This window comes from Rhamphochromis sp. 'chilingali' (genome assembly GCF_963969265.1).
Source record: "Rhamphochromis sp. 'chilingali' genome assembly, chromosome: 6".
Classification (NCBI taxonomy): Eukaryota; Metazoa; Chordata; class Actinopteri; order Cichliformes; family Cichlidae; genus Rhamphochromis; species Rhamphochromis sp. 'chilingali'.
In genome coordinates this window covers 11,422,794-11,494,882 of record NC_137933.1, presented here as the reverse complement: position 1 = coordinate 11,494,882, position 72,089 = coordinate 11,422,794, and the positions used below count along the sequence as shown (strand labels likewise).

The window sequence follows — 72,089 nt, the reverse complement described above, 5'->3', positions numbered from 1 at the left end:
GTTTTTTTTACATTATGCCACTAATGCTAGTTTTATTTTGTTGTTGTTGCCCATTACACTCAGCTCCATGTAGTTCAATGTAGTGCACTGTATTAGATATTCTGAAATAAAGGGAAAGCATCTCTTATTGAGAAAAAACAAGTAAAATGAAATATAACATTTTTATTTTAATATCAGAATCTGGTGTAAGTTGCTTCAGTTTCTTCCTTGGACCATTTGATGTACAGCAGTAAACAATTGCGCATCACTAGTGTGGGGGTTTCCAGTAGGGATAGGGCAGCGACAGCTCCTGTTTTTTCATCAATCAACAGTCATCTTTGGTTTCTGCTCAAGTATAACAACAGCTGCTCCAAAGTAGAGCTGATGTCAGTGTCATACCAGGTTATAAACGCAAAGCAGCAGCTTGGTTGTCAAAATTGTACGTTTAGTAAAAAAAAAAAAAACAGGAAAAAAATTGTATTTAATTAGTCTAAAATCAGACAAATAACAGAGGTGTATGCCAAAAACAGGTAAACTCCAATTACGAAAGAGAAACTGTGATCACATGCCCGACAGAAACCTATAGCGGCGTGATGACGGACATACGCCGCATTAAAAAAACCAAAAGCTCCTCTGTAGCTGTTTTTAATGTTGATTAAACTCAAATTTAAATTCCTTCCTCATGAAGTGTTTGTTATTTTGGCTACCCCCTGTAGGGTGAAACATTTCACAGAACTGTTTTGTGCCACAGCTATTTGTGCTTATTAAGATGCACACTATTAGAGACAAGCGTCCTCTTTAAACGGAGCAGCTGTTGTATAATTCTCCACCTCAATAATTTGAGGATTTCCACAAAGTCTCCCAGGAGTTGAAGGCATTCTGTATGCAATCATAGCTGCAGCAGGCACAAGGCAATTACAACAAACATACTGACTGTTTTTAATCTAATCTAATCCCTTATTAGGACTTTGGAGCTAAACCTGTGCTTGTTTACATTCCAGGTTTTGTTTGTTGGGGGGGCTCCTGTGGTATATTTGCGCTCCAGTACACTGCACCTGTATACGGTAGGAGGGCAAATATAGGATTCAATAATGTCAGCATGAGCACTCAATATACTGAGCGTCAGACTGTCCTGAGAGGGGAACTCAGAAGAGATCAGTGAATGTCATTAATATTATTCACTGTCTGCGATTTACAGTATTGCGTTCTGGCACTAAAAAGCCACTGTGTCACAATTCTTGAAATAAAAGCGGCTGTGTGTGTGTTTGTGCACGAGTAGAGCAACCTAAAGCTGAAGAGAACCATGACTAACTTACTACAACACTGAAACACACACTGAATATGTCAGCAGAGATGTCCACGGCACTGCCACACTAGGCAAGGCGACCCATGCTGTGATCTGCCGAGGTTTATAAGCGTTATTATGATATACTGTGTGAAGACAGTTTAAAAAAAATAATATTTTATGAGCACATATCATAGCAATAAATTAAGTTTCATTTCACCCTTAATGGGTTGGTGCAATATTAGAATGAGCCATTTGTTGTGCAAGGAACTTTGGAGCGTATCATGTATGAAGGAAAGCAACTTCTCAGCAGGTGCAGAGTGGTTATTATTAATGTTATTAGGTGTTGTTTGTGCAAACATTTGCATTAATTTGTATAATATATGCATTTATAACAAACATCAGTACTCACCTATATTATACCCAAAGTGTAACAGTATCACAAGTACAATAAAAAAAATCAGTCATAGAAACGTCTGTTCTCAATCATTTACATTCAGATTTATTTACATACCAGCATTAAGTATAAAAGATGCATTCAAATCATTCAAACATGAGTGTAACTTTGCTTTTAAGCTTGAAAATGCTATTGAAACTGAACTGATTGCGTCTCATCATTCCCTATAATACTACCTTTCTTTTACTGGGTGATTCTACACAGTTCTCAGTAATACAATCATCAGCCCAGGAGACAGTCTGCAGTTTGTGAATTACACATAAACCACCGATGTTAAAGGGGAGATACCTGGAAAACACTAAATACCTCAGTGGTGGGAAATAATGGTTAAAAAAAATACCCACACTTTATAAATGAGAACAAGAGATTCCATTTATTTATTTGCTAAACTAAAACAGATCTAGGGAGAATATTGTCATGTAACTGGCCTCACAGCTGTGAGCTCGCCAATAGGAGGCAGGACCATTTTTAGTGCCACATTGAGACACTGTTGCTCAAGGCTAAGCCAAGAGCACCACCGCAAACCTGCTCACATCCGACAATCCACCTGCGTACCCAGAAGCCATCCCTATTCACGATGCAAGAGCCCAGCAGCAGCTTTTCTGTTGGGAATGGATTTAAAATCATTATGGTGTTTGTAGAGAGCGCCCAGTAGAGACTGCCAGAAACAGAGCCCTCAGGTACAGCATTATGTGGGAGACAATTTTACAGCCCTGAAGCTCGAAAGGATATTAATAAAACTGTAGGGGAGGGACTGATAGAGCTAATAATCCAAATGACTCAACAGTTAGTTCACCTGTTTTTGAAGAGTCATTTTACTGTTTTGGAACAAAAAATACGTTGTTTGTTTAAAAAAATCAATTAATACACTCTCCTTTTGCCTTTTAAGCTTTAGCTGACCAGCACCTTCTTACTACAGTATAATCAGGGACAGTAACTCACGGCTGACAATCGGTGTATTTCTTTCAGGTATTTACAGAAAGGACAAGTATAAAAATACCAAGTATCAATGATTCTGGATTGATAAAACTGACTGAAAAAAATGATGACACCTATGACCACGATATCCGACACGCAGTGAGATTCTCTACTGCTGTCCAACGATCCTTTACGTGCAAGACCGGTGTCCCGTGACCTCGTTATTCTTAAAACGGAGCGCTTATTATCATGATGAGAGAGGTTGCAGTCTTGACGCCTACAGTCACAGACGATGCACTGAGTGCTATTCGTTTAAAAAAAACATGAGCGTGAGAGACAAAGGTGTGACTGCAGAGATCTACCAGCCAGAGAAGGACTACAGATACTAGTGTCTGGGGGGGAAAAAGCTTCTATTATTGCCCTTACATTTTGATAGCAACAACTAACTAATGCACAGCTGTGAATCAAGAAGCCGTTTCATTTATTTTAGCTTGAGACTTCCTGCCAGCATGTGCAAAGCAGCAAGGTTTTTCACACGGGCAGAACAACATCATCTTTATCTTGGAGTGGAATAAATTCCTCAAGAGGGCAAATAGGTGAGGACATCAGCAGCAAGAACTATTACTGTTGAATCAAGTTGGGAAATGAGACGTAACACCTTCTCATTACTTGCTACCTAGATTGCACATCAACCGTGCAGCCTCCTGCTACAAATGCATTCATAACTCTTGTTTTCGGGGTTTTTTTTACACAGGCAGTTAAATCTGTGCGAATAAATCTGTTCTCATGCATCATGGGTCTAGTTGGTCTTATTAATGTAGCAAAAATCAAGAGGCAGGGATTAAATATTAAAGAGTTCTCTCTTTTTTTGACATAAAGGTAAAAAATTCCTCTGGATCTGCCACAGGTGCAAAAATGTCAACTCAACCGTCACCTTTTAATTTCTTTTTAACTATATATGTGTGATTATGACAGATTGAGCTTGAGCTCTGGCTCCCTTGAGAATATTCTCTATGACACCAAAGTGTTTTTGTTATAACTTTCATCTAAATATTCCGGTCTAGGTGTCACGAGCAACTATTATCATCAAAGCGGCAGCAGGAACTTCGCAGGCAAGTCACTTGTTTCATTTTTTCAAAGGAAGCTGTCCAGGAAACAGAGTTGTTTATAAGGTGGAAACAGACACCACTTTGTCCTTTGCAAAGGATTTCACAGGTTATCTGATGTCACGGGCGCATTTGTATGTTTTCACAAAGACCAACAGACCAGATGTGACCCACAAACGGTGTATGCACTGCTTTTTAGTGGGAAAAAATGGAGTGGTGATATTTCCAGACATCTCACAAAGTCCCAAGATTTAAAATTCCTAGTTACACTTGTTTTGTTTGTTTTTTTAACATTAAATAATCAGAATCAGAACTGTACAAAGCCGCAAAGGGCAGTTTTAAAGCCACTCTGATCAAATGATCCACATCAACAGACTGATGCACAGCAATTCTTGTTGGTTATCCTTTAACTATCAAAGACAAGTAGTGACCTACAGAGCTGAGAAAAAAGGTCATGTAGAAGTCCTGAAGTAGGCTGTGAGTAGCCAAGTTTGACGCTTTTCAGCTGTGAAAATGTCAAATGCCTACTTTGCAGTTCATAACATCAAAAATACATGTCAATTATTTGATTTCTACTTTCCACATCAGCCAAAGATTCAGGCAGCTAACTAATCTCATAGATCCGCCAAGTGGCGACGTGAAATCACATTGGCGACATCTATCTTTTATACACAGTCTGTGAAGAAAGATTGTAAAAGACATTAAAGGTAATATCAGAAAACTTTAGCTGGGTTTTGATCCAAACCCTAGACATAAAAATATGACACTTTGAGAAAAAAAAGCTAAATAATGCCACAGGGACTGGCTTTAAGAGAGTGCACAGGCACATGGAGCACGGTGCCTGGCTTCCTGTTTGCTGACACTAATCCAAAGGCAGCGGGGATTTTTTCTGCCTCTTGCTGCTTCTTGCCTCACACCCCTGCAGGGCTCTTACATCCACACTGGCTTTCAGATTCACGCGCACACACACACACATAAACATACACAAATGAACACAGATAGACTATAAATATTCAGGCCAGGATCGACGGTACGTGCAACACAATGTACGCCGGGGACATAATACACACTGTGCTCATTTCAACCCTGTCACTGAGCTCTCTGTCAGCACTTTCCGTTAGAAAAAAAAACCCAACATAACTTGCACATCTGCTTATCTGATGCTGTTCATTTAGGCAGACTTGTCTATGAATGTGCTCTGTGAAGCCCAAACTCCAGCGGTCCCATCAACGTTTTCTGTGGTTCTCATTAGATGTGTCGGCTGCTGCGTGAAAAAGCCGAGCTTCAGGTGTTTTGTGTTTATTTGTGTCTTGGTCTGAGAGTGTGAGGTGCTGTTTGGAAAGCACATGTGTAACACAACGAGTCGCATTACACCATGACAGACTGTCACGGTGAATTAAAGCTAGAACAGAAACGGAGGCAGTGGTCAGGAAATATCATTAATGTCACAACACTCTGCTTCACTCTAAACAAGAATACTTTCACTGAATGCAGCTGAACAAAATCGTCCCTGTTTTGGGTTTTTATTTCTGAATGAGCAGTCACTAATTGTCCAAAAGTACTGACCTGTGTTTGAATGACATAACCAATGTACAGTACAAAAAGCATGAAGATGGAAAAAGCAGCTGAAATCTGGGTTAGCTTCAATTACTTCCAAGCCAGCAGCCAAACAATCTATAAGTTTAGATGGTTCTGTCTTCTGTGACACTGACGTATAGTGACAGACCCTCTTATCTAATTTTTTAGCCCCACGACTTACTGACAGAACGAAGGGTTTACAGTCCAAAATGTCAAAATTAGAGCCATCTTCCTTTCTTAGAAACACAATTTGACACAAATACATTTGAAATAGATTGTCTGCATAGGGCCCTATCTTTAATATGATAACAAGTTTATATGTTAATATGATAAAGTGTCTCAGTAACTGTGTAGATCAGTTCCAATCAGTGCTGTACTGTATGGGAGTGTTTAAAGGATTTATTTGTAATGTATTTTTAGGTATGCCGCATGTCTTTAGGGGATGGCAGTGTTGGCCTTTCTGCTACATTGATCCAGGCAGAAATGTCAATATTTACATACAAATACATAAAAATTTTCTACATCCATTCTTGATTTCCTTAAGGAAAAATTCTGATCACTTTTATGTTCCATGCCCAACGCTTAATCAGTCTTGCTTGCAGTTTGTGTTTTCGCACTTGCGAGCACATTTTTGCATCTAAGCATGCTAAGTAAAGACGGTGAAGATCCTGTTAAACAGGATCCCCGTCAACACGCTGCATGATGTTTGCATTTATAGCTCAAAGCTCTGATATGGCAAGGTACAACCTCACAGAGCCGCTAGCATGGCTTTAGATGCCATGTCTTGTTAACAGTGTAATGCTATACACGGTGGCTCCCAAGCTTTTTAATTTATTAGACATGCCCCCACTTCCCTGTCAGATAAACTCAATAATGATTGAGCTTGATGTTATGCAACACTTGTTAATTATATAAAAGTGGATGTTGCATTAATGTTCCTGGCAATCCTGAAGTCAGCTTGGTAATGTTTTTTGTTTTTGTGGTTAACTGCCACGTAAATTGAGAGAAGTTGAATGCTTCAGTCATTTGTCCGTCACTCTGTTCAGTAGTTTCCAACAATATCACAACACAGCACACAGTGTGCAAGAGTTAAAGTGGACATAACAGTTAAATATACTAAACTTGTATTTTTTTTTCTCTAAATCCAGGCTTTCTGTGCAGCTTTTAAAGAAGCTCCAGACTATGTGGTCCCTTATTTCAAATTTCCTCTACTGTTTTAGAGCTTGAACGACTACTAAATCTTCTACGACACAAATGCGTGACTTTAACCTATTATGCGTTGCCCGGGTTTTTGTTTTTTGTTTTGTTCATTACTTTTTTAATTTCATGTATAGATTTTAACTGTGCTCATGGTACATTAAGCACAATTTCATAATTTGTGTGAACAAAAGCACAGAGCCGTTTACCCAAAATGAAAACTGTCATTATCGTCTCATCCCCGTCAGTCACATCGTACCACCTCCAAACCAGCCTCCTCTATCTAGTGCCCCCGCAGGCATTTCTCACATGTGCACTTCAACAGTGACTTAATGAAACGCCTACAATCGCTTATCAACAGCAGATGTAGATGCCTGTCAGTTGTCTTGCCAAGCATAAAAAATACCATGTTGTTTCCCTTGATGATAGAAACTGCTGGCAATATATCCCCCAATTCACAACTAAATTACAAACTAGAACTCGTTTCGGAAAAATTGACCCACTACAATTCTGTTCTGAATGTTTGATTAGAAACCCAAAAGTGGTTTGGTATTATATTATGACTAGGTTAGCATTAGTCATATATTAAAATTTCTCTTGATTCCAAAAAACCCCATCAAAAAACATTTTCTGATATTTTCAAGGGTCCAGTCAAATCCATAGATCCCAGAAACACAAACAGGACAGGAAAGAAGATGAATCATGGAGCACATCAAAATTTCACCTTCTTGGGTACAGTGGACAATGACGGAGAATTAAACAAAACTTAAAAACTGAGTACTGGGGTTTCAAAATCTGGGCAGATAAAGGTGTACAGAAGGTGGCAGATCTTTATAAGCATGGCAACCTTCTTACATTTGATCAGCTATGCCAAATATACAGCATCCCCAAAAAACATTTTTTAAAATATGTACAAGTTAAACATTTCATTATGTCAAAATATAAACAGATTGTATCTGAGCCACTATTATCACAATTGGAGAATGTCATACTTAAAAAGCCAGTGGGCAGAAGTCATATCTCTTCAGTTTATACAGCTCTGTTAGCACATGATGGGGAATCTGCCACTGACAAGTTGGACGCATGGAGGGCTGACATCCAAGAGGAGATACATGAGGTGGACTGGGAAACTGCATGTTTAAAAGCCCAAAGACAATCAATTAATACAAGGATGAAACTCCTCCAATATAAGTGGTTGATGAGAACTTATATAACCCCAGTCAAACTGAATCGCTGGTCGCCTGTCATCCCAGATAGCTGCAGTAAATGTTTAGACGAGAAGGGCACTCTGCTCCACTGTGTATGGAGCTGTCCAAAATTACAACAGTACTGGAAATTAATCACGCAAACTTTATCTAAGATTGTTGGAGTAAATATACCTGTTGAAGCAAAAATGTGTGTGTTGGGTATATATCCAAAGAACTGTGACTTTAGCACCAGACAGCTAAAATAATTGACTTTGGCCTCCTGCAAGCTAGGCGCTTAATATCTTTGTAGTGGATGTACCCTCAAGTCATATGTGGGTGAAGGAGATGGCATCATGTATTGTATTGGAACGACTTACTTATATTATCAGAGGAAAGGGAGTAGATTTTGAAGAAATATGGTTACCTTTAACTGAGTTTCTGAGACATTATGAAGGGAATTAATTTAGAAAGTGATACTTGGTGCTGAGTTTTGGGTTTCTTTGTGTGTGTGTGGTTTTCTTTTTGTTTGTTTTTTTGTTTTTTTTTGTTGTTGTTTTCTTTGTTATCTGTTTCTTTGTTTTTGTTGTTTTTATTTTTCGTTCGCGTCTTGCTTTGTTTGTTTTACCCATGCTGTGCATCGGTTTTGTTTTATTTTATTATTTATTTATTTTTATTATTATTATTGTTGTTTCTTTTAATTTATATTTGTTTATTTTGGGGACTATGTTCTTTAATATAAATCTCAGGTTAACTGTACTACTATTCTTTGCTTGTTCTGTAATATAAAAGTCAATAAACATAATGTTTAAAAAAAACAAAAAAACAAACAAACTGAGTACTGAAATGACGTTTGAATAAAATGTCCTTAAATTGAGCCCAATGTTCTTTTTAGGGATGTGCCTAATAGTATTGCTCATTTGGTGGTCAGTTGTATTAAGAACCACAGAGAAGTTATATTATGTTTTAATATTGTCAAGTCTTTCTAACTCTTTTTATATTTAGACCTCTAAAATAGTAAAATAACTCTTGCTCAGGAGTTCGATGAGACTAAAAATGGAGCTAAAAGACTGTATTTGAATTATTTCTGAGGCTCCCAGAAATAAGTCTAAAAGTGCAAAATGTTGCTCTGTTGTTACATGAACAGATGTCTTCTAACAAGTTTGCCATAACATTATTGTGTTGCTGTATGCTTACCCAAAGTGACCAAAAAAATGTCCTTTTGATAGATTTAAATGTTTTGAGCTTGTCTTAGACAACTTTTTCAATTAACTTTACCCATGATTTTTTTTCTACGAGGCTCAATAGTTAATTCTTTCTGGTCACAATCTGATTGGCGCTGAATGTATTTTCTTACTCTGACTAGACAGAGTCCCACAGGCTACACAGTTTGCTAAATTAAACCCTGCTGGATAAAAATTGATCAGGAACTTTGAATGGAAACTTAATTGTATTTTCTCAGAGGTTAGTCAATACACCAGTAACATGCAATTAGTTTGAAAACTTCTGCTGAACAGCGTGTTTATCTCCCCACTATCACATAGGTGAGATTTATCAAGCAAGGCCAACAGCCTGAATTCTGCTACAGGGGGAGAGGAAAATCTGTTTTACTTTAAAGAAAATAAATAATCTGTAACATAAAAAAAAGAATCTTTTTCTATTTATTTCCAGCCATGTGAATAGATTTCAACGAAGATGTTACATTTCCGGTTGTAAAAGCTGCCAGGAATCTCTACAGGAATCTCTACAATCACCTTAAATTCACCACTTCTCGACTCGAGCTTGAATACAATTTTCACCCAGCAAAAATGAGTCCCATTTTTCTCTCAATTAGGTTGCTGCAATATTCATCATCATTGTTGATGCCAACTCCTCTGTTGGTCTGGCAAGGCTAGCTAGTAGACTATCATGTGCTTTCTTCCTTACACATGGAGGTGCCAGTCGCCTACCTGCATGGACTGCCAAATCAGCAACAAAGATGCAACCCCAGCCTTCTTCCTACCTACTGACACTGCCAAAGAGTAATCAAAGTACTGTATGTATCCATGTATGGTTTACTGTGGGAGTGGAAATCATGTTCGCCCACACTCGATTCATGGTAAATGCATGCTGTAGAAATCAAAGAAGCACAGTTCTGTTTCTGTATATGCACAGTTTAATTGTGAACCTGTGGCTCAGGTTCTTTGCAATGCTAACTAATAACTGTAGTTGTACCAACCTGGCCTTAATTAATGATCATTAGTTAGCAACAAACCAAGAGTAAATTCTGAGCTTCCCTTTGATGTGATTTCATAATTTTGTCCTTGTTGCCCTCAACCCCCCCAGCTTTCTGCACATGAGGACAGGAGTGGGTTTGTGAAACCTGACTACTGTACATCCCACAAGCAAAACTGGTATGGCCCGGATCTGGCCCACATACCGCAAAGAATGACGGCCCTTTGGTGGCCCAGATTTGGTTTGCCAGAGGTGGCCCACACATGGGCCCGCTCAAGGCCATTTGAGGACACACTGCTGGCCCTGTCCTGGCCCAGAACAGTTTCAGCTATGGCCCCAGATGTCTGCCTAATGTGTACCTTAATCAAGCCATGTAATAACAACATGTGCCAGAACATAATAGTGCAAAAGTAACATGAAGAAACTCAGTTGAGACAGTGAATGGACTGACTCTTATATAGCGCTGTTCTACTCTCCTGGATTACTCAAAGTGCTTCCTGACTACATGGATGCACATTCACACGTGACTTGATGTGACTGAAGGAGCCAGGGATCGAACCACTAATCTTCCAATCAGTAGATGACTGGCTCTACCTCCAGAGCTACAGCCTTTACAGTGGTAAACCCTCACTAGGCTTTGGATAAAGTGTACAATCACAACCCGGTCAAACCTGCATTTGAAACGTTGGCTACCATAGCAGTACAGTATTGCAACGTGGTATTTGGATCTTCTAACTAAAATAGGAACATAAATAGTGTCATCATTGCCAGACCGGGCCCACATCTGGTTGACATACACTCTGCCATGACACCTGTCAGTCAGAAGTGCCAGCTTGATGCCGGATCTGGGACAGAACTGTTTTCTATGAGCCTGGGCCACATAAACCAAACCATAATCGGGCCTGATATGGCATGCCATCACATAAATAGTCCCATCTACGCCAGGCCTGGCCTACATCTCGATGACATACCACTTACCATGCCAAAAGTCAGCCAGCAGTGCCGGCTTGACACCAGATCCAGGCCAGACCTGTCTGCTATGTGGGATGTTGTAGTCAGGGATATTTACTGACAATTAATAACTGTTTTTACAGGTATAAACTGAATAATATAGAAACTACAATGGATCCACAGTACAGTGTTTCCCACTGGTTTGGTGGGCACGTGGTCAGTAGTAGGAACCTCCTGTGCTGTCCCAAGACCATGGTAGAGGAAAACTATGCTTACTGGTGTAAAATCAGTGGAAACCAGAAGACACTGCAAATAGATTGCAACAAAGATTTTACACGGTTACCATGCCTTTGCCATTGTGGTTTTGCTCTCTTTGTTCTTTTACTGAGTCTTCCCATGGCTGGACCACAATACTGCACCCTGTCATTCTGCTGAATTGATTTGTCCGTCACGTCTCCCACAGCGTCCCCCGTCTGCCCTAAGTGACGTCTTCCTCAGAAGTCTTTATTTGCTTTTGCTTTTTTAGAAGAAGAAAATTAATGAGCGATGTCAGTCTGAAGCCTGAAATTAAGTTAATAGTGAGTTGCTTTTTCTCCTACTTCATTTGCTGGGAATGTAAAACGTAAAATGAAACACAAAGTCTGACTTTTTCCTAAAATAAAAATCTTCAGAGGAAACAAGACAAAAATCAAAGCCCCTTTACAAGTCTTTCCCTCAAGAAGTGGCTGTGTCCTAGAAGGACCACTTCTTACTGTTTCCTTTTCAGTTGACTACTTTTCTACTTTTTTATGCATCAGACAGATTTATCCATTCCTAGCAGTATTCTGGTGCAGAAAGGAGGGTATATTTTCCATTTGATCTTTACTCATCCATACTAAAGAGCCTCTTTTTTGTTCTGGATGAGATTTAAGTGCTTATAGTCTTGAGGTTAATGACCCTTTCTTTAACGGCACCGAAGTTGTCCAGTGCAGGTGGTAAGACAAAAATCAAAGACAGAGCGTGTGTAGTTGATTTTGTTTCATGAGCACTTTGTGTTCACTGGCTTGTTCTACTTCTGTGATCATGGTTTATGTTTATTGGCCATCTTTTTGCTGTTGAAATCTCATCCTTGATGTGAATGTTGATTACATTGCACATTAGAGTATGCTGTACAGTCCTACAGTTCACTCCAGTCGCTCCAGTCTGAAAATGCAAACAAAGATGACCCGCTTGTGTATGTCGGTTCGTAGTTATAATCAGACACATTATAGTTATTACGAATCTGTGAAACTGCTCAGCGTTATGAGTGCAGTGATTCACACATTGGCCCCGTTCACCTGTTTGGGTTGACTAAGCTTAATTCAACAGTCCACTTGGCAATTTGTAAGGATGAATAATGAAGCAGTAATCCACAGCAGGCCACAGTTCAGGAACAGTCAATCTGTTCTAGGGTGACACAGTTTTCACATATCAGCCTTGTTTCCTGTAAGTCAAAGACCTGTGACAAATAAAAGGAAAAACCTAAGGCGCTTGAGGATCTATTGGCTTTACGAGGATGTTTATTGCTATGTTTTAGAAAAATGGTCTTTCATCTGTCCAATTATATCTGAAGACTGAATCACTGTCAGAGTGCACTGAAGCTGGTGCCAAATGGTAGCTCTTAGGTATTAATTTGTCACCTGTCTGTGTGTCTTTATCACTGCAACTTTCGACATCTAAATAGTTTTTTCATGATTGAGTGTATTGTTATGTATTTTTTATTTTTATCCATGTAAAGCCTGAAACTTGAAATACCAAAAATGTATAATTATTTGAAACTAACACATTTAATTCATATCATTTTTGCTAAATACAACGTTTTCTGCAATTTTTGTTGCTTAAAAATGTATTATTGTTTCTTTTGGGGGGGGGGGGGGGGGGGGGGGGGGGTCAAACTGATGATTTAGAGTCTCATAAACTCCCCAAAAAGTTTTGTAATTGTGGTTTGGATTAAAAATAACAACATATAGCAATAATATACAGTCTCAACTCAAAGTAGGGTACATCTGGGGCGATCGTGGCTCAAAAGTTGGGAGTTCGCCTTGTAATCAGAAGATTGCCGGTTCGAGCCCCGGTTTGGATAGTCTCGGTCGTTGTGTCCTTGGGCAAGACACTTCACCCGTTGCCTACTGGTGGTGGTCAGAGGGCCCGGTGGCGCCAGTGTCCGGCAGCTCTGTCAGTGCGCCCCAGGGTGGCTGTGGCTACAATGTAGCTTGCCATCACCAGTGTGTGAATGGGTGGATGACTGAATGTGTAAAGCGCTTTGGGGTCCTTAGAGACTAGTAAATTGCTATACAAATACAGGCCGTTTACATCAACACAAAAATGTATTGGTAGGTAATTTTTGCTGTTTCACCTGAACTTTTAAGGCAGCATGGTGGCACGGTGGTTAGCACCGTTGCCGCACAGCAAGAAGGTCCTGAGTTCAATTCCAACATCAGGCCGGGGTCTTTCTGTGTGGAGTTTGCATGTTCTCTCCGTGTTTGCGTGGGTTCCCTCCGGGTACTCCGGCTTCCTCCCACTGTCCAAAGACATGCAGCTTGTGGGGATAGGTTGATTGGATAATCCAAATTGTCACTAGGTGTGAATGAATGTGAGTGCGAATGGTTGTCTGTCCCTGTGTGTTGGCCCTGCGACAGACTGGCGACCTGTCCAGGGTGTACCCCGCCTCTCGCCCTATGACAGCTGGGATAGGCTCCAGCACCCCCCGCGACCCTGAAAAGGATAAGCGGAAGCGAATGGATGGATGGATGGACCTGAACTTTTAAACCATTTCTTCCCATAATATGACCTTTATACTTTGATATAAACAACTGTAATATATCTATAAGTTTAGTATGTTTGTTTGAGGTTACCCAAGTTGCCAGACTGGCAGCATGCTAACACAAAGCTAGCAAAAAAGCCAGAAAAATGTTAAAGCTCAGTGAATGCTGACCCCAGCCCAGCAGCCAGACCCTGAACTTCAACAGGTAACAAAGGAGTGATGAGCTGTCAGCATGTAGCATCCCTTTCTACTTGTTAATGGCTCTAATGTAGAATCACCATGGTGACAGCTTTGAAGTCTCTTTAGGCTGGTTACTTTGTGTTGATAGCGATAAAAGAAAGCATGTATGTGCAAGTATGTGTTTCCTTATTAGAATACAAATATGTGTTGGTGTCTGCAACTGTTGCCTCAGATTTTTATTGTTAACTTGTTATTATGTGTCAATGCTTTAAGGTCATTTTACATAACAAGAAAGGAATATAATGAGTAGTGTAACATATTACTTTAAGTAACAAATAGCATTACTTTTAAGAAATGTGTACATATAATACAATAATTTGACCCAACAAAGGTTCTAACATTTTTTACTTTTCACAGGTTAGTCTAGGGATTTGGAAAGAACAAGCCTCAGACTTAAGTGGCATCCTCCAAAGCTAACGTGGAAGTGACACTGTAGTTAGGGACAACTTGGGGCTGGCTCTAAAAGGAGGTGAATTCCCACATGTTAAAATATCAGAAAATATCACAAACCATATCACAAGTTTGTGCTTCAGTTTTGGTTCTTGTTTTTTCAGTCTATTACTTAATACAAATTATGCGTGTCTGCATGCAATCACACTGCTTTCTAACCAAGCTAGCTTCCATTAGCGGGTAAACTAGCACACCACCATTTCATCCATATAAGGTAGCTTCTGTTTCAAAAAATCCCCCTCTTTAAGTAGAAATTATGTTAACTTACACATAATTCTCTCAGAGTTTTCCGTATTTTAATCTAGGGAAAGGGGATTATAAATCGGTAATAACCCCGACTGTTGGACTGTGTAATCCCTAATTTTTTCTCATTTTTTCTGAATAATCATGCTGTGACCTTCACATTCATCCTTAATACAAGCGCACTATTATATTGTCCGTTTTTTTTCAACAGTGATTTATGTACTTCCTGTCAATAATGATGCACTAATAATAACAATGCCGTTCACTGCCCTGAATGCCATTTTTCCACTCATTTGGCTCATTCTTGGCAACAGTCTCTGTTTCTGATCATAACAGCAGACACATATCACCATAATTATACATAAATGAGCCATTCAGTGTTGAAAGAAAAAAAAAAATGTCTGGAAGTTCTGCTGTGCTGTGTGAATCGATTGACGGGCTAAATTTTTCTCTCCATGGTGTCAGCTGGGAACAGGTCCTGCATTGTGTGAGCTGAGGACAGTCAATTATCCTGCAGTTTCTCCATCACATTCGAGTCAAGCCGCTGTCTGTTTTATAGTTTCTTTCTTCCTATAATCTCCTTCATGGTTTAAAAAAAAGGATTTTTCTGCACACATAACTACTGTATTTGCACTTGAGACACTGTGCTTCTTTCATGAAACTGAGCTCCTCACAAAACACCTCAGTCTCTTTGAGCTCTTCTTTTGTTGATCTCCCCCTGCTCTCATTTCAAACAAGCCATTCTGACTGGACTTCACTGGTTTTTTTCCACAACCTTCTGACTTATTTTAACACCTGTACTTCTTTCTGTAGCCGCTGTACTTGCCGCCACTCCTTCACAGACTCTCAGACAATACCTGCATCAACGTATATCCAAAAGAACCTAAAGGCATGTGTTCATCTGCTTGTTGTATTCAGAAGCTAGTTTTATAAAGAACATTATAAAATTGTGGGATTCACCAGGAACCCCACGCTACGATTTGCAAGTTTTAACGTTTTGTAACATTTATTGTGCTTTATCATCTTTTAGCAACTGCAGATGAGTTAAATGTTGTCAATAATAGTTTTATCCAATAAGATAAAAGGTATCTCACTTCTGTTTTGTTTTTTTTCTTTTAGCTGTAAAATGAAAATAACACTGTCACTAAAACCTCCCATAAATGTTGCCATAATACAGAGTCAGCCTGCTATCAGCCTCTGAATGGATGGGGTCAAACTGGCAATTACATGCAATCGGTTTCTGATAATACAGCAATTAACTATAGTCAATCATTGAAAATCACACATCTGTTGCTGTCTGCATAGACAGAAATTCACATTTCATTTGTGTTCAGCAGCCTTCCTGTTCTATAGGAATATAACCAGAATACAACCAGCGGGCAGCCAGTTGAGTCGAGTTCCCTTGAGTTGTGCAAATTGACAGACTCATTCAGACTGAGGGCAACATGTTGGCATGTCTCCATTTATAAATTGCACAGCAGTTATTTGCAAACCTTTGACAGTCTCTCTGAGAGTGACTGCAGTCAGTTCAAGTCAGACTGCAACTGTTTGCAGAAAGCTTGCCTCCTATTAGGCAAAATGAGTCCTCTGGCTTTTAGTATTTAGTATGCTTTTAGTCCCTGGATACAACGCCACTGTGAAGAAAAATGAGATACTATGCCATATGTCGTTTTTTCCCCATTCCTAATACCTATAAACATTTTGCCCTTGCATATATTTCAATCAAGCCAGCCATGTCACATGTTGCTGTTGCTCATTCTAATTTAAAGTACACTTGCTTTAGTACTGTAGTACTCAGTACTACACTGAGTAGCTTTTATTGTGAAGTCATCCGTGGAAACAGAGGTTAGTTCAGGCTGTTCATAAAAAATGCATCTACAAAACTACTTTATGGACATCAGATTTGAAATTACTGGCTGGCTTGTTTGTGAACAGATATACCAGCTGCTCTTCTGTTTTGTGCAAATTATCTATACAACAAATGCGCACTGCCCATAGAATTACGTGAGATTAAGCATGTACTGCTCGTGATCACTACATCCAGCAGGAGTGATGTCTTAAAGTACGTCACTCCTGTATATAAGTATACCTCGTGTCTCGTTGCCTTTACTAAGACCTGCTTCTTCACCTGTGAAACTCAGAATCAAGACTGTACGTCAAACAGCAGACTTCTTGTTTGTTGTTGCAGTCTTGCCTCCACACAAAGGCAAGGTCAAGCCTATCCAGCAGCAGCGGCCTGAAGGGATCAGCCTTGAAAGGGCTAGATCACTGAGCATTCTTGTTTCCCTTTGGTGCAATGGGGACTAACACATCCTTTTATCGCAGTTTTCTGGGGTTGTAGACCACCAATTTCAAAACGATTTGCACCTTCCCTCCTCGTACACAGCACAACTTTATGGCATTCTGTAATCTGCATGTTTCACAGTGATGTTAGTCTGTTTTTAACAATTATAGTGGACAGGCACAAAGACAAGGTTCCAGTATCACCATTACAAACTATGTGGCGCACACTGTAGATGCCTCTATCCTCACACGAAAGCATTTACCCTTTAAGCATATTTTCAAATATGTGGTTGTGTCAGAATGGTGTGGGATTTTATTTAAAAGGCAACAGCATCATGTATGCATTCACAGGAGCTCGCTCTTTTATTTGGTTCATGCTTCTGTTTCTCTGCGTGCATAATGCACCATTCCCTGGATTTACATCCTGAAAAGTGGAAAAATTAATGTGATAATTTTCTTCTGCAAAGGAAGCAGAAAGGGAAGAATCGCCTGGCGCTTGCTCAAAGCAGCTGATTCAAACATCTGGACTTCAATAACAGGAGGAAAAAAAGGTGAAACAGGCAAGAATAAAAGACTGGCTCGGCTGATGAGGACAGCTGAAAAAAGGCATTTTTCACTGCACTAGAATATTGCTTGATTAGACACCTGAGGATGATTGCAGTGGTATAAAGGTAAGTGTGATGACTGGATTGATTATGGTCCAGCTCGTCAGGCTGTAATTAAACTAAATCTTGGACTCTAAAGTGAATCCTTTAGTGTAGTAATTCTGTTACAGCAGAATCTTTACCCTTTAGAAAGGAAGGGGAGCGGTGTGTCCAACTGCCGTCACTATTTCGGCAACAAAAACATACACAAATCATATTATTCTTATAAAACGCAATTATGTGTATTTTTTAAAAAAAGCAATCTTCCTTTTCTTTTGTTATTTATCTACATAGATTTTCTTTAGAGGCCCTTAAAGCCAGCGTGCTTGGGCTCTTTGTCAGCCATTGTTTCTTATATAAGAATGAACACATGTTCACAAGTCACCAGTCACTATTGTTGTATCATCTGATGTCGTCGAGCTCTCAAAAGCAGCAATTTTAGCACATCGGCCCTGAATGGGCACTATCTGGCCACTGTGCCATGACTATAATGGGGGTTTGCAATTTTAACATTGGCAGAATAACAGCTTTTTCTCCAGAGTGGCAGTGCTCTCTCTGGTGCTGCTGTACCAGTTATAGCACTGGGCACTCTACTGATCCTTTACCTTTTATTAGACCGAAGTTACAGTAAAACTTACTTCAACTTAGACCCTGACATTTGATGCTGAAAGGGGGGAGATGAAAGTGAATCTTGTAAATCTTGATATATAAATAAGCTATAAATGAAGCCTGTATGTTATTATTATAGCTGTGGCTTGGCTAGTTATTGTTTGAGGACACAAGTGTAAAGATCTGAGTGATTTAAAAAAAAAAAAAAGTTGACACACACATTAATGCATGTTTTCAATGACCATTGTTGGTGGTTGAACCACTTGGGTTTTAATTTGATGACATGCAGTGGGGGAAATAGTGGTTCCACACAGCCTACAAACAGCTTTGCTGACTATCATCTACATGCAGTAGCTGTTTACTATCACCAGGGGGCAGTACAACAGCCAATTGGTCTGTCACTCTTGCTGTTATTGGTCCTTCAGCCAGTTGCAGAGACAGGAAAGTTATAATGCAAAGATTAATAAAAGCAGTGAAAACTCTCTGCTGTAGCCAACATCTATGTAATTATGTGCATTAAACTCAGAAGTACATGGCAAATACATGCTATAATAAATAATTGAAGGCTATACAGGAACAAAGAATTGAAATATCAAAGTCTAAAACTATGCAGTTTAGTTTTCAAACAGTTACAATAGAATATCTTTCCGGCTTTAGTAAATTGGTTGCGAACATCTGAAGATATACAGTTAAACAGCACCAAGAGGAACTTTTGCTTTTTAACCATTTGACCAGCAAACCACAACTGTACTGTAGCACTGAAGGCAGTGCAGCTGTGGTTTCACCTTCCTTAGGCATTTTGCACGTTTGTCTGCTTATTTTTATTGCAAAATGCTGCTTGAGGGTTTACAGACATATCCTACCTGTTTCAAATCACCACATGATTTTATCCCCCCTTGATTATTCCATTTTATAAGCCAACATTGTTTGTTTATGAGTAATAGCGTGGATTTGCTAGGGCACATGTCAGGTCGTTAGCAAACATGTCTACTATTACAGTACTATAGCCTAACATCTTTTATTATAAGCTGTACATAGATACGGTTGCTAGTGAATTGTAATCTCGTTCAGATACATTTTGGACAGCAAAAACCTGTCCTGCAGTGCCTCCCATGTAGTTCACATTTGTGTTAGCAGTTTGAAAAACTTGCGAAAGTTACCTACAGATCTTAGGAGGAAATTTTGGGGACTGTGGAGACATTTTTTTTCAATAATCTGCTAGTGGGCTGAATATCCCAGCAAGTGCTTAAAAATCACCTGAAAATGATTTTTCTTGCTGCGCACTTCAATAACACAGAGAACATTACAGGTTTAAATCAGACAGGTTCCATATGTGTTTATGATGCTCCTAATTAGCGTCCACTAATCAACCTTATTATGGAGGTGAATTTTTTCCCATTGGGAACAACTTTTTTCCCCCAATAATTATGACTTATTACTCCAAAAAATGCATTATGTCTCATTTGCCTCAGTTTATTACCTTTATCTCTAGGCACAAAGCTATTTAAGAGCTTATATTTTCACTTAGGTAAACACCGGCCTATTTATTAATGCTAAACAAGCAAAGAGTTTTCACAAGCATCTCTATTTAAAAGTATTTTTTTTAAAGTTTTTATTTAAAGCTAACAATATCAGTGTATCTGGATTTACAAAGCAAGAACCTTTAGCCTTCCAGCACATTAATTTAAATATCCACTAAAAATCATAATTGAAGCACAAAGAGAAATCTGCATATAATTTTTGGTTTTCTCCAGCACACTCTTCCTCTTTATGTGACATCTATAGCCGAGTAGCTGCACAAGCAGTGGAGACCCAAAAGACAGGACAGGCACTGCATTTAAATAGACATGGTGTAGCATTCACAGTATAATGCATAATTCAGCCTCGCACTGTGGATTAAACCCTGCTCCCCAGCTGTTGCAGAGAGCCACTTAAAAACAGCATGTAGCACGACAGCCAGGACCCTGAACTGTTACTGATATCATGAGGCTCCTCTTTGCTGTTTAGCACTTGAATTTCACTCCAGAATATGCAGCAGATTGAGTCAAATAAGAAAGACATGCACATATTATATATTTTTAGAGTCGTTTTCTCAGCCAGTGAACTGTTTGGAAAACTCTTTTCTCCAAAACACACATTTTCCAAACCGTGGGTGAGACTTGGAAAAAAAAAGAAGAAGAAGAAAGAAAAGAAAGTGCAAATGTTCACACACGTCTTTTTCTCTTTTTTAACAGTTGCACTTAACCAAACCCCAAACACATGGCATGCACGCGCACACACACACACACACACACACACACACACACACACACACACACACACACACACACACACACACACACACACACACACACACACACACACACACAAGGACAATGTTTTCCACAGAAAAATAGCTACTATCAGAGATTCCAGCCCCTGTTGCTATGACAATGATTACATTTATCCAAAACACAAGTTTCTTGCTTATGACTTATGGTGCCCTCCACCCCATCCTCCGAGAGAGCGTTTTCAACAAATGTATGGCAATGCAGCCCTGGAACAACATTACATGGAGCCAATTGATCAAGTCTGACGGGAAGAGCCCGGTGTGCTCGGGGAGAGCGTTTCATAATAAATAAACAAATAAACCAAAGGAGAAACAAAAAAGCACAAATGTCTGCCAACACTGAATAATTTCTGGCAGTCTCATCTGGAGATATCGTACCTGCCACTTACGTCTGAAGCTTTCTGGGTCCCGCATCTATTACAATCCAGCTTATAAATGGGATATCTGTCTCGTGCTTAGTGAGGTGTAATGTGACTATAACTGCACACATCAATGATCCAGATCTCCACAAATATTGAATTATTTTGGCAAAAAGGACGGGAGAGTCTGTCTACACAGACGTTTTAGAGGAAGTCTGCTTACACACACAAACTCCAGGAAAAAAACAATTAACTGACTTGATGTAATTTGACATAATCTAGCTACGTTCTGCATTCGCTAAGGAAATATGTGTATGTGTACATTCCTGGCAGATTGCTTTGTAATGAAACCGGTGTAATGGTTGCAATAATGTGGGATTATTTAGATTGCGAATAAAATCGTTGCCACCATGCAAATATCCCACAGCAATATCAACTTTTACTTGAAGTCTACAACTAATTTGATTCATTAAAATAAAAGGCACAGCTTGTGTGTTCAGACTTTTACTGCCATGTCTACAGTGTAATGTTTTTCTTTAAAAATGTCTCATTTCTTACACAAGAATAGTGTTAGGATCAATAACAACTGTGCTGCTGGTGGAAAATTTGGCACAAATGTTTTGCACAATTGAGCTTTCCTTGACTAACACGTAGCTTGCAGAGAATGAAAGAAAAAGCAAAGGGAACCAAAATCAACCGCTCTGTGGTGGAAAACGTTGCACTGGGAGATTGTAAAGCTCTACAACGAGCAGCTGGTTCCGTCACAATAAATCCACCATTGATGCAGTTCTTCACTTAGAAATTCAGGCATAGACTTTATTTTTCCCATTTAAAAGATAACAAGCTTAATTTTCCCCACTGTTGCATCAACTCGAATGAGGCTCTTTGGCCATTTGCGTATTCTGCCTGTGCGTGTGCATGAGTTTCCGATGCTGCAGCTACCACTAAAATTAACAAGCTCTACCGATGTGTTTTTTTTCTTTTTTTTTGTGAGACAAATACCATCCCTGGCACAGCAGGAAATGCTGTACCTATTTTTAACAGCAAAACATGCAGTTTTTCAACTGGGACACATGGGAGGGCTCCAATTAGCTCACAGGAAACCCACAGAGGCAAACACTGAGATAACTAATAATATGTCTTCCCCCCCATGCCGACACACTGTACCAGAAGAGGGAAAAAAGGAAACATGTCTAGAAAGATCTGGGTTTGGGAGGAAGAATTTGACTATAAAATATTTATGTAATGAAAATCAACATTAAATCTAGCTTTATGCACAACACCAGAGTAAAGTACAATGAGTTATAAGTACGCTGTGTGTCTGACACTTTACAATTTAAGTATTCATTCATCCATTATTCACCTTCCTCCTTTCATGCGCCGACTCTGCTCATTTAATAATTCTTTATTCATGTGTTCACATATTTAGTCATTCTTTCACTAATGGATTTTCTGCTGGATTTGCACTCTTATGTAAGTATATACAGTGGGTCACTCAAATAATTAATTTGTTCATGGATAATTTTTCGGCATTTATTAGTTTGGGGGTCAGCTGATCTGTTCTTGATGAATTGATGTCACTACATTTCTTTTAAAACCACGGAGCTTTCAATCCAGTTTTTTTCACTCACAGTCGTTGAAATGAGCATTTTTTTCATTTTCAAATTTTCATTTCATTTAAATTTAAGCTTTGCATTTATTTGAATGTGGCACAAAAGCTACTTATCAACTAACGTGTAAAATACTTATCCTGTTACATTAAAATGAGGTGAATTTTAGTGCAAATGGAAAATACTGCCGTGTAACAGATATGATTTTTCATAAAACTGGTCTGAAAGGAAAAGCAGTATCATTTGCACAGATTTACTTAATTAGGCAGTTAAAGGCTATAAAACTCAGCATAACATCTACAGGGACAGCGCTGAGATAAAAAACATAGACCTGCGGAGACATTTGAATAATACTAAAATGACAGGACGAATATAACATCTTCTTAACTTATTCTGTGTGGTTACCTGCTGCCTGTTCTCATACTTGGCAGTCTACCTTCACTCACTCTGAATAATTTGGAGACATTTTCAGTATTTTCTGTGCACCAGATAGCATGCACAGAGGCCCACACAAATAGATTCTGTGGCTGCAGGGGGAAAGAAGAAAAAATCAACAAATCAACTGTTTGTTAACAGTAAAAATTTAATGGAATTTTCCATCAGTTCAATGGTAGCCTTTTACAGTTTTTCTCAAATGCTAAAACACATTTCACAAACGTTACCACCAGGTCCCCCAATGTCCAAACACAACACCCTTCTCTAAAGCTACATAAACACAACCACACCTTCCCACTGCAAAACTCAAACTCCCACACCAAGAGAGCAGCTCGAAGCTGTCAAAACTATAAACACTATACACAGCATTACACACTACAGCAAAACAATTGAAAACACAATGCTCAATTTGTGAGAAGGTTCTTTGTTTCATAACTGCCAATGCATATTTTAGAAACTATACAGTAACGGATCGTCGTAGATCTCTGCAGAGGATTAGGCATTTAGATTTGTGAGTTTCATATGAGTAGTATAAATCTATAGAAAATCCTGCATGTACGTACACTACTGTAACACAACTCAATGCAAAAACAGAATCTATTGCACACAACAGTAATCTTGAAAACATGAACAGGGTGTGAAGTTTTTTTATTTACGTTATTCACACCACACACACACCACAATCACTGTGCGGCATCATGTCGCTGAGCTGTTGCTCGCATCTCGTCCGTAATGATGGTGCGAGGTTGTCTTGCTCTCCCTCCTGGACCTTCTCCTCTCCCATGTTGGCCTTCTCCTCTTCCTCGTTGGTTGCTCCTCTTCCTCCTCTCATTTGAACTCCTCTTCCTCATTGGCCTGCTCCTCTTCTTCCAGGGCCAGCTCTTCTCCCTCCTCTGCATCAAATTCCTCTTCCCCTGACTCTGCCTTCATCCATTGTGTTTGTTTGGAACCTTCAGCATACTGTGCACTCTGAACTTGCTATTACATGTGGGTACAGCATTAGCAACAAGTGTCTTCAATTTTGAGTCATTGTGTGTAGTGAATGACGCCAGGTGTGTTCCCTGTGTTCAAAGATTGGTGACTGTGGCAAGCATTTTGCATCACATGGGCTTTCATTTGAGGATATGAGCAGAGTTGTTTTGCAACATGTGTTTTAGCAAGGAAAAATGTGTTTAGATTTATGAGTACAGAGGGTTGTGTTTTGTGAATTGTGTCTTCATGTGACATGTGTTTATGGTACTGGAATATGGTGGCTACATTTAGTAAATGTGTTTAGACTACTGGTCATTTGGGTTACAGGATTGGCTTTTGTGTTTTAACATTTGAGAAAAACTGTAAATCTGCCAACTGCTGAGTCTCGCATCTAACGAAGAGGCAGAAAACCATGACTGCATAAAACCAGGAGTTGGCTGGAGGGAAAAAGGATTTACTGTTAGTGGCCTGCGAAGTAAAACAAAAAATCCTAAAAGAGGACGCTGTGGTTTCTCTGCATAATCCAACAGACGTCAGTTAAAGCCTTCCAAAATAGCTGCGTGGACGCGGCCCAAGGAAAATGAAACTGCAAAGTCCCTTGAACATAAAGACGGTTTTCACCCTCAGTGGTATGAGCGAAGCCAGAACTGGAAACAGTTGTCCGCTGGGAGAAATTTTATTATTATTATTATTTCCATGTCATGCTAATAACAACATGCCATAGCCCTGGCAAAATCAGCTTCCATTTATTAAAGAAAATATGGCTCTAGCAGCTTTGGCATCTTGACATATCATTAACTGATATCAGATCCGTGAGAGAAAACCCAAATAAATGTAATGAGAACCACTGAAAAAAACGTTTCAGCACAGCTGCTTTATACGCTTCCTGTTCCTTTCAAATCAAAAAGGCCACAACTATTTCCCTAAAACTCAATGGGAATTCTCGATAAAGCATCATTCCCTGGCCCACGCTAAACCCGATCTTGAGGTTATTCATTTACACGAATCAGCAGAGAATAGTTTTTTTTAAAAAAGGGGAAAAAATCTGAGTTGGCACCTCAAAAGAAGTCATCAAGAACACACTAATTAAAGCCGAATTGGATAGGATCAGCAGAGAGCGACACGGAGCAGGAAGGCATGATAACAAATTATCTGAATGAGAGGTAAGGGAGCATAAATAAATTAAAACCGACCTGCTGCAGTAAATGAAATCAAAAGGAAAACAGAAACTGTGGAAGCCGGTGGGAGGGTGTGTGTTGTATGTAAGAATGTGTGTGATCAAAGAGGCGAACGGGAAGCAAGGGAGGGAGGCTGCGATGTGCCACTGAGGGAAGCAGTCAAGCAGTTTGGTTAATCACGCAGCTCTCAAGATTGCATGCAACAGATATCTGCACAAGATAGAATGAGTGTGTGTGTTTGTGCCAACATGGCAGCCAAAGGGAAGCAGAACCGAAAGCACCAGTCAATTAAACTGCTGCCCAACCAGTCATCATCTTAAACATAAAGTTTCACAATAAACCATTTTCTAAATAGGATGGCTCGCCTGTAAATAGTTTTAATAAACACTTAACAAACCATTTAGACCGTAAAGCACAAGAAAACAGTGAAACAATAAAATATGGCAATGCCGTTGCATTTCTCGCGTTGCCAACTAGCATCGCAAAAGCCCTGAAATACTCACTGCAGTTTAAAAGCCAGTGAATTCTCACACTAGAGGGTTTTTTTCTCACTTTAATTATCAGATTATTTGTTTTCCAATTCTCTAAAGCTTTCAGCTGATGTGGTCGACGATGGGGAAAATGTTGGGAATTAAAATATCAAACAAGTTGACAACAGATCAGTAAAATGTTACCTGACAAAGAATTCCTTTTCTTTTTCTACCCTGTTTCCTTTTGCAACACAACATCGGTTCTTGTGAAGGGTCGATGACTGATGGTGATGATCGTGCCGTCATTCCTGTGATGTAAATAAGAAGCTAGTAGTTTAGCTTAGCATGAACCCGAAACTATTTCTAGTTTGTTTTATTTCACACTAAAACTAAAATGTAAAAACAACAGTTTTATTTGATGTTATGTGTGAGACTATTTCCTAGCCCAGACCAATTCGCTGTGGACTGGTAGGTTTTTTATCATGTAGGTATGAAAGTGCTCTGAATCTCAATGTAACAAGAAAAAAAGAAATGTACGTTTAATTCCCCAAATCTCAATCTTCATTCCCTTCACTCGAGTTAGGAGAAAGGGATTTTAAGATCTTGGTTTACAGCAGAAAAAGTCTAAGAGTTTGCTTCAATGTCTAAACGAAACCACAGCTTTTCCTAACTTTAACAAAAGGCCCTGAATCTTTTTTTGTTTTTTCAGCCGATCCTGTAAGGGTCTTAGGACTTGAATCCCTCAAATGCAACTTGGATTGGAACTGTGACCATGCAATGGCTAAAAGAAGAAGAAAGAAAAACAAAGAAAAACAAAACAAAAGCAAGCAAACAAAAAACTAAAATCTATGAATATAATCCACGTTGTAATTATATCCCTGTCACATTACCGAGAAAACTAATTAGCAGGACGCAGACATGATTTCTTGAAGAGAAATGGACTGCTGGATACTTCACTTACAGTGATTCATTTGTTGGCCGGCTGCTGCTTTGAATTAACTTTTGTATAAAATCCTTTCAGCTCTCTTTCTGTTTACACTGACTGAAGCCTGCAGAGAGAGCTGATGGACACAGTGCACCGTGATGTTTCTGTTCAAACTCTACTTTAACCTCAGCTATGCAGCGGACTGTAATTCAGGTTTTAAGCAAACGAAGTCCGAGAAATCTCACGGGACATGATGAAATCAGTGTGAAACGTCTTAAGCGTTTTAAAATTTCCCGTTTTACAAAGATTTAAGGCAGCTGCAGGTAAAACACATGGCCTGAAAACCAACATGAATACAATCACCAACTGTGCTCTGCTGCTGAAGTAAAACACCCACATCAGCCATTCATGCGTTCATTATCTCTAACCAAACCAAGGACCTTCTTGCTGTGGGATGATAGTGGCGAGCACTGAGCCGCTGCGCTATCCCACCTACATAATTTAAATACATTATGTTGAATCACATGCAAAGAGGGACTGTACGAGGGGAAAGGAGTGAGGAGCTCATCTAGGTGCTGACAGATGTTCATTCTGACACTGATGGGTGAAAAAAATTGGCTTTGTCCTGAAGAGAGCCAAAGACAGCAAAATGAACTCCAGCTATTGTTCTCTGCAGTCCACAAGTACCCAGATCTTTTATTTAAATAAAAGTATGTGAATGCCACATGTACTTGTATGTGTAAAGCAGCCATTAAAGCTGGCACATGATTTTACTGTGCACCACTAAAAGTTTAACATAAAGAGACAAAAAAAAAAAACCCAAAAAACTAGTAAATGTTCTGTTTTATTTCTGGCTTCTGGATTTTTCTTCAGAATCTGTGTACCGAACACCTGTAGAAGTTTTAAAAAGTTAAGGACACATCTTCCGCGTTTAACGACGACTGAATGTCTGTTTGAATCTGATCTGGCATAACTGGGCACAGAAATCATTTATATTCACACAGTGAAAATTACTGTTTGTGCCAATCTGCACCTCAAACCTCCTTCACTTACTGTAACTCGAATCCAATTGATACTGTACAATAAACATTTAAAAATCAAATCATTTGCATGGATCAAGATGATGTGCGTGTGTGTGTGTGGGGGGGTCTTGGTCTTTGCAGACCATGAAAGTGACTCATCCTCATGTAAGCAAGTCAAGTCCTGGCATGCGGATTGGTCGCGTACAGCGCACACACATGCACATACACACAAATGCACGCATGCACACCCGATGAGATATACCCCAGGCCCTTTAGAGCGAGCATTAGTCACTCCACATAAAAGCATCTAGTCACTCCAAAGCAGGAGAGCAGAGAGAACGAGTGGGAGACGAGGTCTGTAGAGGTCCGGTCACGGCAGCCATTTTCCAACACATCCAAATGCTGCTCGGGCAGGACAAAAGCCGAGAACGCTTTAATGTTACAGAGTCGGGCTCAAGTTTACATAATAGCGATCGATAGAACAGGAGACGCCCCCTGATCCAGGCTCATGTGGGATTTGTGTTTTCATTGTCCACACTGAACAAACTGACCACAGGGTGAAACTTGAGGTCATCTGACTGTAATTGATGTTGACTGCACACGTGGCACACTTACATAACTGTATATTACTTATTGCCTTTTAACATTTGTGGTCGCTACACCATCCAGGACTAGTCAGAAAGCTATGTGAATCAAAGGTGTGCATTCAGTTCTGCACAACTCTCTTTCGGTTTGAATTCGAGCCCTGAGTTCAGCTGTCTTTGTTCAATAGCACCGCAAGTGGGTGATACTCTCTGAATCTGAAATGCCTGTTAGATAATGGTGATGAACTACTTATTGACAGTGCTATCAAACAGTGTAAGATGTAATCACTGAGACATTTTGTAAAGCTGCTGGTATCTGACTGAGCAGGAAAAATGCAGAAATGCAAACAGGTTTCGGGGGAAAGCAGTAGAGAGATTATTAGTATTCTAGACTGTGCGCCGTTATATTGTGGGTGATGAATACATTTACTGCTCGGTGCAGTGAGATTTCTAACTGCAGATGCACGTTTTGTAGGACAAGTCACTAAGCTGTAGCAAACCACAAAGCACACAGCTTTCCAATTAATGTACAGTATACGTAAAACGACTCTCGCTAGGAGTGCACGAGGCACTTTTTTTTTAGGGTGTGCTTCTGGTCAGTTTACCACCCGACTGGAAGATGTTCTGCTTTCAACCCTGCAATGCAAAGTGTAAAATATTACATGAGTTTTGAAGACCTCTATATCGTCATTGTTATTTTTTCCCCTGTGAAACCAGATATCCAATCAGACACATGCAGTGCTATTACGAGGAATAAACGCTGGACAACTGATACAAATTAAAATTCATGCATGTACATTTTTTTGTAGCATTATGTCAACTGTAACATAGTGCTACAATTAAGGCACCCCCAGGTGCAAAACTACTGAAAATAGCTTAATGGTTAGGGTGGAGTGATACTCTGGCTGTGTGGATGTGTGGGTTTCCTGTGGGTATTCTGGCTTCCTGCCACAGTCCCAAAGACATACATGTCAGGTTAATTGGTAAATGACTACCAATGTGAGGTAAAGCGCTTCAAGAGTAAAAAATAAAATGCATATTAAAGTATTGTTAAAGATGTGACTTAGTCTAAAGAGCCTTGGAAAATGTGGATGGATGCATATATATGGCTTAGACTAAGCCACACACACACAGTCACATATTTTTAAATACAGCTAGAACTGTTCAAACGAATTCCCTTTAAATCATCAAAATGTGTTCCTTTTTTTTTTGGTAGTAGTAGGGGATGTCTGTGTTGATTGTTCAAAATATATATAATCTAGCAAAAACATTTCTTCATTTATCAAAAGCAAAATGTGTTTGGTTGTACCTTGCTTGCCCCTAGTTTTGTTACGGTAATGAAGCGCTCTTTTGATAACTACTTAAAGTTGGCTCTTCATCTGATTGATCGGCATGAAGAGAGTTGTGCTATGTCCATGTCTGAATGTCTGTGTCTTTTCTAGCCCCTTCAATCCAAGCACTTTTTTAGGTACACTAACTTAAAGCTGCATTAACAGATTATTGGGAAATGCTTTAAGTATATTAAACAAGCTGACAAATATGTGATTTGCAACAATATTAGCTCTGATAAGGCTGGCATGCAGTTGCCCCTTCTTTCACGTCTATCCCCTCACTGGAGTCATGTGTCTGCCCAGTTGATAAATTCAAGCCTGCTATTTCCTATCCTTTGCCCTCTTTGAGTCTTTGACTTTCTTCCTCGGTCTGTTTTTAACTTTGCCTTGCTGCTATCTGTTGCTTGATTGCAGTATAAGTGATTGATGAGAGCAATAGAGCCATGTAGACAATTTGCAGCTTTTGTGGATAAATCAATTATCTAAAAGAGGCTAGAAAGTTGCACATCAATCCAGCACGCACATTGCACACAGTAATTTGAATCAATAATGGAGAGCATGTAGCTCTTTCGGTTTTCATATAATATTGCCTATCATTAAATTAAATACATAAGGTCCAGCAGGCTTAGTCTCCAGAAATATTAAGAAACACTCCTCCACACTGCTGCTTTAACACGATTAGGTCTGCATGAAAAGCTACTATGATATTTGTTTTAACATGTTATGTTGCTAATGTTGGGGCTGCGTGACGCTTCAGAAACACTTAATACAAAGCTTCAGGATCAGTTTATGCTGTGGGCTACAACTGCAGTGTCTTCACTGCGTTAAAAGGGTAGCGAAATTTAAATGCACCCTGCAATATATATGTGTGTGTGTATATATATATGTAGTAACTACAAGTGTCATCTCATTTCCACTCTAATCTAATGAAATGTAGACACTGACATTGTATTAACATGATGCACTGCCTGACCCTAACACCACCTTGTCATCAGGTTTTGTTTGTCCTATCCACTCAAGTCCACTCAAGGAGAATTTGTCTGTTATCTAATCGCGAGTAGCTTGTAGCATTTAGACCAAACAGTTTCGACAGCACACTTTAATTGCACTTCTGACCGCCGCTAAATGTATGAAACACAGAGAAAAGTCCAATGAATCAATACTTTCTTCCTGACAAGCAAATGCACTGGCATAAGACAGACAGAGTCTTATGTTTAGTAATTGCAGCAATGATTTTAGTCTAATCTAGTCTAATTATAATGACATGTATGTACGATTTCAAGCCTAAAACCAGTATTTGGCATATATGTTTGTCCATTTCAGTGCTGACATGCTTGGAGCAAATAAAAGTGAGATAAGTCCACTTTGGCAGTACTTGTACCTCTTTAGTAACAGAGAACACAGAGACATCTGGCCTAATGAGATGCTCGGGTTTCCCTGGGTTTGTTTCTTGTAACTGATTTCAAAGACAGCCGCAGCTCTGTATATGGTCAGGACTTCAACCAAGTCCCTTATCTTATAAATATGAACAAAAAAAATTGCAACTTCAAAGAGCATTTGAAAAAGTTAATTATGTTTTACTCTTGGACAGCCTTTCTGTAGATAATACTGACTTTATATGGTGATAAAAATGATATGAACATTATCTGCTGTTCTCTACATTGTGTATCACCTTTTGTGGCTGATCTCACAGTTGTAGCCTCAGAAAATAAAGAGCCTTATTGCACCTTTAGGGTATAATGGCTTGTCACTGCGGCATTACACAAGCACTGCTGCGCGCACTTGGCAGGCAGTACGTATTTGTACTCTTGTCATTTCCAGTCTTGATCTTCATCAGCGTCGTAACTCTGCTGACAATTTTTGTACTTTAATGCAACTGTACAAAAAGTGACTGATTAAAAAGGGTGAAAATGTATCTTTAACTACCTGACATTTGTGGCACTGATATGCAGAAAAACATACAGAATGAAAGGGGGAATTAAATGCTTTTCAAATAGCTACATTAAATTAAAAAAAAACAAAAACCTTGAAATAGAAGTGTAAAATGTATATTTTACCCCATTTCATTTCCAATGCGTCCAAGCATACTGTCTTCTGATATTGGTAATTTTTCTTAACTGTTTGGGAAAATAAATCTACCTTTTTTGGACTTCAGAGAGGTACATGTAGTTATCTTTTGGTCCAATAATTAGCCCTAGGGGGTTGCATTTGTGCATTTGTACCTAAATAGATTTTCAATGTACAGCTTAAAATTCTTTATCTTTGAATATTAATGATAAAACTAATTGTAATTCATGGAAACTAATAAACAGCTAGACATAAAAACCAGAGTCTCTATTATCTGATCTAAAGGAACATTTTTAACAAGCGTTCTGCTTGACAGTTGTAGTTTGTGTAGCAGTGGCCACATTTTTAGTTTCAAAAGTACAGCCTAAGAAGTACAGAAATCCAATCTCGAAGTCATCTGACGGCACTTTTTGATTTATTAGTATTTTTAAACAGTGATGACACAAAGAACACGAAGAATTACTGCTTCCTCTAAAGGCTAAGTTATTAGATTATAGCCTAAGAGTTCTCAGATTGCGACCATCCAAACACTATTTCTGTTTCCAAATATAAATGAAACTTAAATTACCCACGTACGGTTTACAATACAATCTAAAAGTGCATATTTGACTATTTGTCAGGCTTGCCCTTCAGTGATTTTCTGGCACATGCTGATGTGTGTTTCTAGATTTCCACAGTTGATAAACAGCATCTGCAGCCTCTCAAACGTTTACAGGACCAGCAGGGCACCCATCCTCTGTTCGCCAGCTCATCTTCACAGGGAGCAGGAGAGAAAACTTTTTTTTTTTATGGTTGAGCAGCTGCTCTATTTAATCAAATCTGAAGCTTGTTCACAAAAAGCTGCAGCGCTGTGGGGTTTTAGGTACCACTCTGGAAAATGAGGGGTGAAAAAAGCCTCAACTTGATATGACAAATCTTTGAAATGCTTACCTTTCCCAATGCCATAACAAATCTGTAATCCTCTGTTGCCCCAGATTGACTGTGTGTGACAGCAAACTTCATCAACACTTTGACCCCTCATACCTCTGTGTACACTACAGGTAAACTGGCCATTTAAATACTGAAATATTAATCCATTTTTTTAGAAACTAAATAAACTCTGCATTCGAACAAAATGAAGTTAGAATTTTATATTGCAAAGTAAAGACCCTACAATATAGAAAGAAACCCCAACAATCAGATTGCACCCTATGAGGAATTGGCGACAGTGGGAAGGAAAAACTCCCTTTTAACAGGAAGAAACCTCCAGCGGAATCAGACTCAGGGAGGGACAGTCAGGTGCCGCGACCATCTGGGGGTGAGCGGAGGAAGACAAGACAAAAGCGAGACATGGGAGAAAGAGCCAGAGCTTAATAATTTATCAATCAATCAATCAATCAATCAATCAATCAATCAATCAATCAATCAATCAATCAATCAATCAATCAATCAAGGCTTTATTCGCCACATGCAGGTTGCCCTGCAGTGAATTGGGACCCCCCGACCTTGCACACACAACACAGACATCACATGGGGATACAGGTCGGAGATCGGTAGCGTTACAGAAAAACACTGAAATATACACTACAATGGGAAAGTACAAGAGGATAAAAAGAGACCTCTACTCATGCTGGGCTGCTGGGAGGACAGCATGAGAACAGGAAACAAAAAAACTCCTCTGCACAAAAAACACATAAATGTCCACAGCACAACATTATGGAGCACGTGACAAGGCACAGGGTTGGGTGGGGGGTGAGAAGTAATCAGAAGCAAACACAGCAGCCATCCTGCCCAGTGCGGGCCCAGACCCGCCGTGTCCTCCAGGAGGTTGTATTTATCCGCAACACCTTAAAGGTCGGTCAGTGAAAATATTGTCTGACATTAAAGCAGTCCGTGGTGCAAAAAAGGTTGGGGACTGCTGTATTATACCATAACTAACGGAGGTTTCGGGGTCATCTGGTCCAGCTCTAAATATAAGCTTAATCAAAAATCAATATCGGCACTTAATATCTGCCACCTGAATCAAAACTGTTAGCTGGTTCCATAACAGAGGGGACTGAAAACTACTGAAAACTGGAATCAAAAGTAAGCCTGTAGTCTGAGCACAAAGTGCTCTGTTAGGATAATAAGGTACTATGAAGAGGACTGAATGTCCTCTTTATAGGACAAAACAAAAGCAAAAATAAAAACAAACCAGCTTTTTTTTTTCTTTTAAATGCTGAACATGCAACAAGCACCATTTTTAATAACTGTAAGGCAATAACATAAACTGTGGGCGGCGAAATCCAATACGGAAGCATATGAGTAATTAGCAATATAATCTTCACGTCTAGAGTGAAGTAACACAATAAAGCCAGAGATGCTGTCAGATTAATGCAGCCAGTTGGAAAGAGGGTATACAGTGGAGGGTGCAGAGAATCAGGTTGCTATTCTTCAATAGAAGGACATTATGTAACTGCTACACGGAAACCACAAGCTGGTTTAAACTTACAATAGAGATGTAATCCCAGGTGTGTTTTATTAACTGCTCCTGTCCAATGGGGCTGTGAATACAGCGGATACATGGAAAACTGGAGGAACCCAACTGTCTTTGTCAAATGCATGATGGGCTGGAGCAATTAGGATGTTGACATGGATCAATTAGCGAGTCAAACCTGTTCAAATTGTTGTTTATCACGTTAAATAAAAATAAAGGTAGTTTACAGTGATAGCGATGCCATATTAACCATTAATTGTTTAATCTTTTAAACAATATGCTCTGATAAGTAAAGATTAGCAATACTCTGGATTTTTCTGACTAAAAGCAAAACCGCAGCACAAATACTGTTGTTATTGCAAAAGTTGCTTTTACAGCTTGCTGGGCTGTAAAAGTATTTCATAAGCTTCATCTCAAGTCGGTCTAACAATTAAAATCAAGTGCATTCTTTATTGAACCGTCCATTTGCAATAAAAGATAATGAATAATCGGAGATGTTATCCAAAACTGTACTTTGATTACAAATGATGCTGAATAGCTCACAAGTACACACAGTACAATAAAAATATACAGCAACCTCCCTCCAGTTGGAGGCAGAGTGCAAGGAGTTGCAGCAACCATCTGGTTTCCCAGAGGTTGAGAGCACAACAACCTCAACCCCTGTGCAACCACTACTGTGACTCAGCCTGGTTGTATTCTGGTTATATTCCTATATATAAAAGCAGAGTTTCTGGGTGCCTGTGTCATTTTCAGTAAAAACCCCAACCTGCAGCGACTGCATCACTATACTATGAATTTCTTTATTAAATCTATGAGGTTCTGGCTACACTATGAATGTAAGTAATTTATTTGAATTACTCTTTATATAGACTGCAGCAGATTAACAACAAACAGCAGCAGGTTTGTGCTTTTCAGCAATTTATCCCAGTTCATAGCCACAGTATCACAAACAGACTGCATGGAATTGCCAACTTGACCCCATTAAATCAAAAACTGATAGCAGACTGATTTCGTGTTATTGGCATTTTATCACCATGTTGATACACCAAAGTCACTTTGAAGCCAGAAAATAACTGTGAGTGCTTATTATTATTGCACATATGCACAGTAACTTTATCCTGGTCTCCCAACACCGTTTTCCACCTACCGTGACTCCGGCCTTGGTGTGATACGGAACACCGCATGTAATCTTTTTCACTAAGAAGGGTATAATTTTGATCCATTCATAATGACTCAACACGAACCTGTAAGGATCATTCAGAAATCATGCCAGAACATACCCACCATTTGTAAAGCTGTCCACTGGGCTCAATTTGACCGTTTGCCAGATCATGTGATGTATGGTTGACACCACTGGGTTAAAGTTAGTTGGGCAAACTAACTTGTTATTCATATAAAAACTGTTTCAATAATTAAGATTTGTTTTGTTTTGTTTTTACTCTCTGGGATACCATCACCATAGACATCATCACTCTGAAAATATAATAAAGCAATAGACCTTTCAGCCCTATTCTACTTTTTCTGCATAATCCATCATATAAAATTGAATCAAATGAAAAGGTCTGTTTTTAAAACTTGTTTTATTAGTTTTAATGTTTTAATTTTATGCACATTGCATCAAGCAAAAATTAAATTATATATAACGGTCTTTGACTTGAAGAAATTTGTTTAACATTTAAACCTATTTTCTGTATACTCCAGCATATAAAATAAAATATTTTTGTGTTTACATTCACTTTCAAATAGATGCAAGTAAAACACAGCAAAAAATAAATAAAATCAAAGACTCAGCTGCACTGAGTCCTGTCACTCTTAAATCTATTTTCACATGTTTAGCAGGAGTGGTGGGCCGATGCCACAGTGATCATGTCAATGGGGGGATCCGGGGTTTTCTCTGTGAATTTTACATTCCCGTGGCGGCTTGCTAGGTGCTTGCTCAAAGTTGAAGTTTCATTTTTCAATGTAGAAAGAAGTTTTCCTCCCACGCAGAGTGTACAGCAGACGCTAATGTTTTTGTCACTTTTTACGGAATCAAACTTAAAGTAATTAAGTACGTTCATCCTTTAAACGCTGCATGGTCGTACTCTCTCCCGCACTCCATATTATCCATTGTTGATCTGCACACGTCTGCTGCCACAGGCGTCGCACGCTCGTACTTCATTGTCACAAGACACTATCACAAACAAAATCGCGGTTTAGTAACGCAGTTACGCAGCATGCTTACCAGAAAGTAACAGTAATCTAATTACTTTTTTGCAATAGTAATCCCTTACTTTACTCGTTACTTGAAAAAAGTAATCAGATTACAGTAGCGCATTACTGCCATCCCTGGTTGTTAGGCTATGACTGGATAAGGTTTGTTTGGGGGAGGTGTTCTTAACAGCAGGTAAACTAACCCAGAAATGCTAATCAGGCTTCTTTGCTTGATTAACAGAGCACTTCTTTTCTAATCCTTTCTCTGTCAGCTGTCTGTCTCTCAATTTTCTCTGACCAATTGATTTGGACGGCAGCTCAGCAATACCTTGTTAACAGCCTTCCTGAGTTTAAAGTGATTAATCACTCCTGCATTTTTTGAACTATTTACTAATGATTTTACAGGAACATAGATTGAATTCTTTTTTCAACAAAAGAACAACAATTATCACAAATACTCGCACAGTGACAACAGCTGGGATCATCTATTGTGCACGTTGGCAACACAGCCGGCTGACAGAGTTTTATCAGGCCTGATTAATGTATTGGCAAGACAGATGAATGGAGAAGAATTCCAGCCTCATGAAATTCCACTCTGTTGTTTGCTTGTTTTCTCTTCTTGTTGCTCTGGATACTTCAACGGAAAAGATTTTATCATTGAGGCATGATGGCTGGTCTATGAGAAGATTATTTCCCATAATTACTTAAAACAGCAAATTAAGGATTCCTTTCTCAAACAAGAGGTCACTATTGTGTTGTTCCGGTCTACGATATTTTGACACATTAATGATTTTTTTTCACAAAGTCATTGCATTTATTTAAAAAAAGAAATGTGCATGTGGATAATGTGGAAACTGTGAGAAGAATAAGAGCTTTTACTCTTCAAATTCCAAATATTTGGTTACCTTTTTTAAAAGAAATGACATACACTGAAAATTGTACACATCACGGTTTGTTTCACTTATTTTGGCTGATAAGACATGTCCTCAAGTGATTGTGTGGGCAAGTAGATATTATTTTTTTGACAGCTTCCCATCTCTACCAGGGCATCCCACTTTACACGGTGATGCTAAGGGAATGCACTTCTTCACACAGAAGTCACCATTCTCACATAAGTGGCAAATAGAAAACATAAAAAGGACTTGTTTAGGTCGCTTGTTGGTAATCACATTACAGGAAAAGATGACTTTTTGACCACTGTGGCCACGAAGCATGAAAATACGAGCACTCAAACGTGTTAGCGACACATAACAAAATCATGGCAGGTCCATTCCCTTGATCGGCAAGTGGAGTGAACTGGTGAGAAAAGGCAGCTTTGCACTGGCAACAAGGGGAAACGAATGAAGACAAATTAAAGCTTGGATGCCAAATCATTGCATGCCACGCTAAGTATTGCAGTTTCATGTAGCCCCCAGCATAGTTCCACCCACCTTCAGGCTAAGCCGAGGTCGAATCAACTACTAAAAACAAACTTTCTTTTATAAATGCAAAAACAAAAGCCTCTGTACTGAGCTATTACAGTACAACCAAATATTAAGCAGATATTAAATTTCACCATCAGTTCCTACTTTATTCATTTCCATAATTTCTGATGTCATACTCACAATCAGAGAAACTTGGCTGCATCTGTTTCACGGTCTTCTTCTGTGCCAAAGGCATTACATAAATTCAGGACACGTAGTTTGAATGGCCGTGTAATCAAGCTACTGTTCCCAGAATAAACATTAGTTTGTAGGTTATATGCCAATTATAAGTCATAATAACATCATTGCTTAGTAACATATTAGGTGTTATAAGGTCGTTAAGGTATTAAAATAGCATCATATAAGCTGAAAGCTCAGGTTTCAGGCTGCTCTAAACACTGTTTTTTTTCTACTCCTAGAACTTCGTGATGTCACAGAGAGATACCCCGCCCACCTGCTATTCACACTAAAATATTTTGTTTCATACGCAGGTGATCTGAAGGGCTTGATACTACCCACTACTCAATGGTTTTTATTCCACTTGACATGCTTTACTGCTAATATAGAGTATCTGATAAGTTTTCAAAGTAAAAGACTGAGTCACTGCAGATTAGGTCCTGAAACTTAACATCCTGAAATTCAAACTTCTCTAGTAGAGTCCAAGAATAGAAAATGGAGATGGAAAAGATAAATCACATTTATGGTCAGTAAATATTTTTTGAACGTTTATGCCTATTTATTATACGATTAAAAGAGGAACAATTAAATATATTTAAATAAATAAACATAATTTAAATATAAATATATGTAATATTTGCTTTGTCACTGAACATAGTTTGGTCTTCATTGTAAGTAGACTGTCAAGCGCTCAGTCTGAATATGTTTTATCGGTCTGTCATTGACTATCTTTGATATGTTCCCTGCCTCTTGCCCAGTGTATTCTGGGATAGACTCCAGCCCTCTGTGACCCTGAGTGGGTATAAGCTGATGTAGAAGATGGATGGATGTCTTGGCTGCAGGTAGAAGTCATTTTCCAAACAGCTAAATGAGCCATTTGTCACAGGGGTCAGCCGTGACTTTGACCTATGGTTGTCAGCACAATTTGGCTTCTGTTATGCAGAGCAGGTTGTTTCAGCACAGAGGAGTCAACTCTCACATAAAATGTAGACAATGGACTCAAAGGTGTGAGGAGCTAAAATCAACAGATCATTTAAAACAGAAACCCGTGTGACAGCTATTCCAAAAAAAAACAAAAGACTGAGTACCAATCGATTATTCTTAACCATGGGCTGGATGACTGAAAACCTACACAGACCTCATGGACGAGCTAACCACTGGGTTAGATTTCCCACAGAAGAAAGGCCACACACCATACCTAAATGCATTTGCAATGTTTTCATTGTTTCTGAAAACTATTGGGTGCAAACATTTGTGGATGGAGAGGAGGGGCAGTAGACAAGGAAGAGCGGAGAAAGCAGGGGCAATGACACGCAGGAAACGATCGGAGAAGACTCGAACCCCGGCCCCTGCAGCTCATTTGGTACGTGGGTTGCTAGCTTAACCACGTCAGCTCTAGCAGCACCAAAAAAACAATAATTTTCTAACGCATAAAACATATAAGAGAATTCCATCTTAAAAACCAGACTATTTCTAAATAGGAACATAGCCCTCGCTCAGTTCTCCTGTATGTGTGAGCAGAAAGGTTTAAGAAGCACACTGGACAGGTCACCATACTATCACAGAGAGACAGACAACCACTAATGCTCACGAGATGGCGTAATGACCGTGAAAGCCATAGACAGAACTTTGACATGAATTGAGCTGCGGTTTGGCAGCCTGGCAGATCCTCATGTACTAAATAGGAGTGAAGAAGTTGAAGAATGGAGAAGAAGGAGGGAGGGAGGGTGGGGCACCTACACGAGAATGAACAGATTGCAGAACTAGGGGAACCCATATAGATGGCAGGTGGAAGGAGCGTGATTGCAGGCGTGGTCCTGCTCCTGAAATTCAGATACATAATCTCCAATAAAGTAATCGTTTGAGTCCAAACTATTACATTAGGTTATGCAACATTAAGGTTGCATAAACCACCTCATCCTTTGTGTTTTAGAGCTGCACATCAACAAGCACATTTGTAATGAACTTCAAAAAGTGAGCAAGATTCAGAGATCCTACTTGGCAGCCATGTGCGTTTGCCCGGCTTTGGCTCTGTATAGCAAAAATGTGACCACTAGACTGAAACGCTGCGGTTCACTGTTGTTTGTACAGTGTAGTACACAGGAGCAATGTAGACAACATTTATCAACAAGCAACAGGCAGTGGTATAGTAGTATGGCTGTATTAGCACCTCTTACACGTGTTGGGCTATTATTAGTTCTATCATCAGTAAAGCTGTTGGATTCAGTCAAATAATTAACTTTAAAATCCATCTATTCATATAATGGATAAGAAAAGCAAAACTCACCCCTGTATAACAGAAGCAATAACAAAATCTTGACACTGGAAAAATCTGATGCAGATGAGATTACTCAAACTAGTCCCTGATTGCCAAAAATGGAAAACTTTGAGTTGATAACCTCACCTCATCTGTACTTCCTGTTCTTACATAACCAAATCTGACATTATGTGCTCCTCCCTTTTATGTTCTTTGGTACAATAAAAAGTGGTAAATAAAGCAATACCTTTTGAAAAACAACCATAAATAACTCTCACTTGGTCACATGGCCCAGCCATATGGTTTAAATCTGCACTACAAAGACTCCCCCAGTACGTGGCAAAAGCACTCTATGAACAGTACGAGTCGCTGAGCTTCCATGGCTCAGGATGACACACGCTGTTGCAGTCAACTCAGCAGCTACAAGCCTTAAAATATGCCTGACCCACACAATTTGCATAAAAAATGTTTTGGATTTTGCCTCTTGCCATAAGCCACATTATGTAAGTGCAAAGTGTGAGGTATCAAGAGGCGATGGCCCTGTGCCAAGAGTGTGCTGTGATGCTGTGGGTGCAGGTGTTGAGAATATCTCGCGTGAAGAGTTCCTCTGAGGATAGAAAGCGCTCCGTGAGATAAATTATCACATGCTGATGCAGTGTTAGCGTGCAGAGAAACGCTGAGAAGCAATGACAGTGAGTGGCGAGGTGTCTGGTTCGATTTTATGAATACAGACGCATTTAGATTTGACTTAAGATGGGAACTGAGCGTTGATGTCATAGCATCTTTTGATGCATTCTGTAATTATTCGGAAGACTGAAAAGTCTTGAGACAATCGACTTTTGTTTTCTTGACTTTTCCCAGCATGCAACACAGTTTTTAGAGTTTAAACAGTTTTTTTGTTTGTTGTTCTTACTGCACTACTTCTCTATTGGAAATAAAGGCCTAATGTGCCTAATGTATAAATATGCGTTAAATCACTTCAAATTTTAAACACAAAGATGTGCTTTAAAACTTGTAGTACTCTGCTTTGATTGCTTATTTGAAAAGTTCAACTGCTTGGCACAGGATGCCTCTTACTTCTCTAAGTTTGACTTATTTCTTGTGCATTGGAAGCTTTTAGTTTCCACATCCCACTTGTGTAAATGGCATATTTAACTTTGACTGGCTCTCAGACTATTTGATGTCACACAGTCCTGCTTGTGCATCCATGTCCTAAACTAAGATTTAGTGTAAGCACTCAGAGAAACTTTCCTCCTTCAGCAGATGGTTGTAAAAACATCCATCTAGTGCCAGACACACACACACAAGCACGCACACACACAAGCACCCGCTTGTTTCTTGTTTTTTTCCTCATCTGAAAAGCGAAAACTGCGATTTAAAAATCTTTAACTAAAGCATTTGGAATTATAAAAGCAGCAGTTCAGTATATAACAAAACAGAACAAGTAAACAAGTAAAATGATCTTTTGATGTGCAGCAAAGCAGGGAGTAAATTCTGCAGCACTTTGCCATCATACTTAGAATTTAGTTTTGCAGAAACACAATTCCTGGTGTTAGATCTTTCCAAATATTTGGCACAAAATCACAGCAATCTGACTTATGTCACCTTATTAGTTTTGCAGTTATTGGTTTTGCATATGACACTTGAACACAGCTTAAATGTTGTACAGCAGAAACATCAACTGGCCACATGAAGACTGGAAAAATGTGCGCCACATTCCTCCAGCGTCTACAGGGCTTTACGCACGCGCATTCACGCGTGGTTCTGTTGTCAAAGTAACACGGGAGTGTTTGAAAATAAAAGTGAGGGTGTCGTGCTCGGAATGAAAGTGTTTTTCTCGAGATGGGACCTTGTTTAGTGGCATATATTTTCCATTAAAAACATGTGACTGGCGCTGTTTTGATCATTACAAGGTTGTTTTTTTAAAACAAATAATAATTTTCACACACAAGCTGTGGGCCACATACCTTGGAAGACATCCACATCATGACGATCCTCCGAGCTCGCAGATAATCGCAGTCCTCTTGGGGGGTGAGGCGGGGTGGGGGGGGGAAGGAATTGTGCACGAAGTCCAGCAGACAGGAGAGAAAATTGCTCGCAAGCTCCCTTCCAATGAGTTTCCACGATGAGTCATTTTTGCTTTAACTTTCCATCTGCCTCCTTGTAAAGGGATATTGTCATTTTGAGGTGGTTTAAATGAAACTGGGGGAAACTGCTGTCGCCGAGTTTCCAACAAGCATGTCCATACAAAACCTGGGGCGAGTCATTTCTCCAGCCATTTTATAAACTGGTGATTCCTGTGCTTAGCTCTCGCAGTGGGTCAGCAATAGAAGGCTTTTTTTTTCTTTTGGCCTGTTGTGGAAAAACATAGTTGTGTAGGTGTCATAGAAATAACTGTAGCCCTGGTTTACTAAATGCTGTCTTATCAGTTAGCTTTTCTTTAATGTTAAATACTGGAACAGTTACAAAAGACTTATCCGTATTTTCGTTTCCAATTTTTTCTTTTTTCTTTAGTTTTACTGGCAGCATATAAAGGGGATTATTAATATCCTTAGTCTGCTCTCTGTGAGGAAGTTGTTCAAACATTCTTTAGCGAAGTGGTCAGAGGATTACTAAATACGCGCCACTTTCATGGCCTACAGCTTCTGTCTCTGAATACAAATCTGTCAAAACCCAGCGCAAAAAAAAAAAAAAATCTACATTAGTGCAAACAGATTTTGAACTTTATTGCATAACAGCAAAAACGATCATCCCTATATCTGTTATTGACAGATGAAACTCATAAAGTGCGAATGCATAGCCTGTCTTTACTAGAATTTCAATTTGATGTCAGATTTGGAAGCCCGCACAGCTTAGATGAACAAATAGACTGGTGTGTGGTGAAGATGGTTTGGGGGAAAGGCTGCTGTTAGAGAAGTGCGCGATGGTTAAAAACAGGAGAAAGAGAGAGAAGCATCACAACCTGCCAATCAGTGGCATGAATGTGCGTGTGTGTGTGCGTGTGTGTGTCTGAGGCGTGTTTCAAACTTGTGTTGGGGATGTGAGGGCGGGAGGGGGTCACCTGCTGTTGGGCAGAAATGATGCTCAAAATTATCTTTATAGGGCGTGTTCTTCTTCTTCAGGAAAAATAATTAATAATAATAAACTCTAATTGTAATCACACGTCAGTCTGAATGGATTTTGAGTTAGTACTGTTTTTTCTGCTTATGTCTGTGCCGTTTCCTTTACTGGGGCTCTTGTCCAGCCCGCAAAGCGACTCCGTCACCCCCTCCTCCATTTCCATATACTCCGCTTTGTCACCGAGCGAGGAGCCAGAGGGCGAGCCTTTGAATTTTCTTAGAAAGTCAGGGAAGTACGGGCAGCCCGGGGGCATGCTCTCCACCACCGGCGACTGGTCCTCGTTATCGGTCTCCCTGTGATAAAAGTAGTTGAAGTTGGACACTATGACCGGGACCGGGAGCGCAATGGTTAACACGCCCGCGATCGCGCAGAGGGAGCCCACTATCTTCCCACCCACAGTGATGGGCTTCATGTCTCCGTAACCCACTGTGGTCATGGTCACTACAGCCCACCAAAACGCGTCCGGGATGCTCGTAAACTGCGAGGTGGGTTCGTCCGCCTCGGCGAAGTACACCGCGCTGGAGAACAGGATGACACCTATGACCAGGAAGAAAATGAGGAGGGCCAGCTCCCTCATGCTGGCACGCAGGGTGTGACCCAGGATCTGCAGCCCCTTAGAGTGCCTGGACAGCTTGAAGATGCGAAACACCCTGACAAGGCGGATTATTCTCAGGATGGCGAAACTCATCGCGTGCTGTCCGTTGCCCTGATGCTGCGCCAGGTCCGTGCCGAGAGTAATGAAATAAGGCAAAATGGAAACAATGTCTATGGAGTTCATAATGTTTTTAAAGAAGAGAGTTTTGCTCGGACTGGCAAAGAAGCGAACTATAATCTCAAACGAGAACCAGATGATGCAGACCGTTTCCACGACGAAAAAAGGGTCGTTAAAAGGAGTAAATCCGTGATCGGCTTGAGAGGAGTTGTTTCGTGGCTGTAGATACTCTTTGTCATCCCTGAACTCCGGCAGCGTCTCCAGGCAGAAAATCACAATAGAAATGACAATAACAAGGACGGACACGACCGCGATCCCCCTGGCAGGGCTCGAGCTCTCCGGATACTCAAAGAGCAGCCAAATCTGGCGCTTGAACTCATCCTCCGGCAGAGGTTTCTCCTCCTCTTTGACGAAGCCCTCATCCTCCCGAAACTTTAGTATCGCCTCCTCCCCGAGTTCATAAAACTTGACCTCCTCGGAAAATATGTCAAATGGGACGTTGACTGGTCTTTTTAAGCGCCCGCCTGACTGGTAGTAGTAAAGAATGGCGTCAAAACTCGGTCGGTTCCGGTCGAAGAAGTATTCGTTCCTCAGCGGGTCGAAGTACCTGATCCTCTTGTCCGGATCTCCCAGGAGCGTGTCCGGGAACTGAGTGAGCGTCTTGAGCTGAGTTTCAAACTTCAGACCCGACACGTTGATGACAACTCTCTCGCAGCAGCCGCACTCGCTGTAAACGTTTTCGTATCCGGACTGGGGCCGCCTGTCGGTGATCGACACGGTCTCCTCATCATCATCCATGTTGCACAAAAAACTCGACCTTTTGCTCCCCCGGTCGCCCCCGCCCCCCTCCTCCTCCTCTTCCTCGGCTCCTTCGGCCTCTTCCTCCTCTATCATGATGTCCTCCTCGGATCCGAGCAGAGCCAGCTCGGAGTGGCGCAGGTCCCCACCGAGAGTGCCCCGGTTCCGTCTCCAGCGTCCGACGCCGCGCTGCTTTTTCCGCTCTCGGACAAATCTCTGCTGCTGCTCGGGCTCCTGCTGGTTCTGCTGCGAGGAGGAGGTGGAGGTGGTGGTGGTGGAGGTGAAGGAGGAGGGGGAGGGGCGCGAGGCGGTACCGCCGCTGCTGATGTTGGCGTTCGCGGAGGAGGCGGCGCGAGACTGATGCTGGCGGTTGTTAAGGAGATGAGCGCTCGAGGAGGTGTTGGAGGTGGACCCTCCGACGCCACCGCAGCTACCTCCTCCTCCACCTCCCTCCGTGCACGTTCCACCTTCGGCAGCAGCCGCTGCGGCCGCCGCTCTGGTGTGGGCAGCCTGGCGCTCCCTCTCGCGCTCCCTCTCCCGCGCGCGAGCCTGGGCATATCCGTAAGGCAGGTGGCTGTTGCACCCACCGTCCGCGCCCACCATGGCAAACTCCATTTTAAGTCAGTGAGCGCTTCGGTCCGCGGACGCTTACAGTAAGCGCTCGCGCGCTGTGATGTGGACGCAGACCAGAGGACAAAAGTTGCAGCTCAGCGCGCGCAGGGAGACAAAATGAGGCATGAAGCCTCTCGACCAATCAGTCGTGAATGCGAGAAAGTCAGAATAGCAAACACACCTCAGATGGGTCCATGCTGAGCGAATCCCATGTATCCTACTTACATGATACTGATTGCCATCTCTTCCAGTTTAGGTACAGCCCCCCCTCCTCCGGTATTTCATGACATCATTACCATATCCAAAAAAAAAGAAGAAGAAGAAGAAAGAAGGAAAAAGATCAGATGTAAAGGCCGGTGGCATAGCCTGTTACGCAGACGCTCGGTCAAACTTGCAGCGCCCCTTATTTGCTCAGCATTGTAAATCACCAAGTCAACAAGCGACACCTAAACAGTCTCTCCTCGGTTCCTCCGGTGCCCATCAGGTGGTTAATTTCTCCGCGAGGCGGGCTTGCGCCCGAATGCGTCTTTTGATCCTCCCTGGTCACTCATGGTTGCCATTTTAGGACGAGTTTAAAAAAGAGAGAGAGAGGAAGAGAGATCTCCGTTATTTTATACAGCTCCGGTGAATTTGAATGACTTTATTCATCTGACGCTCTCAGGAGCTGCGAGAACAAGAAGAGAGGAGGAAACAGCAGTTGGTTTAGGCAAATAAAACCAAAACCTTCATATCGATGTGTGTTGTTTTATCGAATACACAATCAAAATACATCATTGTTATTATCATCACCATCATTATTACTATGGAGTGAACACAAAGGAATATGGAAGACATTTATGGTTACAATACAATTTACGCATTAAAGTATCCTCCCTTTATTCTAACATCCATACTTACATCTGAAAGGGGGCCAAAACGACATCGCCTCAGTCCCCCCCCCTCCCCCGCCCCCCCTCTTCACAAACCAATCTGATGGAGGAAGCAGGGGAAGGAGGCTAGGTGAGGATGCAGTTGTTCACTCTCGCTCAAATCCCCGTTATGATTTTGGAGGGTAACGCCGCAAAATCCCTCGCTGTATCCACGCAGCGACCATATCCACATCCAGTACACACATCCGTGCTCTGACGCACTCTGGAGAGGACACTTTTTTTGGCTGCGTCTCGACGTCTTGTCTCAATTCAACAGGATCTATCGCCACTTCAGCCTCCGTTTCTGCTGCATCGCTTCTGGTATGCCGAGAGCAATAATGTTACCCCCTCCAGAGGAGAAAAAAAGAATGAGAAGAAGAGGAGGAAGTAGCAGGTGTGCGCGTAGCGAGTTGGCATCAATGACAGCTCCACACGAAGACAAGATACGAGGGTGGGTAAAAGTTTACCTTCGCACGGGCGAGGGGGAATGGCTTCATGGTTTAAGTCTGAGCATCGCACATCTGTCTGTCTGCCGCCGTATCCCTACCTATACTCCTGGATCCCTCCCATTGTGTGTGTGTGTGTGTGTGTGTGTCTCTGTGTGATGATGGAGAGTCTCAGTGAGAAAGTCGCTCGTGTACCGCAGCTCGTGCAGGCGGTGCTCGGTCCTCCCCCAGTGGCTGCAGCCGGTCACTGCGCACCGTGCTGCAGTCTCTCACCCGAGCTTCATCTGCCCTTCATTGTCACTGCTGGGTAGCAACCGGTGTGTTTGTGTCTCCCCACCATTAAAAAAAGTAATGCATTAACATAATATTTTAACTATGCATTTTGCAGTCACCAACCACTTTCCTAAAAAAATTAATCGGTGTTTTTGCTGTTGTTGTTGTTTATTTTCTCATATTAAATCAGAAAATGCATACATCACTTATTTACATACGTCCATATATTGTAACTTTAAAAAGTGTGAATTTAAAGCACTGGAAATACTTTTCATACAATTTCACTTCACCTAACAATCGTTTAACATTGTTTTTGTTAATATTATCACAGGAAAAAAGGTTAGCTCATGCAACAACAAAAAAAATGTTCACAGAGGCCACAAAAACCAATAATTCATGTTTGCTGTGCCTGCCCTCCCTCTGATATTTGATTAGGAGAGCACTCGAAACAGAATGCAAAGTGTTCATTAACCTCCTATGACCCAGCGATTCATTCTTGTCCTCTGTTGGGGGGACACGAGTCTGAGACCTCCACGAGCACAATTCATGCAATCTATTTGAGTCTTACTGTACTGTCAAGGAGACATCTCAGGGTTTCAAGTTTCCACATGGGCTTTCTTTTCAAAATGATGGCCCTTGCTCATATAATTATTTTACTAAATTTGCAAGAATTTCAAGCAAACTTTTTTTCATTTGGTCATTATGGGGTATCGCATGTAGAGTTTTGAGGTGAGAAATGAATTTGGGAATAAGGCTGTAACATGACAAACTGTGGAAAATGCAAAGAACTGTGAATACTGTCCATTACACAGACAGTGTTCTGTGTAGTGGACAGGAGGACTTACTCATTCCTGTTTTCAACCTATATCCACACTTCAAGAAGCAAAGGAAAGATTGAGGCAGAAAGGACTTTACTCAGAATTGTAGAAGGGGAGTCAGACTTTGTGCTGTCCGGTGATGAGGTGGAGGAGGACCAGACAGAGCAGGAAGGTGAACGCTCAGTGGAGGACATGCCATTGAGAATCCAGTTTGAACCCTACTTTGAACAGTAAATAGGTGTTCATTCATGGCATGATACCTTCAGGACTCAGATATACTGGGTCCCATTTATAGCCAGTTAAATAAGTCAAGACAGATTCTTTAACCCCCTAGGACCTGGCGTCCACATATGTGGACATCACATTTTGGGTGATTTAGACCAAAACACTAAATTTTGTTTTTCAACGGCCTGATATCCACTTACGAGGACATTATACTGCTACTGTTCTATCAAAATTTTAAACGAATATCCTCATATGTGGCTCTGATTTTTCATTAAAACAAAAATAAGGTAAAAAAAAACCATTTTTTTCTTTGTTTATACATTTATCGGGCCCCAATATGCCCAAATATCTAAGAGAAGTTAAAAATGCATGCAGTGGAAGAGTTTGGGTCTTAGGAGGCTAAGATTAGGCAGTCATTCAAAGTAAGAAATGATCTTGATGTTTTTCTTCCTCCTGAGGCCCAAACAAGAAATTGTTTTGATACTGAGATTTTTAACCACTGTGGTTGAAAGAAACACATTACAACAAATTGTTGTTTTCAAAATAATTTATGTATTAATATATCATTTGTCGCTTTGATGGACTGCCTACTTTTGATGAATCTGTCTTGACTTATTGAATTCACTATAACTAGGGAAGTACATTTCCATCCTATGTTATCTGAGTCATGCCATCAACATGGATATGCAGAAGAATGTTTTTGATGTTAATGCTCCACCTTTCTCTGGCTGGCGTGGCTCTGATGTTTTGGTAGTGCCTATTTTCTGTTTGATGTAAACAGGGAACCACCTGTCTTGGCGTTTATGGCCACATTGACCTGTTTCATATTCCATGCTAAAAAAAAAAGAGCCAATTTCAACCCAGTTAACACTCTCAAATTTAGAAAACAATTTGATTTTTAGCAACAGAAACATAATATCTGCCAAAAAAAACCCAAACAAAACCTTTCAGTCAACCTTCCTATGTGGCCATAAAGATGTCATTAAAAAAAAAACCATGTGCTCTGTTGGCCTCATTCTGCCGAGATCGTGGAAGGCCTGTGTAGATGAGTAGATAATTCACATGTAACTCTAGAGTACCAGATGATCCGTTACTGCAGTTTGTTGTAGGGAAATCAAGTCCTGCAACTTAAAAACCATAATGTCTGTCCCTCCTCTACCTCATCTCCTGACAGCACCGAGCATGACTTCCCTTCACCTTCGAACAGATGCATCAGAAAGCAACTTGGGGTCAACTTTTTTCTTGGTCTCAATAAGTTATTTTGTTACTGAGCTTCAACAGCGTGACATAATCCAATGTTCTTGTCTGCCATAGTTGTAATTAATCCTGGGCAGTATAAAACACTGCAGTGTACAGAAACATCAAGTAAGACATGAATCAAATCTACATGTGCAGCCAAACAAGTGCTAACTTCTAAACTAAAAGAAAGAAAATTTCAAACATGCTCACTCTTAAATTGATTTATAGAGCTGGAGTCTTTGAAGTTTACGCAGAAAACACTTTCTTATTGCTTTTTCAAAGTTTGTTTACATCAGTAAGGCTTGTCATAAGTGATAAAAAAAAATTTAAAACATAGTTCAAGGGATAAAATTGTTTGCATGTAACTGGGATGTATCTCATTAATCACCAGAGTCTGGTCAATATACAGTCATGAGAACGCATTCACAGGAGTCTATGCAGTCCAGTGAAAAACTACACACACCCTTAATGCTTCCATAGGAATTAAGGTGGTCAATAGTAGCAATATGCTGCTCATCAAATGCACTGGATTAACCAGTCATGAGCAAGTGTGAGCACCTCTGTACAAACAGCAGGTTTTGGCTCTTTGTTGGTCTGAATCATTTAAATTTGTGCATTATTAAACGTTAAAGTTCACAACAGTAGATTTGGTCACCTAGTCAACTATGAACTTTGTTTGTTAAAGCATTCTAGAGTCTAATGTGAAGCCATCCGACAGCCAAAGCTTGACCAATATCAGCCCACAGCAGGACAATGATCCCAATCTCAACAGCAAATCTGCAACAGAATGGCTGAAAAATAAAAAAAACAAGGTGATGCAATGAGCTGCTCAAAGTCCAGACACAAACCTGATTGAAACTAGCACTAGCAGTGTTGACATAGTGTCAACAGTGTAAACAGTAACCCTGCCAAGAAAGACAGAAAGACAAAATATTTCAGGACCTTTCTTGTCTAATTTGTTATATATTCTTTAAAGCGACTGCACAACAATTCATATACTGTGTAATTAGAGGTCATCTTCTCAGCCGAAACTAGCCTGCAGGAGAAAGAATGGAGAGTGCAATACAACAAGCAGGCTAACAAATTACTGTGTTAGGGTATTAATTAGTCAAACAATGCATTACTATTGACTAGGCGATTAGGAATGCATTACTTTTTTGAGTAATGAGTACTGAAAACCACAGACAAGTGGGTATAATGAATACCACAAGGATTTTTCATTAATGTGGCCACATTAGCTCTTATTTGCATACGGCTGTAAGACTTTGTGAAAATGATGATACTCCAAGCAAAAGAAGACAGATTTGGTGCATGAAACACACAATAGGCAATGTGATGATTAGTGTGCTCAAGGATGCAACTGACCAAAACAAGTAGAGGACAAATGCAGTTCACAAACATATCATATTCTGTAATTTCATCATTGCTTGGCAATACTTTCAGCTTGTTTGTGCTGTCAGCCGTCTGTTAACGGGTCAAAGGTGTCCATAGACACGTCTTTTGGGATAACAACTGCCGTAACTTTAAATACCAGACATCACAGCACCTGGTGAGGTAACTGTTGAGTCAGTGTTATCGATTATTCACCCTATTGCTGCCGCAGATTTATGTGGATCATTTTGCACTCAGGTCTTACTCACTGCACCTTTGAAACCTCCCAGGTTTGATTGCACACATAATTAGTTTTTCTGCAGGTACTGCTGCAGGCCTACTGCTGGGCTACAAAGCAATCAGTAGCTATAGCCCATTGAGTTCAGTCCATTTGATTCAAAGTATACATCTGAAACAAAAGCACTAATTAGGACACGGACAGCCTGTTATTCCAGATACAATATTCCTCTGAGGAATCCTAATAATCCTCTAAGGTATTTACCAAATCTCTACTTCTAATATTCCTGTTGGGATATTTTTGGTTGCTTGTGCAGTCTCCTTCTTAACTCTTTCATACGGCCATTGTGCTACATTTTGATACCAGAGAATATGAAACGAAATGTAAAACCCAATGTGTATGCTTGTGCTTGTGAAGTAATCAATGCTGCTGACAGTGCAAATCTCACTCACTGCTTCTCTAAAGAGCCTCATCTTCACAGTCTTCTCTCCTTCTCTGTACTTCTCAGATACTTAACTAAGACTTAAGTGGAGGTCTTTTCTAGTCTGTACCACATGTAAGCTCTTTCCACCCACCGCACACGGAGACATCATGCTCCCCTCAACCCCTGCTCTTATTCACCGAGTATCCACCTCAGTCAGCACCAGAGGTCAGTAATAATAAGAGGTGATAGAGTGGGGATGCAAGGTGCCTTATTAAACACAAGTTTAGTTGCACTTTGAACCAGTGCCAGAGCTCATCAAAAACCCTTCTGCCTCTCACAAAGCATACCCGCTGAAAAACATCCAGCACTCCAAATTCATAAAAAGACGAGGGAAATGTCAAACTCTCTATGCATGAGACACAATCAATATTTGTTTCTGTTTTTTTCAAAGCCATCATGCAGAATTACAACTTTACTTACTTAACTTTAAAATGCAGTACAGGAAGCAATGATAACCTTTACAGCTTGTCCGTATGTAATAAAACTCAGCGCTGTATCATAGATATCTCGGTATGTTTTTGGACAGTGATGCATATTTTGTAATTTTGCTTCTGTACACCAGCACTGTGCGCTTTAAATCAAACAAACAACACATTATTCAAGCCCAGATTTTCAGCTTTAATTTAAGAGGTTTAACATACAGTTAGGTCCGTAAATATTTGGACAGACAACTTTTTTTCTAATTTTGGTTCTTTGGGTTTTGGTTCATTAACGCAGTGAATTTTAAATGAAACAACTCAGATGCAGTTGATGTGCAGACTTTCAGCTTTAATTCAGTGGCTTGAACAAAAACGTTGCAGAAAAATGCAGCAATTTTTAAGACAATCTTTTGATGTCAGGGGCTCAAAAATAATTGGACAAATCAAAGAACTGAAAATAAAAGGTTCATTTGTAATAGTTGGTTTGCTGGTAATGACAGCCTGAAGCCTTGAACTCATGGACATCACCAGATGCTGGGGTTTCCTCTATTTTAATACTCGGCCAGCCCCTTTTCTGCAGGGTTTTTAGTTGTTGTTTGTTTGTGGTCCTTTCTGTCATAGTTCTGGGTCATTTTGACCCAGCATTTTGAGTTGCTTGTGCTTTAGTTTGATTTTGTATTTTGGGTTATATTCTTCCAAATTGCCACTAGGTGTGAATGGTTGTCTGTCCGTATGTGTTGGCCCTATGACAGACTGGCGACCTGTCCAGGGTGTACCCCGCCTCTCGCCCTATGACAGCTGGGATAGGCTCCAGCGCCCCCACGACCCTGAAAAGGATAAGCGGAAGCGGATGGATGGATGGGTTATATTCTTGATCTCTTGTTGGGCTTTGATGATTATTATTATTATTATTTAGTCTGCTTCAGTTTATTCTGCTTAAGGGTTTAGTTCCTAGGTTTTGTGTCTTGTGTTTAGTGCAGGTTTAGTTCAGCGTCAAGTCAGCGTCCTTGTGAATTGTTTCTTGTTTCCTGTTTTATTGTGAAGGTCCGTGTCTCATGTGAGTGTATTCAGTTTTGCTTCCTCTGCCTCGTCTTGTCAATTACTTCCAGCTGTGTTCCCCACCTGTGTGTAATCTCCTTGTGTTCTTCTGTGTGTACTAGTTGCTGGTTTGTCTGTGAATCTACTGCGAATCTCCGTGTGTTTTTCCCTGCCGTCCACCTTCTTACGCCACCGTTCATCCTCCTACATGTTCGTGTTCATGTTTGCTATTTAGTAGTTTAGTTTGACCCACTATGATTAGTTTTTGTTCCGTTTTGCCATTTTTCACCTTGTGCTTTATTTTACAATAAACCACCTTCACATCTCAGTGAGTGCCTGTGCTTGGATCCTCATTTATTTTCTCCACACAGCTCATCCCCTTAGCCGTGACCCTTTCTGTCGAAAGTTTAGTCTTCAACAAGTGAAATTCATGCTCAGTTGGGTTAAGATCAGATCAGAATAAAGAATATTCCACTTCTTTGTTTTAATAAACAGCTGGGTTGCTTTGGCTGTATGTTTGCGGTCATTGTCCATCTATAATATTAAATGCCGCCTAATCAACTTGACTGCATTTAGCTGGATTTGCGCGGACACTGTCTCTGAACACCTCAGAATTAATTCGGCTGCTTTGGTCCTGTGTCATATCATCAACAAACACTAGTGTCCCAGTGCCACAGCCAACCATGCACGCCCAAGTCATCACACTGCCTCCACTGTGTTTTACAGATGATGTGGTATGTGTTGGGCAGTTTCACACCGTCATCATACTTTTTTCTTGCCATCATTCTGGTAGAGGTTGATCTTGGTTTCATCTGTTCAAAGAATGTTTTTTCTAGAACTGTGTCGGCTTTTTTTAGCATAGTCTAGTCTAGCCTTTCTATTCTTGAGGGTTATGACTAGTTTGCACCTTGCAGTGAACCCTCTTTACTTTCATGCAGTCTTCTCTTTATGGTACACTTGGATATTGATGCGTCTACCTCCCGGAGAGTGTTGTCTGTTGTGAAGGGGGAAATGACGCTGCGATCATCCACCACTGTTGTCTTCCGTGGACGTCCAGGTCTTTTTGCATTGCTGAGTTCACCAGTTTACCTGTAGATTTTGTCACTCCTAATATTGCAGCAATTTCTCTGATGGATTTTTCCAGTTTTTGCAGTTTAAGGATGGCTTGTTTCACCTGCATGGAGAGCTCCTTTCACCGCATGTTGTCTGCTCACAGCAAGATCTTCCAAATGCAAGCACCACACCTCGAATCAACTCCAGGCCTTATATCTGCTTAATTGACAATCTATCTATCTATTAGGGGTGCAACGATACACAAAATTCACGGTTCGGTTCGGTTCGACACTTTGGTGTCACGGTTCAATATTTTTTCGATACAAAAAATGTTCATGCTTTTTTAATTTGTCATTTATTAAAATTATAAATATATATTAACTCAAAAGTACAGTTTTTAAATTTATTGTTGCTGAAACAACAAAGTAATAAAAAAATAAATCTATCTGATCGAGAAATCCCTATTGCCAGTCTTGGCAGCCGGGGGTCAGTCCGCCAGGGCCTCCGCTCCTGGCCGCCACCCGACACACAATGCGCCCGACCCCTATGGCGCCTCCTGCGGGTGGTGGGCCTGCGGGAGGATGGGCCCATGTCTCCTCTTCGGGCTGTGCCCGGCCGGGCCCCATGGGCTAAGGCCCGGCCACCAGACGCTCGCCCTCGGGCACCCTCCCCGGGTCTGGCTCCAGGGCGGGGCCCCGGTAACCCTATCCCGGGCAGGGTAAACTGTTCCCTCGGTATCCTTTTCATAAGAGTCTTAGGGTGGAGTGCCCACTCCGGGTCGGGGATGAGTTCCTGCCCCAAGTGGAGGAGTTCAAGTATCTCGGGGTCTTGTTCGCGAGTGATGGGAGAAGGGAGCCGGAGATCGACAGACGGATTGGGGCTGCAGCTGCAGTAATGCGGACGCTGCACCGGTCCGTCATGGTGAAGAGGGAGCTGAGTGTAAAAGCGAAGCTCTCAATTTACCGGTCGATCTACGCCCCTACCCTCACCTATGGCCACGAGCTGTGGGTAGTGACCGAAAGAACGAGATCGCGGATACAAGCGGCAGAAATGAGCTTCCTCCGAAGGGTGGCTGGCCTCTCCCTTAGAGATAGGGTGAGAAGTTCGGCCATCCGGGAGGGGCTCAGAGTAGAGCCGCTGCTGCTCCACATCGAAAGGAGCCAGCTGAGGTGGTTCGGGCATCTGACAAGGATGCCCCCTGGGCGCCTCCTGGGTGAGGTGTTCCAGGCATGTCCCACCGGGAGGAGGCCCCGGGGCAGACCCAGGACACGCTGGAGAGATTATATCTCTCGGCTGGCCTGGGAACGCCTTGGTATTCCCCCGGATAAGCTGGAGGAGGTGGCTGGGGAGAGGGAGGTCTGGGCCTCTTTGCTTAGGCTGCTGCCCCTGCGGCCCGGCCTCGGATAAAGCAGATGAAGATGGATGGATGGATGGATGATCGAGGAATCACTCATCTTTGGAAAAGAGAGTTTATTACAGAGAAATGGCTCTTTCCAAAATAAAAGCTACACTATACGCTTCTTCTGAGCTATATTCTCAGCAGCATATTAAACATATCAGGTCCCCATAAGGAGAATCATGTGCTAACGGCTGTCTAAATGACTCGGGTAAAGTTTTTGTAGCATGCGTGCTTGTTGTTTTTGTCTGCTTCCACTTGTCTTTGCACTAGGATGATGTCGGCGTAAATGTGCAGTCATATTCGTTGTGTTCCCACTAGTGCTGTCAGCGTTAATCTGAAATGACTTTAACGCCACAACACGGCCAATCTCCGTTAACGAGCTACCACGGATCGCCCCGTGCATGGGGCTGGACGGTGTCAACACGTTAACGAGCAAACTGCGCTAACGCACTAGTTCCCACCAATGTAATTGAGCATTGCGTGGCACATCCGACATACTGTTTTACTTTTGTCCATGACGCGCTTACCTTCAGGGTCATACTTCACATGAAGACCAAAATAGTTCCAAACGCCAGATCTGAATGAGGGTGGGGGAGGTTCAATTTGCCATGTTGCAAGGAGCTTAGCTTCTGTCTTGCTAGCTTGCGCTGCGCTCAGTGGATCTGCACTGTCCAGCGCAGATCCACTGAGCTCTCAACACAGATAGCATCGTCAGAAGGAAAGTTGATAAAATAAATAAAATAAAGCACCATTCTGAGTTGTAATATTTTGGCAAACTGGATTAACCTGCTGCATCATTTTTAATATTGACTTTGTGGGTGTCTTTGAATTCAGCCCACTATAGCTGGATGATTGTAATTTCCATCAAATCGTGTGCCATTCTTTTCTTCTTAACACATTACTCAGTCCATCACAGCAGGGATATCAGCATGATTTTTTCCCCATTTGTATCTGATTTGCTTTCCGAGTGTTCCTTTAATTTTTTGTTGAGCAGTATTTTACATCTTTAGCTGTTTTTAAGGACTTTATAACCAATAAAAGAACACATTTACATTTGCTTAAAATAAGTCAAATAATGAAATGAGACTGAATATTAAAATGTAAAGGAGAAAAGGTAGACAACAGAAGTCAGCAAAGAATCATCAGCGGTCGATACACATAAGCACACCTACCACCTACTTCCACACTCGACCTGCACGCAGAAATATCCAGCGCAGTCACCAAACAAAAGTCTTGTCCTTGGCAGTGCTGTGGAGGCGTTTGTTTAGACCAGGTGGAAGGCGGGAGAGAGCGTGAGTGTGGGGTGATGCAGTGCGTTCAGGGCACTGCTGAGTCTTTTTTGTTGTTGTTGTTTTTTTTAGGGGGGTTTGCATGCGACAAAACGAGTTTAAAGAAGTCTGCTTGTGTTTCATGCATTAGCAGACGGAGCAGCAGAGGACAGGGGCGAGGTGTGACTGAGCATGTTTGTGCAGGGTGTTGATGCGGTTATGGCAGTGTTTATGCTGCACTGATAAAAAGAAAAGAGAGAAAGCAATGGGACTCTGTTCCTAAGCTTAAAACCAATGACCCATGGATGAAATCTGTGATGTCAGCAAGATGTATGACTTGGAGCTGTTTTATATGTGGCTTCATCTAGAGCTATGAGCTTTTACACCCAAAGGAGCCCATTTTATATAGCAGTGCTTCGAGTTATGAAGCAGAATATCATCACGGGCCCGGGAACAGTTCATCATTGCCCAATTGATTCCCAGTGGACCCTGATGTGACAGGGCAGGACTTCTTCTCATGGCTGTGGGAAGGTGTTTTCTCTTGGAAACATCCTGCTAATTTCAGCAATTTTTTGCTGGTGTTTTCTTTTAGCTTGCTGCAGAGCATATGGGCTGATTTTCAGACTGTGATGCAGACATGAATTTCAAAGTCTTACCTTCTCTATCCAGATAGCCAGCATATCGACAGAATGCATGAATGGATGATATAATTTCAGCACCGCAATTAATTAATCAATTTTCAGAGCAGATGTGCTTTTTTTTAAGAGGAACTACCATCTGTTATACCATTTTTTTCTCAGAAAATGACTAATGATCCGTTTTGCTCTAAATATAAGATTAATCAAATCTGCCTAGTGTTCATTCAGGGCAAAATGCACAAAAAACATGATGCATTTCTGCCAAAATTTCCTAAAAAGAAGTAGCACCGCAGAGGATGGGGTTGACTCAATAAAAGTCCTTGCAGCCTTATTAAGCAGGTACGGCACTTTAGCAGGATGCCCGGGAAACCTGATTCCCTAGTGGCTGCAAGGGCAGACGGAGCAGCAGTTGGGTGAATTATGATGGCTGCTGCCCAGGTAGTTAAATTCTACTGTCACTGCAGCTTGTCCAGATTGTGGTGCAGTGCTAACTTTTACCGAGTGCAGCAGCAGAACACTGAATTTCTCGAAGATTCACAGAATCTTGGAATCTGTATGTGCTCTATAAAATCTAAAGCTGTACCCGAGTGCAAAAATACTTATACTTACTCAAAGAGTTGGATCCACTTGTTAGGTGATTACATTACAATACTGCTTCTAAGTCATAGATCCTGCTACGTTTATTAAGAATGTTGTTTTTAACAACATTTTTTAAATATTTTATTTAATATAAACAACCCCTAAAACAATCAGTGGTCATAATCTGCCTCTATGGCTTTTTATTATTAAAATAAAATTTGCAGCTCGGTTTTAAACTCAGTTTTTAAAACCTTACGATGTACCTACAGCCCACGGGCTCACGGTGCCAAATCGCAAATTTTTGAATGCTTCAGGGAAGAGTCACTCTAAGATTTAAATCGGTAAATGAGGCTTAGGATCAGGAATCTTTCATAGCGAGTCATCCAAACACACAGCGGCATGTTAATAACTAACCTTGTGTGAATGTGAATGGATCCTCTCAGATATTCTATTTCAATCACATTCCTGCAAAAGGATTGCATCTGGCTCTTCCCATCAGGGAACCTCACATTAAAAAAAGGACACATGTTTATATTATCCCAACCACAGCTCTGCAGCTAGCCACCAGGTAGCACGCCATTTTATGCAAGCTACCCCAACTTCACTAACCTCACAGACATCACTGCTGTCTAGTTATCTGTCTATATTTATGTGAAACCACACTTCCTCCCTGGGTCAGATCATGGTGTATGGCATATCATCTTTAGAAAGAAACTAGCAAGCTGACTTCCTGCCTACTTCTCCATTGAAATCCACTTTTTTTCATACATGCCTCAAAGTTAAACTTTATTGTAATACATAGGTGAGCAGTGAAGTTTTTGCTCTTTACTGATCGGATTTACAGATGTGTTAACATAATATCCAAGAAAATTCACCCCCTGGTCAGAAAGTACAATGCTCAGAGAAAATGCTAAAACCTATGAGCTACATATCAGACTCTACAGGTCTCAGTTAGCATGTTAACTGTTAAAGGTCATGGCCGCACATTTAGAAAAAGACTGAACAAGTATGGCTTGTTTGAAATGGTTACCAGGGGAACACCTCTTCTCTCTGATAAGGGCGTGGCAGCACAGTTTGGTTTGCAAAGCTGCATCTGAACAAACTAAAGAGTTCAGAAACAATATCCTTTGGACAGATGAGACTGGATAGAGCTGAGCTTAAACGAATGCCCACAAATATCAATGAACTGAAGCAGTGCTGTAAAGAACAGTTGGCCAAAATTCCTTCCTAACAATGTGAAAGACAGATAAAGTCATACAGAAAATGATCACTTAAGATTACTTGAATGTGGATCTACAAGCTGCTGACGTTGTGTGCTTACTGTAGGTAGTCCCGTGGAAACTATTTTTCACATAGGTGCACAAGTAGTACAGAATAAAACTGCATGTTGCACGCTGCAATGCAATGTAACCTGGACTGGCGAACCGCTAAACATCAGTCAGAATATTCTATTTTAATAAGGAATATATTATAAACGTGACTTGGAATAAATGTATAATGTACTATATAGAATGCTGTCACGAAATGGTCAACATAAAATTATAAGATTCATTTAAAGTAGGAGCAGTTTCAAGATTTATTAAGCTGAGATAGGCTCCAGTTACCCCTGAAACCTTGAATAGTATAGAAGCATTTAAGAAAATGGATGAGATGACATTATAGAGGAAATAAGATTTATTTATGAATCAAAATAATATCTGTAAAGATTTGCTTTTTTTACTTATGTTCATGTGTTTGTGAATGTTGATTCTATGCGTACGTATGAATGGAGGACATCATCAAGAGTAACTAACACTGATGCTAATGTGGATCCTAATAATGCACAAAAAAACAACCAAAAAATCAAATCTTTTAAATTTTAACAAGCATAATGTAACCAAGGACAACACAGGGCTCTGAAGATGTACATCTGGATGAAGATGATCCCAGAGGCGAGGGATGCAAGAGTGTTTCTGTAGCAGTTGCTCAGCTATGCCATATGCATTCAAATTATCCTTTTATAATAAAACATCTCACATTAACAGTAATTCTAGGCACTGAGCACCACAATATAGTCCTCCTCCATGTTTTTATGCAAATCAACGAAACAAATTCATTTGTTTTTAGGAGTTTACTTTTTTAAGTATCTGCCTTGAGCTAACACATACAGGACACTTACCAACAGCAATGGCTTTCCCCTGAGATAATGCAGCCTTCTTTAATACACTAATGAGTGTCTGCTGTGAGTCAGAATGTCTGCTACACCAGACAGACAATAAACCTTTTTACCTGAAAGAAATCAGCTCATTGTGGAAGTGCTGTTTCTTTAATGTGCCTTCTATCACTGGGTCCAAGAGAAAATGAAATTTTACCTCATTGAGATAAAATGATGTGAAGGAACAGGAACAGTCCTAAAATAGCAATTCATTTAGAGCAAATATTTTTTGCTGATTAGACTTCCTGTATTCACAGACAGTGACATATCGTTGTTCAGATCATGACAAGAAAAATACTTTACTTACTTTTACTTGTATGTTACATATTGGATAATAGCTGGCCTGTACACACAGTGCTTAATAAATTTAAGAGACCATCATCGAGTGTAAAGCGTATGCTGCCCTAAGTTAACATTGCTGGTAAGTACTGGTTTCTGTAAGTTTCTGTAATGGTTAATCCACCCGTGTGCTCAAGCACTTTATATTTTTAATGCTAATTTTTTTCCCCAAGAATTTTCAAATTTACTGTTTAATAAAATAAATAAATAAACAAGATTATTTTATTTTTGGATTAAGATGTCAAATCAGTTATTTATTTACACTCGTAAACAGAAAATATAGTTTTCCTGGTTGAATGTAACGCTCGATTAATTCCTGACTCCTCAGAGAAGTCCGGCGTGCCGCCTCAAATTTGGGTATAAAAACATGAATTCATGAAGTTTTTGACAGATCTCTAAATTGTTTGTGTTTTCTTGTTTTCATGGCAGGTGGTCTAATAAATCTATAAATACAACAATATGTGCCAGCGCTGTTGACACAGTGGAAAAAGAAGAAATGACACAATGGAGTAATGGAGATGGAGCACACAAATTAATTAGTGCATCTCATATCTATGTTTGCCATCTCACTGTGGGGGCAGTTTTATTTTTATAATTCTGGTGTCCATCTGCGCCTTTCACTCACATAACCTAAACAAGATTTCTGAAGATACCGCCCCACTCCTCCTCGTTTGTAGGAGGAAAGGCCTCGAGCCATGGGACGTCCCTGCAGTGTTTAAGGAAAGACACGAGGATTTGCTTGTTATGTATAAACAGGTAGGAAAACTATCGCCCTGGCCAAGGCTGATAGGATTAAACAGATTTGTGAGCGGTGCTATTTAAGCAATAAAGACAGCTGCAGGTTGAAAGCTGTTACAGGTGTTTAGAGAGCGAACGAAGGGACAGGACTCTCAGCAGAGGTTCAAAGCATCAGCAGAGCTCTACAGGTATGTTTCCTGTTCATGTAGATGACAAGAAAGCTGCTGAAGACGTTGTCACGGATCTGCTGTTAAAGACAGAATGAGGTTATAGCATAGTTGTGGGGACGTGGCAGATTGAGTTCTTCCTCTAGAAAGAGGTTTAACAGAAAAAAAAATTTGTGATATTACATATCAAAGAGTTTAAATGATGTCATTTAAGGGTTTAGTTTGAAGAAACAGCCGTGTGCATGAAAGGGGTTAATTAGAAGAGGTTTATTAAATTCTGTGCATCATCCGTTTATCATCTTTGTTAGGCTGTTTAATAATAGAATTCATTTTCTATCTGGCTTTAAGAAAAGATATAGGTTGTCATCTTTTCATCGTTTTCATGCTAAACCACAATTTTCCTTTGTTTTTTTATTTTTATTTTTATTGCAGTTATTCATTTGTATCTATAGTAGTTTTAGGTCAAATTTTCCAAATTTAATTTGATAATTTAATTTAAAGCACTGCTTCTGAGCTTTCTCGAACCATAATTGCCTTAGCATTTAAAAAACGTTTTTCAAAGTGGAAATTTATTATTAGCTTTGGAAACTTTGGAAGCTTTTCAAAATATATTTTATATTTCTTTCCCTTTTTCCGCATACTTTAAATGACATATCAGTGTGAGATGTGGAAAAACTCACTGAGCCTTGAGCTAATCATGCTTTATCTGTATTTTATTAGATTAAAGGTCATCTGTTTGCAGTCAGGAATGCTCCTCTGCAGAAAGACATGCTATTGTTCTTGAGTAATGTGCTGAGCTTTGGAAATGTAATCTTTTTAATACCATTAAGAATGCATGTTTTAATCGTGTTTTACAATATTTATCGTTTTACCTTGAGATGAAGACAGACATTTCAGAGATGGATGTCTTTTAATCTGAAAAGACAGAAGCTATGACTATATTTACATGGCTGGATGCTTTAATTTAAGTGAACCACTCTTTTAGGATCTAGTCTACAAGATGAATAAAAATGTGCAGTTAAATAAGATCCAACTCTGAAAAATAAAATAAAAAATAATCTCGACTATTATTTCCCGCTTTTCATTTCAGAATACATTTTGTTTTACAGCACACTAAATCAGCCACCACTCCTGTAAATGCACACCAGCACATTTGAGTGTATACATTACTCTTCTGTAGAGGAAATAACGCCATTAATCCACATCTCCATAATATAATCATGTATAATGACACAGCCGCGTTTTAATCAACACTAAACTTCTGACATTGTCTCAAAGCGCCTCATTTGATACCCGATCCCCTCTTGTGGCAGCAGCGTGTAGTGCATCCGGCAGAGGATGCAGCTGGTTGTCATGGCAGCAGTGCTGGCGCTGGCGGGGGCGGAGCAAGACTGCAGCTCCGGCTGTCGCCCAAAGAACATCAGCCTCCCTGTGGACACCTGCGGCACCACCGAGTTCGTCGACACCACCATTTGTGAAGGACAGTGTTTCCAAAAGGTGAAGAGTGACTCGCTCTCCTCTAACTTGTGCTACTTGTGCACTGTTTTTCCCGGTGAGACATGTGCGTTTATTCTGCTTAGACGTGATGTGTTAAGCTGAGCTCAGTGCTCCTGAGGAAATCATTCATTTCGATTTGATTTATACAAATCACCACAGCTGTCACTTAAATGTGTTTTATTGTAAGGTGAAGGCACTACGGAGAAAAGCCCAATCACATAACCTCCCATGAGCAAGCGCTAGGTGACAGTGGGAAGGAAAAACTCCCTTTTAACAACAAGGAACCTCCAGAACCGAGAACCAGCCTCGCAGTCATCCAGTCTGAGTGGCTGGGGGTGACAATAATAGTTGCAATCTGAAAATTTTATAGTGTTCAGTAAGATTATGTATTGCTATAAGTTTTCTTTAAAGATAAATCACATTTACAACTTTATAGCAGACCTCTTAAAGGCTACTGCAGGGGCACACATTTGATCCTCACCAAGCCATCTCTTGTGTCATTCCCTGGCCCTCCACCTGTTTTCCCTCTCTACATACTACTGCTCCATAAAAACAGAAAAGAAAGAAAAATACTATAATGAGAGATCATTACATAATACAAGCTTTAGGGTTAAAGCACACATTCAATGACCATCAAAATTATACAAACTTTGTACAAGTATATAGAAAATGAAAATTTAAAATTGACCTCTAACATCAAAAGATACCACAAGTGACCCTTTTGAAAGGGTTGTAGTCCGGTATTAGTTTATTTATTAAAATGTTTGCAAAGCCGATTAAAATCTTGTACTTTTGAGTTTTTAAATGTCTCACAAGCTAAATAATCTTAAATAGTGGCAGCAAAAGTCAAAAGCTGTCAGATTCATGAAGTTGGAATGAAATCCCTTTAAAGAAATGGAACTGACTGTGTTTATATCCATGTGTCTGATCCCTCTGCTCTGCTGGTAGGATCCCAACTATGTTCATACTGACGACGGGCCCAAACAGAAAACCTGCAACGGAGAGTGGTCCTACGAGGTGAAATACACAGAGCAATGTCCACGGGGTTTCATCTACCCTGTGGCCAGGAAGTGTGAGTGCACTGCATGCAATGCAAACACAGACTGCGGGACCTTGTCTGGATACATACCCAGCTGTTAGCCCTTTTAAAGAACCCCAGTATTCATCCTGCACTTAACAGTTATCTTCTTTGCACCTCTTCCCTCTGAAATAAACCAGTGATACAAGCCTTTCTGTTTCAATCTGTTTTATTACAATTTTTTATAAATGCAACCCCTCCCTTAAAAGTTATTCTCTTTATACGTGTAGGTAATTGTGGTCACACCAGAACACAGGTATCAATAGTCGTTATTAGACCGCTTGCATTATTAGTGGCGCGCTTCAGTCTTATAGTGTCATAAGTCACAGCAGAAGAAACTGTGTAGATGCAGCAGACCTGTAGAGTCAGCTAGAAAAGCAACCACCCAACAGTTTCCCTTTTTGTTTTGAGCGGGGTGACTGACCCCTGAAAGTCAATAATCCTGCGAGTCAGGTTTCCCTGCTGAGAACAGGATATAATCTTGCAAAGAAAACAGAACACTTCTCCTCTTTTGACAGGTGGAAATGAAAATATAGAGTTTGCAGCATATTGAACTCCCCCCCCCCCCCCTCCCCCTGCAAAGTGCCTGCAAATTGGTGTCTCTCTACTCAACTCAACACAGCCTAGTGAGCAGAAAACCTCCTCAGAGCTGTTAAAGTGGTGGAAACTATAAGCCAGCTAAAGATACAGATCTAATATTGTATGCTTGGGTGTGAGGAGGCCTCAAAACATATATAGATTAAAAAATGAATATAAAACAGAGTATGCACCTGCAAGCTTTGTTTTTTCTCCTCTGATCCAAACTAAGGACTTTTCAAAATTTGGGACAAAAGAAAAAGGCAAAATTAATGGACACCTTTGCAGAGAAATGAGAAGAAGAATAAATGAGCCCTTCGCGCCCTGAAGTCTGAAAAAGTCTGTTACGATAAAGTTTGGAACAGACTTATTTTTAGCCCAATGCAGGTGCATCTTCTGACTCTACAGACTGTTAGCATAAAATCTTATTATAAGGCCAGAGACAAACCTGAGGCTGCTGCTAGCAACAACTCACTCATTAATATGACAAGCTGTTAACTACCTACAGTGCTGTTACCTGGCAACACACCGGCTTTATCATCCTGCATTGTGGACAGCAACTCATTCATTAACAGCTTTAGCATGTGGGTTTGTTGGTGAAAAAAAACAACAAAACACGGTTTAATTGTTGAACTAAAGTGTATATTTTTTTTCCTTTTCAGGGGCTGGAATGCAATAAGAGGCAACGCAACACTATAGTGATGCTTTTTGCACAAAAAATGATGTGATCATGATACAGTGATTCTGCAGTCTCAGTGTTTTGTGAGACAATCACGTATAATGGATCATGACAATCTGCGACACTGACAAGACCAATAAAAAAAAATGCCACTAAGGCAAAGATCAGGAATTAAGTAAATAGACCAGCACTTATGTTGCATTATTCTACTCTGACTGAGAAATCAAAATGCTTTTCTACTACAGGCCTTACATACATCTGTTAAGTAAATGATCATGCACACACATACATTCACGCTCTTACATTTTAAGGTTCAGTATCATCAGCGTCTGGACTGGAGGAGACTGCAGTGACCAAACCACCGACCTTTCTGTTAGCCCTAGAAGACGACCCACTCTACCTGCTGAGGCACTGCTATGTCTTATCTGCGTCACTGCAGGTTGTGGTGTCACTGTGTGTGTGTGCGTGTGCATTAACAATATTATTATTTTCTAATAATGTGTCATTTCCTGCCCACCATTTCCTCTCTGTGATTTTTTTTCCACTTTGCCCCTATTCTTTTGATAACTACCACAGTGAGGATTGATCAAGTAGTGATTATGGTAAGCTTAACTGCTGAGATCATTTGTTGTTTAATGCATTGCTCTATCAGTCTATCAATAATTTGTTCCAACCGTATCTAACACGATATTTCTAATTAATTGGGTACTCCATAAATGTAAAGTATTCCTTTAATTAGGTCTCAAGGTTCAGAAGAGATAGATTAAATTAAAAGTTGTTACATTCAAAGCAACAAAGGACAAGTTATCCTGACACTCTGAATCTCCAGTCTGGATCAGGTTCCTAATGAGATTTTGTTCATTACACATCAGCATGTGTGAAAGTTAGCCTTTCAGTCTGTGAAAATCTTCCTCCAGTGCCCAGGAATGGGTCTCTCAACACAGAGATATATCTATGTTTAATATTTTTGAGGTATGGCACATCTTAGGTAGCTACAGCATAACAAAAGGCCACAATTCAGTCACATAACTCATGTTTGTCCCTCCCATCACCCCTATCCAGTCAGATGCCTGCACTTCCTTGAGCCTGGTTCTGCTGAAGGTTTCCTCCCTTCAAAAGGGAGTTTTTCCTTCCCACTGTCACCAAGTGCTCACTCATAGGGAGTCATTTGATTGTTGGGGTTTTCTCTGTATTATTGTGGGGTCTTTATTCTACAGTATAAAGTGCCCTGGGGCGACTGCTGTTGTGATTTGGGCAGTGATAAGTAGATATCTCCCTGGAGTCTTACTGATGGATGTTGAGGTGATGGAGGGGTTGAAACAGCAGGAAGCGATGCAGAGCAGTGTGATGCATTGAAAGCAGTGCACTCAGTCTTGTAGACGTCCAGTATAGTTTTAGTTTTTAATTTTACTTGTTAACTTTAATAACCATGGGTACTCCGGCTTCCTCCCAAAGGTCCAAAGGGTTAGGTCAGTTGGTGATTCCAAACTGCCCATAGGTGTGAATGTGGTGCAAACTGTTGTCTGTCTCTCTGTGTTAGCCCTGCATCCAGCTGGCAACTTCTCCAGGGTGTACCCCACCTCCTGCCCTATGGTAGCTGGGATAGGCTCCAGCCCGCACCCCTGTGACCCTGACAAGGAAAAGCAGAAGAGAACAGATGGATGGATGGATGGATGGATGGATGGATCCCATCCGTGTGAGGGATTCCACTGGAATCCTGAAAGGAAGTAAAGCATTTGTCGGTCTTGTTAGGGAGAAAAAGATGTAGGTAAGTTGTGTTACAATTGCATGATAATACTGCACATTTTAATTCAATTTTTATTTAATGTATATCACAACTGTGGGTGCTGTGGAGTGGGTGATGAAAAGACGCTTGCCATAAAGTTTGTGAGTGATTCTAAAAGTGTGCTGCTCAAGAAACTTGTATTCAGTGGATATCAATATTTCCACGGCTTGTAGCTCAAAAGTCAAAGCTAAAGTGCCTTCACAAGCGAGAAAATCAATGATAGCAAAAGAGGTCAGAACAGAAATCCATGGGCAATGATTACATAAAGTATTGTTGCACTTGTACAACAGCAGCTTGCTGAAGTTCAGGATCTTGTTTGGACCAACAAATTTTCAGTTTGTTGTTTTGAGTCAGAGACTAAGAGGAGCTAAGATGGAGTAATAATCAAGCCTACAGGCAAAACTGACCTAAGCTGCAGGCAGTAGAGTCCACGCTGGCATGTAGAGAGATGGAGCATGGCCCACAGGTGTGAGGCGGCAGCCTTTTTAGTGCTGACCACATCACAACAAACGGACCTTTTCTGTTCCCATACAAGCAGCCTGAAGGAGGATTTTTAAACAAACCATACAATGCAAGAGCTATATCCACATCCTCAGCACAGTCCACTATGTTTTCAGTGGATGGACAAGAGTCTTCATTTCATCTGACCATGACCTTCACCACAAACTGGTGCGGTCTCTACCTGAGTATGAAACCACCTGGACCAGGTTTGAAGCCATGGTTCTTAGCTTGATAACCAAACATGTTGCATGTTAACAACCGAAAGGACAGTGGACCCAAGATCAGGTCTAAGTTACATTTCACCTTTGCATCTAGATCTAGACCAAAAGAACGAAGTCACTTATAGTTCACTCCATAAAGTAGCTGGTCTCATCCTTGAAGAGGCTTCTTTGCACTGAAAGGTGTCAGCTGAGATGATTCAGGCAAACTTGGAGGTCTCAGAGGCATGCCAACTGAGAGGAGAACCGGAAGAGCTGGCTGGACAGCTCATCTTATCTGGCTTCTGAACTTATGATTAAATAAATAGATGCCTTCCAATTAGGAGAAAGCATTGGGCAAATATAGGAAAACAACATTTCTCCACTTCAAAAGGTTAAAGCTACTGTTTGATGTTTTGCTTAATTCAGTTCAATTCTATTTTATTTATATAAAATCGCCTCAAGATGCTTATTATTGTAAGGTAAAGACCCTACAATAATACAGAGAAACCCCAACAATCAGACGACCCCCAATGAGCAAACACTTCAATGACAGTGGGAAGGAAAAACTCCCTTTTAGCAGGAAGAAACCTCAGGGAGGGGCAGCCATGTGCCATAACTGGTTGAGGGTGGGGGGATTAATAAGACAATTCCTGCAAAAGACATGTTGGTTTGACCTCTACGGATATCAACAGCAATTTCTAACTTCGCTAATGGACAGAGGTGTGGGGTATTAAACAAAGAATTAGATCCTAGATACAAACTGCATAAATGAGCTTCTACTGAAAGATGCCTGCGTGCTGCCTAAAAGCTATAATGAGGATCTCGATCACTTGGAAGGTGCTCAGGGTAGACATGCCACGCCTCTGCATTGAACAGAGCCAAAAGAGATCATTTGGGTGTTTGACATAGGTGCATGCTCTTAAGTTTTAAGCTGGAAGCTTAATTTTAGTTATGCTTCCCTTTGTATGTAATTCTGTCATCAGCTGGTAATACAAGTAGCTAGAAACATTATTTGAAAATCTTAGAATGCTACTGAGCTCAAAGCATGGATTAATTGTCAATGAATTTTCTTTCTACTGAAAAATAAAAGAAGCTGTTAGTTTACAGGAGCGAAAGATGTGACAGCCCCGTTACTCCATTTTCTCTGTCAACGTCCCAACAGACCTTTGGTCGTCTCACAGCAATGTTCATGGATTTACTTCCAGCCTCCAACTCACTTGGCTCACATCTCCAGTTCGCTGTGAACACTGCAGGCTGCATATCTGCTGACAGATTTCCGTCCGTTCTGGTCACCGGTGTCCTTTAACGGTGGCTTGTTTTTATCCAGTAGCCCCCTGGAGGTTTGTGCTCCGTCCTCACTGATGACCGCCGCAGCCAATATTGCAATAGACATTTTATCAAGTTTACGGATGAGGTGTCATATGGCTTTCTTTGCTCGAGGGAGGAAATGGACGCAGTGATGTAGTGGATGGCTACGTCTCGGGCTATGATGAATTTATTTATTTATTTGGATGAAGAATTTTGTAAGAAAACAGGGCAAACCATTTTTAGAAGTTTATGTTTGTGTGTGTTAATGCTAACAGCTGTTAAAGACGCTGAGGTCGGACTCTGCAGATTACTCTATTTTCTGGACTTTAGAGTACTTTAGGAAGTTTCTCCAGTAAACTGTTTTATTGTGCTTTCCAGTAATTGTGTCAGGTTTTTGTGTAGCATCCAGCTTGAGTTGAACTGATATGATTTAATCTGCTAAGAGCGCTGATGTGACAGATAAAACTTAGCCAGGCTAGTGGTACTTGCACTAGTACTAAAAGACCTTTTGAAAAATGCTCATTTTGACAGTGCTAACCTGGCTGTAGTGTGTAAAATTGTAATCACTTTTAATTAATATTAAAAGTAAAGTGACCTGACTAATGAGTTAGATTGCAATAGAGTGTTTCTTCTTCACCAATCTGGATTTAATCATTAGTTATAATTAAACCTGGCTCTCTAAAAGAGCATCTTTGGTGCTGTCTACCTCCCCTCCCCCCCAACCACGTGCAGCAGATTGCCGCACCTCCCTGAGCCTGGTTCTGCTGAAGGTTTTTTCCTGTTAAAATTGTGTTTTTCCTTCCCACTGTTGCCAAGTGCTTGCTCATAGAGGTAATCTGACTGTAGAAATTTCTCTGTACCATTGTAGCATCATTACCTTATAAAATAAAGCACCTTGAGGCGACTGTTGTTGTAATTTGGTGTTATATAAGTACAACTAAATTGAGTTGAAGTGGTTGGAACTGATCACAGCACCAGATGAAAGGGGGTCGGGATTACTGATTACAACTGCAGTGCATACATGGGTGTGTTTGTGTTTCTAACAAATACTGTGCCAATCTACCACACACTTGACAAGATTCAAGTCTGAATCCATGTAATGAACCAGCCAACAGACATTGCCATCACTAGATCCACACTGCTGTAAGGCAAAAACAACAACAGCAAAACATGACTTGACAGCATATATTACGAGCGGAAAATATTCATTCTCAAGAGCTCATTAAACAGGAAACTTGTTCTAAATGAAAAGGAAACTGCTTCTTTAACAAAGTGCTCTGATATCGATTCCAACATCAAACATAACGACACCGGCAGCGATGACGAGAGAGCATACAGGTGTCCTTTGAAGACCCATACCTGTATCTGGAGCGTCCTCAGTGTTCTGAGTCGCTGCATAACAAACTGTACTGCATGGGGAAAATAGTTCAACTTGAATTTAAATCAGACAACAAAGCTTCACGGGCTGTGATGAACGATGTTTGCATCATCTGTCTATTCTCATGTTTTTATAAATATTAATAAGATTCATTCACACGTACACCTTTAACAGCATTATAAATAAAGACAGTGGTGCTGGTAAATAAAGAAGGGCAGCATGCCTCCATTTCATAACACAGCCTGCAGTGAGATGACTGCACCCTCCTCTCCAAAAAATATGTACAGTAAAAAAAAGGACTTGCATTTTATTAGCATGCCCTTTAAAAAGTAAAATATCCACCGTTGCAGTTCTTTAAAGTTCATAGTTTTCAGCCTTTGCTGCCATTGCTCAATCTGTGGTAATAAGAAGAGGGTATGGAGGCGAAGCTACCCTGGGCTGCATGACTCTTGACCTACAGCTGAGCTCAAGGACAGCGGGATGTGTACAAATGAGACATTACTGTCTGAGGAGTTCTGCAATTCTCTTGCCAGCCGGCACGATGAACTGCTGTGTCATGCTGTTGTCTATGGCCTTAGGTCAGTACGAAGAAGGGAGTGAAAAGACTGCTGCTGAAGTGTGTCCAGTCTGTGATAATCAGGCAAAAAGATCATTGTGGAACTTAGCATGAATCACATTTTCAAGGGTAATCATTTACTAGCTGGATAACTGATAAAACGTGTACTTAAAAACGAACAATTTGTCGTTAAACAGCCTTTAAGCTAATGCCAAAGTGCTCTCTGTAATATAAATAATTAAGACTCTGTGTCAAAAAGGTGGGAATACATGTAGGAAGGATTAGTTCCCATTTCAGCGCCGCCTTTGAATGAGCGCGGATCAGATATACAATGAGAGCAAAGTCCTGACATTCAAACCTCTGAGAAATTATCTGTCAGTCTAACTCACGGGGATGAGGAGCTCCGCTCATGAATTTCATTTGTCATCACACTATTCTGTGATTTTAAAACAGGTCACTGGCTTTATTTACTTTGTTATTAATGCTTTTCATCTATTTTCATGTTTCTGTCGATAAATGTCTTAACAGCTTGTCAAACATAAAGCAGTCTGGTATCAAAACGATGAAAGGATGATAGAAGTGATACTGTCGAGTATGAAGCCCACTGAATTGTGTTGGAAATGTTTTATTTAAATATACCTCAGACATATGCTATGAAAAATGGCTGAACCTTTTTGTGTTGACTGTCACATCTATTTTATTTGTAGCCTACCTATAGCACATTTAAACAACAGACAGTGACTTAGAGACAGGCACATTTACATTCCAGGTCTCCAAAAAACAGTTTCAAAATACACGAAAAGCTGAAATGTGTATTCTTTCATTTTAACTAAATATTGTGGGACGTAATGATTCATCTCATTAATCACGACCCGCTGCTCTCCCCTACATACGCTGCTTTTATAGGTTAAAAATATCAGTATCTGTATCAGCAATACTGGCTGTGTATTCACTTGATATTGGATTTATACCCAAATTTGTAGTATTGTATTGCATAAGCACTGCGTTGAACCTCAGCAGGTCATTTTTGCAGTCTTTAATAATGCATTAAGTTGCTGCAATGTGATCGTATATATACACCCACAGAGCTACATTCAGCAGACCTCTTGTGATAAGGGTAGTTCAGCAGTTTTTAATACCAGTAGCCCTCCCTGACACAACCCAAAAGGAGAGTTGTGTTCTGGAATTGAACCAGCGACCATTTATTTGTTAGGTCACTATGTAATCCTCTACACTGCACACTTCCAGAGGCTGACATTTTTAATGTTTTTCTGTACTCATCCCGCACAAATAAAATAAATCCACACCACTAAATTAAAAAAAAGAATTAAGGGAACAATTATAGGGAACAGTATAACTCAAAGTCAATTAAAATTCAGGGACATCGATTCGTCCACTTAAGAATCATAAACCAGTTTTCATTTCCCCTGCTTTGGTGACAGTGAAATGTTTAAATGAAATGTTGTGTGCCCGACAGGTATTAAGACAAGACGCCCTGGGCGATGAC

At 40.5% G+C, this 72,089-nt stretch overlaps 2 protein-coding genes across 2 annotated transcripts; one reads left to right on the top strand and one right to left on the bottom strand.

The window, feature by feature from the left end:
* Positions 1–42,833: 42,833 nt before the first annotated feature.
* On the bottom strand, positions 42,834–45,192 carry kcna4 (potassium voltage-gated channel, shaker-related subfamily, member 4; the record flags this gene model as incomplete). Its single annotated transcript, XM_080885491.1, has 1 exon — positions 42,834–45,192. One exon carries the CDS (start codon positions 45,190–45,192, stop codon positions 43,105–43,107), a length of 2,088 nt encoding a protein of 695 aa, XP_080741617.1. The 3' UTR covers positions 42,834–43,104.
* Positions 45,193–60,934: 15,742 nt separating this feature from the next.
* Positions 60,935–63,660, top strand: LOC308398749 (gonadotropin subunit beta-1-like; the record flags this gene model as incomplete). The annotated part of the gene is made up of 3 exons (XM_080885531.1): positions 60,935–61,044; positions 62,340–62,520; positions 63,469–63,660. Exons 2-3 carry the CDS (start codon positions 62,362–62,364, stop codon positions 63,658–63,660), a joined length of 351 nt encoding a protein of 116 aa, XP_080741657.1. The 5' UTR covers positions 60,935–61,044; positions 62,340–62,361.
* Between the last annotated feature and the right edge of the window lie 8,429 nt (positions 63,661–72,089).